General features: G+C 44.0%; 4 protein-coding genes and 2 pseudogenes across 10 annotated transcripts in view; 3 read left to right on the top strand and 3 right to left on the bottom strand.

Annotated features, from left to right (window-relative positions):
• dhcr24 (24-dehydrocholesterol reductase) overlaps positions 1-6,327 on the top strand; it is a 16,180-nt gene extending 9,853 nt beyond the window's left edge. For both annotated transcript variants that reach the window (XM_029750897.1, XM_029750896.1), the window contains 6 exons: positions 1,479-1,597; positions 2,793-3,056; positions 3,200-3,343; positions 3,826-4,023; positions 5,374-5,552; positions 5,680-6,327. In XM_029750897.1, the coding sequence (XP_029606757.1) occupies positions 1,479-1,597; positions 2,793-3,056; positions 3,200-3,343; positions 3,826-4,023; positions 5,374-5,552; positions 5,680-5,833 (1,058 nt within the window). In that variant the 3' untranslated portion in view covers positions 5,834-6,327. The remainder of the gene's footprint in view (positions 1-1,478; positions 1,598-2,792; positions 3,057-3,199; positions 3,344-3,825; positions 4,024-5,373; positions 5,553-5,679) is intronic.
• A 14,687-nt stretch (positions 6,328-21,014) lies between these two features.
• LOC115192412 (collectrin) lies at positions 21,015-25,545 on the top strand. Of its 3 annotated transcripts, none has more exons than XM_029750894.1 (7): positions 21,017-21,108; positions 22,983-23,058; positions 23,719-23,777; positions 23,895-23,980; positions 24,214-24,330; positions 24,570-24,764; positions 24,849-25,545. In XM_029750894.1, the coding sequence occupies exons 1-7, from the start codon at positions 21,097-21,099 to the stop codon at positions 24,979-24,981; spliced, it is 678 nt and encodes a 225-aa protein (XP_029606754.1). In that variant the 5' UTR covers positions 21,017-21,096; the 3' UTR covers positions 24,982-25,545. The 3 variants fall into 3 exon arrangements, with proteins under 3 accessions (XP_029606752.1, XP_029606754.1, XP_029606755.1); XM_029750895.1 differs by having other exon boundaries at positions 21,028-21,108; positions 22,879-23,058; XM_029750892.1 differs by lacking the exon at positions 22,983-23,058 and having other exon boundaries at positions 21,015-21,108.
• Positions 25,546-26,748: 1,203 nt separating this feature from the next.
• LOC115193027 (magnesium-dependent phosphatase 1-like) lies at positions 26,749-36,676 on the top strand (annotated as a pseudogene).
• Positions 36,677-37,597: 921 nt separating this feature from the next.
• Positions 37,598-59,110, bottom strand: LOC115192411 (cadherin-24). Of its 4 annotated transcripts, none has more exons than XM_029750888.1 (14): positions 58,941-59,110; positions 51,380-52,243; positions 45,930-46,224; positions 45,688-45,807; positions 45,007-45,174; positions 43,213-43,394; positions 42,217-42,473; positions 41,973-42,109; positions 41,669-41,790; positions 41,199-41,316; positions 40,624-40,932; positions 40,138-40,330; positions 39,581-40,031; positions 37,598-39,454 (listed from the first exon to the last, which is right to left on the bottom strand). In XM_029750888.1, the coding sequence occupies exons 2-14, from the start codon at positions 51,995-51,997 to the stop codon at positions 38,579-38,581; spliced, it is 3,846 nt and encodes a 1,281-aa protein (XP_029606748.1). In that variant the 5' UTR covers positions 51,998-52,243; positions 58,941-59,110; the 3' UTR covers positions 37,598-38,578. The 4 variants fall into 4 exon arrangements, with proteins under 4 accessions (XP_029606748.1, XP_029606749.1, XP_029606750.1 ...); XM_029750889.1 differs by having other exon boundaries at positions 41,973-42,052; XM_029750890.1 differs by having other exon boundaries at positions 51,380-51,903.
• Positions 59,111-61,216: 2,106 nt separating this feature from the next.
• Positions 61,217-65,488, bottom strand: LOC115192410 (proteasome subunit beta type-5-like). Its single transcript, XM_029750887.1, has 3 exons — positions 65,200-65,488; positions 64,013-64,319; positions 61,217-61,772 (listed from the first exon to the last, which is right to left on the bottom strand). Exons 1-3 carry the CDS (start codon positions 65,416-65,418, stop codon positions 61,483-61,485), a joined length of 816 nt encoding a protein of 271 aa, XP_029606747.1. The 5' UTR covers positions 65,419-65,488; the 3' UTR covers positions 61,217-61,482.
• Positions 65,489-66,990: 1,502 nt separating this feature from the next.
• The window catches only part of LOC115193026 (proteasome subunit beta type-11-like), a 4,212-nt pseudogene continuing 119 nt past the window's right edge, over positions 66,991-71,083 (bottom strand).

Here is a 71,083-nt window from a genome sequence, read left to right as displayed (position 1 = left end):
ATCCTTGTTTCAGGTCCTGAGCTACAGGCAGTTAGAGTTGGGTATGTAATTTTAGACGAAATTGAAAAAAAGGGTCAGATCCTTAAAAGGTTGAACCTGCAAATCAGTAGTTATTTCTGGTTGTTTATCAACGTTAGCTGGCTAACTCACTGATTGTAGTATACTCCTCTGTAGCTTAGCATTTCCATGGCATATCATCCATCAGGGTTGTTTATTTCGGGTTGTGATAACCATCTCATTGGATTGGATGATACATGGTTTATAGATGGTAGAGTTCCGAAGGTGAAACTCAGAGGAAATGGTTTCGGAAGTGCACAGCGCCCCTGGATCAGATTCCATAATGGTTTTCCGGATCCATGAATGTTAGATCAACAGCTTAATGTTTTCCCATCAGCACGCTGTAGATTAATCTGGATTTCCACCGAGACTCTCTCTCTCACACACACACACACACACACACACACACACACACACACACACACACACACACACACACACACACACACACACACACACACACACAACCGAGGAACTGTTTGAGTGTTTACCCTGCTCTCTGCTTTTTCACCTGTGAGGGTATTGAGTTCCCCGAATCCCTAAAGTGTCCTCACCTCTGTGTTGTTTTTGTTGTCCTGTGCTGTTGTTCTATGTTGTTATTATTATTTGTATTTTTATTTACAGTTTTTATTATTATTCTGTTTCCAATGAATCGTCAGAATAAACAGCAGTTGACAAATACCTCGTCAGTGCAGGTCCATATCACATAATAATAATCATTACATGCTTATCAATAACATACTGTAAGGAGCATTCATAGTACATGCAAGCAACAATAGATGCTATGCTAATTGATTCCAACATTAGAAGTAAAACAAAAAAATAGGATGAATTAGAAAATAAACCCCCCCCCCAAAAAAAACACCCCATCCCACCCGAGTGACCCTATTGATTTAACGCCTCATAGCAAAAGATCTTACACTTTTAGCTGCATTTCACCACATTAACAAGGTTCTTTCATTGTCACCTTGAGAATGAGAAGTGGACAATTCCAAAATAACAATATCTAAAAGCTAGAAGACCCATTGGAGACATGCCAGTGTATGTGGGGGCTTCCATCTTAAGGCATGGTACTGTTTTATCTTGACTGTTCCTGAGCATTAGGGCGGCAGGTAGCCTAGTGGTTAGAGCGTTGGGCCAGTAACCGAAAGGTTGCTAGACCGAATCACCGAGCTGACAAGGTAAAAATCTGTCGTTCTGCCCCTGAACAAGGCAGTTAACCCACTGTTCCTAGGCCGTCATTGTAAATAAGAATTTGTTCTTAACTGACGTTACTAGTTAAATAAAATAAATTGTATTCCCCCATTGTCTTTAGTTTACTAAATAATCAAGCCTACCTCCCTCTCTCTCTCTTTCTCTCTCTCTCTCTCTCTCTCTCTCTCTCTCTCTCTCTCTCTCTCTCTCTCTCTCTCTCTCTCTAGGAGGTCTTGTGATGGGTACAGGTATTGAGTCATCCTCTCATATCTATGGACTCTTCCAGCACATCTGTGTTGCCTTTGAGCTGGTGCTGGCTGATGGCAGCCTGGTCCGCTGTACTGAGGTACTCTTTTTACTGTTCGACTCTTTGAGAGAACCTTGTAGTCGGAGAAGAGCAATACTACAGACCTCCAGTTCTATAACTAACATAGTAATACTACAGACCTCCAGTTCTATAACTAACAGAGTAATACTACAGACCTCCAGTTCTATAACTAACATAGTAATACTACAGACCTCCAGTTCTATAACTAACATAGTAATACTACAGACCTCCAGTTTTATAACTAACAGAGCAATACTACAGACCTCCAGTTCTATAACTAACATAGTAATACTACAGACCTCCAGTTCTATAACTAACAGAGTAATACTACAGACCTCCAGTTCTATAACTAACATAGTAATACTACAGACCTCCAGTTCTATAACTAACATAGTAATACTACAGACCTCCAGTTCTATAACTGAGTAATACTACAGACCTCCAGTTCTATAACTAACAGAGTAATACTACAGACCTCCAGTTCTATAACTAACATAGTAATACTACAGACCTCCAGTTCTATAACTAACAGAGCAATACTACAGACCTCCAGTTCTATTACTAACATAGTAATACTACATAGTAATACTACAGACCTCCAGTTCTATAACTAACAGAGTAATACTACAGACCTCCAGTTCTATAACTAACAGAGAAATACTACAGACCTCCAGTTCTATAACTAACATAGTAAGACTACAGACCTCCAGTTCTATAACTAAAATAGTAAGACTACAGACCTCCAGTTCTATAACTAACATAGTAAGACTACAGACCTCCAGTTCTATAACTAACAGAGTAATACTACAGACCTCCAGTTCTATAACTAACAGAGTAATACTACAGACCTCCAGTTCTATAACTAACAGAGTAATACTACAGACCTCCAGTTCTATAACTAACAGAGTAATACTACAGACCTCCAGTTCTATAACTGAGTAATACTACAGACCTCCAGTTCTATAACTAACAGAGTAATACTACAGACCTCCAGTTCTATAACTAACAGAGTAATACTACAGACCTCCAATCCATTAGTAAACACAAGGCAACACCTAGCTACAGCTAATCTGGAAACAAAGGTTTCACAGTGCAACAAGAGAGAGAGATGGAAAGAGAGAGCTAGGAAGGAGGAGGATTGTTTCTGTCCTCTGCTGTATGGCTCTCTTACAGGAGGGGAACTGTTGTTCTGTGTGTTTGGGTTCTCTAACAGGAGCAGAATTCTGACCTGTTCCACGCGGTTCCTTGGTCCTGTGGAACTCTGGGGTTCCTGGTTGCCGCGGAAATAAAGATCGTCCCTGCGAGGTTGTGGGTTCGTTTGCAGTATGAGCCAATCAGAGGGCTGGAGAACATCTGCCGTCGGTTCAGTGAGGCGTCTGAGGACAAGAACAACACATTTGTAGAAGGACTGCAGTACTCACTGGATGAAGCTGTTATCATGACTGGCACTATGACTGACACCGCTGAACCCGACAAGGTGAGAGAGGGAAAGCGAGAAAGAATGACGGGTGTACACTGAGAAGGACAAGAGAGGAGGAGAGTGCTCTGTCTGCAAGATCTAAACATAACCCTCGTGTGTGTGTGTGTGTGTGTGTGTGTGTGTGTGTGTGTGTGTTTCAGATCAACAGGATCGGCCTGCACTATAAGCCTTGGTTCTTCAAGCACGTTGAGAGATACTTGTCAGAGAACAAGAAAGCAGTAGAGTACATCCCTCTACGCCACTACTACCACAGACACACACGATCCATCTTCTGGGAGCTCCAGGTACACACACACACACACACACACACACACACACACACACACAATGCATTAGACAGATGATACAAAGTGACCCTTTTATCCTGCAGATTTCAGCATGTCATCATATTCTCCCCCAGCTCATGCATTAGTCTCCCTAATGCACGCACACACACACACACACACACACACACACACACACACACACACACACACACACACACACACTGCCATTAGGAAGTCATGTGTGGTTTGCTGGTAATTGTTTCTTTCCTAACCTTAAATGATGTTATAAATAATGTAGTTTTTCTCTGGCAAACGGAGGATGTTGTTGTTGGGGGAGAGGATGGGTAAGGAGGCAGTTTTACAGCTTCCTGATATTCTATCCTTATTGAGGGTCGTGGTCTGTAGGGCGTACATTACAATAGCTAAACGTTCTGAAACGTACTGGACACCACTGCACTGCTGGAAAGCTGATTCCTGTCAACATGAATGTGTGTCTCCAGGACATCATCCCGTTTGGTAACCACCCAGTGTTCCGCTGGTTGTTTGGCTGGATGGTTCCTCCTAAGATCTCTCTGTTGAAGCTGACCCAGGGAGAGACCATCAGACAGCTGTATGAGCAGCACCATGTTGTCCAGGACATGCTGGTCCCCATGAAACACATCCAGACCGCTATCGCACGCTTCCACCAGGACATCCATGTAAGACACATACTTTGCATGATTCCACAGCGTAACATATACCCTAATAAATTAGACAAACTCAAGTGTGACTGAGTTGGTAGATCTCGTTTTAAGGGTGTGACTGAGTTGGTGCAGTATGTCTCGTTGTAGGGGTGTGACTGAGTTGGTATGTCTCGTTGTAGGGGTGTGACCGAGTTGGTATGTCTCGTTGTAGGGGTGTGACCGAGTTGGTATGTCTCGTTGTAGGGGTGTGACCGAGTTGGCATGTCTCGTTGTAGGGGTGTGACCGAGTTGGCATGTCTCGTTGTAGGGGTGTGACCGAGTTGGTATGTCTCGTTGTAGGGGTGTGACCGAGTTGGCATGTCTCGTTGTAGGGGTGAGACCGAGTTGGAATGTCTCGTTGTAGGGGTGTGACCGAGTTGGTATGTCTCGCTGTAGGGGTGTGACCGAGTTGGTATGTCTCGCTGTAGGGGTGTGACCGAGTTGGTATGTCTCGCTGTAGGGGTGTGACCGAGTTGGTATGTCTCGCTGTAGGGGTGTGACCGAGTTGGTATGTCTCGCTGTAGGGGTGTGACCGAGTTGGTATGTCTCGCTGTAGGGGTGTGACCGAGTTGGTATGTCTCGCTGTAGGGGTGTGACCGAGTTGGTATGTCTCGCTGTAGGGGTGTGACCGAGTTGGTATGTCTCGCTGTAGGGGTGTGACCGAGTTGGTATGTCTCGCTGTAGGGGTGTGACCGAGTTGGTATGTCTCGCTGTAGGGGTGTGACCAAGTTGGTATGTCTCGCTGTAGGGGTGTGACCGAGTTGGTATGTCTCGCTGTAGGGGTGTGACCGAGTTGGTATGTCTCGCTGTAGGGGTGTGACCGAGTTGGTATGTCTCGCTGTAGGGGTGTGACCGAGTTGGTATGTCTCGCTGTAGGGGTGTGACCGAGTTGGTATGTCTCGCTGTAGGGGTGTGACCGAGTTGGTATGTCTCGCTGTAGGGGTGTGACCGAGTTGGTATGTCTCGCTGTAGGGGTGTGACCGAGTTGGTATGTCTCGCTGTAGGGGTGTGACCGAGTTGGTATGTCTCGCTGTAGGGGTGTGACCGAGTTGGTATGTCTCGCTGTAGGGGTGTGACCGAGTTGGTATGTCTCGCTGTAGGGGTGTGACCGAGTTGGTATGTCTCGCTGTAGGGGTGTGACCGAGTTGGTATGTCTCGCTGTAGGGGTGTGACCGAGTTGGTATGTCTCGCTGTAGGGGTGTGACCGAGTTGGTATGTCTCGCTGTAGGGGTGTGACCGAGTTGGTATGTCTCGTTGTAGGGGTGTGACCGAGTTGGTATGTCTCGTTGTAGGGGTGTGACCGAGTTGGTATGTCCCTCCCTGCAGGTGTACCCTCTGTGGTTGTGTCCGTTCGTGCTCCCCCCGGGCCGGGGGATGGTTCATCCTAAAGGTGAGGAGGCAGAGCTGTATGTGGACATCGGAGCGTATGGAGAACCCAGAGTTAAACACTTCCAGGCTAAAGCCTCGTGTAGACAGCTGGAGCAGTTTGTCAGAGAGGTGCACGGGTGAGTTTCTGTACACACACCCACACACCACACACAAACATACCAACCCTTACACACACGTACAGGGGCTATAGAGAGTAGGGAGTTAGGGTTCAGATCGTGTTGATGTGTGTGTGTGTGTCTCCAGGTTCCAGATGCTGTATGCTGATGTGTACATGGAGCGCAGTGAGTTCTGGGAGATGTTTGACGGGACGTTGTATCACCGTCTGAGGAAGGAGCTTGGCTGTCAGGACGCTTTCCCCGAGGTCTACGACAAGATCTGCAAAGCTGCACGACACTGACCTCTAACCTCTGATCCTTTCAACTCTGCCATCCCACCAGCAACAATATGAAGATGAGAGCCTTTAAGGAGTGTCTGCACAGTGTTCTCAGCCTGTTTGTGTTGTAAATTCCACTGAATGTGAATGTGCTGATGAAGCAAACACAGCCCTAACACCTGCCTGTTTTGATGTCTAACCTCTGACCCCTAACCCCAACCTGCCCTGACCTCTAGCTCATAACCCTAGGAGAGACTTGTGCTGTCATTTGTTTATTTTATCATTCCTTAATTTGACTATCAAGGGGTATAGTTCCTTAGTTTAAATGACTGGACATCTTACAGACTGTAGCTTTAATGATGTAATGCCCTCTTCCTGTTATACAACACATATCCAGTCTGCTCTTCCGTCTATCATGTGTTTAGAATCTATCCTGACATATACAGTGGGGGGGAAGTATTTGATCCCCTGCTGATTTTGTACGTTTGCCCACTGATAAAGAAAGGATCAGTCTATAATTTTAATGGTAGGTTTATTTGAACAGTGAGAGACAGAATAATAACAAAAATATCCAGAAAAACGCATGTCAAAAATGTTATAAATTGATTTGCATTTTAATGAGGGAAATAAGTATTTGACCCCCTCTCAATCAGAAAGATTTCTGGTTCCCAGGTATCTTTTATACAGGTAACGAGCTGAGATTAGGAGCACACTCTTAAAGGGAGTGCTCCTAACCGCAGCTTGTTACCTGTATAAAAGACACCTGTCCACAGAAGCAATCAATCAATCAGATCCCAAACTCTCCACCATGGCCAAGACCAAAGAGCTCACCAAGGATGTCAGGGACAAGATTGTAGACCTACACAAGGCTGGAATGGGCTACAAGACCATCGCCAAGCAGCTTGGTGAGAAGGTGACAACAGTTGGTGCGATTATTCGCAAATGGAAGAAACACAAAAGAACTGACAATCTCCCTCGGCCTGGGGCTCCATGCTAGATCTCACCTCGTGGAGTTGCAATGATCATGAGAACGGTGAGGAATCAGCCCAGAACTACACGGGAGGATCTTGTCAATGATCTCAAGGCAGCTGGGACCATAGTCACCAAGAAAACAATTGGTAACACTACGCTGTGAAGGACTGAAATCCTGCAGCGCGAGCAAGGTCCCCCTGCTCAAGAAAGCACATATACATGCCCGTCTGAAGTTTGCCAATGAACATCTGAATGATTCAGAGGACAACTGGTGAAAGTGTTGTGGTCAGATGAGACCAAAATGGAGCTCTTTGGCATCAACTCAACTCGCCGTGTTTGGAGGAGGAGGAATGCTGCCTATGACCCCAAGAACACCATCTCCACCGTCAAACATAGAGGTGGAAACATTATGCTTTGAGGGTGTTTTTCTGCTAAGGGGACAGGACAACTTCACCGCATCAAAGGAACGATGGACGGGGCCATGTACCGTCAAATCTTGGGTGAGAACATCCTTCCCTCAGCCAGGGCATTGAAAATGGGTCGTGGGTGGGTATTCCAGCATGACAATGACCCAAAACACATGGCCAAGGCAACAAAGGAGTGGCTCAAGAAGAAGCACATTAAGGTCCTGGAGTGGCCTAGCCAGTCTCCAGACCTTAATCCCATAGAAAATCTGTGGTGGGAGCTGAAGGTTCGAGTTGTCAAACGTCAGCCTCAAAACCTTAATGACTTGGAGAAGATCTGCAAAGAGGAGTGGGACAAAATCCCTCCTGAGATGTGTGCAAACCTGGTGGCCAACTACAAGAAACGTCTGACCTCTGTGATTGTCAACAAGGGTTTTGCCACCAAGTACTAAGTCATGTTTTGCAGAGGGGTCAAATACTTATTTCCCTCATTAAAATGCAAATCATTTTATAACATTTTTGACATGCGTTTTTCTGGATTTTTTTACTGTTATTCTGTCTCTCACCGTTCAAATAAACCTACCATTAAAATTATAGACTGATCATTTCTTTGTAAGTGGGCAAACGTACAAAATCAGCATGGGATCAAATACTTTTTCCCCCACTGTACAACATGTTTCTTTGTGTCCACTGTGATCACATCACTCCGCCTTAAACTCATCTGATGATTATTGGTTCGCACGTCATCTGTGGTATTAAATCAATCACATTTTCCTCTGGCTTGTGGAAGAACAGTCACCTGTCAGTCCGTGTGTGTGTGCGTGCGCGCGTGTGTTCAGAGAGAAAGGATGTCACTGCTTTTGTCCACAAATGTTTTTGTTGATGCATGATAATAAAGTTTGATTTGTCAACAGTAAATCTCTACTACTTTCTACGGTACCAAACATAGACATCTCATGTGGATCAATATAGATTTGAGTATAGTTGAAAAACCAAACTTTGAAATCTGATGGTTGAATCCTAAGTCTTGGGCGTGCTGCTTGTGTGTATGCTGTGCGTCTTTGCAGCTGTCATCAAAGCGTTCCTGCTGGGCGGCACCAGGAAACTCCCTGAAACGCACAAGCTCTGTTAGAGAAAGGTCTCTGTCAATTCAGGTCGGGTATCACTGTGTGTGTGTGTCTTACTGTGTGTGTCTGTCTTACTGTGTGTGTGTGTCTTACTGTGTGTGTGTGTGTGTGTCTTACTGTGTGTGTGTGTGTGTCTTACTGTGTGTCTTACTGTGTGTGTGTGTGTCTTACTGTGTGTCTTACTGTGTGTCTTACTGTGTGTCTTACTGTGTGTGTTACTGTGTGTGTGTGTTACTGTGTGTGTGTGTGTCTTATTGTGTGTGTGTCTTATTGTGTGTGTGTCTTATTGTGTGTGTGTGTCTTATTGTGTGTGTGTCTTATTGTGTGTGTGTCTTATTTTGTGTGTGTCTTATTGTGTGTGTGTCTTATTGTGTGTGTGTGTTACTGTGTGTCTTACTGTGTATGTGTGTGTCTTACTGTGTATGTGTGTGTCTTACTGTGTATGTGTGTGTCTTACTGTGTGTGTTACTCTGTGTTACTCTGTGTGTGTTACTCTGTGTGTGTGTTACTGTGTGTGTGTGTGTGTGTTACTGTGTGTGTGTTACTGTGTGTGTGTTACTGTGTGTGTGTTACTGTGTGTGTGTGTGTGTGTGTGTTACTGTGTGTGTGTGTGTGTGTGTGTGTGTGTGTGTGTGTGTGTGTGTGTGTGTGTCTTACTGTGTGTGTGTGTGTCTTACTGTGTGTGTGTGTGTGTGTGTGTGTGTGTCTTACTGTGTGTGTGTGTGTGTCTTACTGTGTGTGTGTCTTACTGTGTGTGTGTGTGTCTTACTGTGTGTGTGTGTGTGTGTCTGTGTGTGTCTGTGTGTGTGTCTGTGTGTGTCTGTGTGTGTGTCTGTGTGTGTCTGTGTGTGTGTCTGTGTGTGTGTCTTACTGTGTGTCTGTGTGTGTGTCTTACTGTGTGTCTGTGTGTGTGTGTGTCTTACTGTGTGTGTGTGTGTGTGTCTTACTGTGCGTCTGTGTGTCTTACTGTGCGTCTGTGTGTCTTACTGTGTGTGTGTGTGTGTCTTACTGTGTGTGTGTGTGTGTCTTACTGTGTGTGTGTGTGTGTGTGTGTGTCTGTCTCTGTCAGGTTTGTGAACGTATCTCCGTGTCTGGGATCTGAAGGAGGAGGTGTGGCCATTGTCAGTCTTACTCCACCCCTTTTCTGCAATGTCATAACAACCAGAACCAACCGTGCTCTGATTGGAGGAAAGGAATACAGGGGTCATGGTTAGAGGTCAGAGGTGAAGGGTTAGGTTTAACAGGGGGGTAGAGGAGAGTAAGGGGGAGGGGTGTGACTGTCAGAGAAGTGCACGGGACTAGGAACATCTGAGGAGAGAGCGATGGAGAGGACAAATAGACGGGGAGAAGAGAAGGGTATTATTTTCTCTTCCACCATTTGGGTCGGGTTGGATGTTACAGGTTACCTAGAATGGTTGGAGCGCATTGGAGCAGGGTTAGGGCTCAGTTGTTAGGGTACTCGCGGCAGGTTGAGGGCATTGAAGCAGGGTTAGGGCTCAGTTGTTAGGGTACTCGCGGCAGGTTGAGGGCATTGGAGCAGGGTTAGGGCTCAGTGGTTAGGGTACTCGCGGCAGGTTGAGGGCATTGGAGCAGGGTTAGGGCTCAGTGGTTAGGGTACTCGCGGCAGGTTGAGGGCATTGGAGCAGGGTTAGGGCTCAGTGGTTAGGGTACTCGCGGCAGGTTGAGCGCATTGGAGCAGGGTTAGGGCTCAGTGGTTAGGGTACTCGCGGCAGGTTGAGGGCATTGGAGCAGGGTTAGGGCTCAGTGGTTAGGGTACTCGCGGCAGGTTGAGGGCATTGGAGCAGGGTTAGGGCTCAGTGGTTAGGGTACTCGCGGCAGGTTGAGGGCATTGGAGCAAGGTTAGGGGTCAGTGGTTAGGGTACTCGCGGCAGGTTGAGGGCATTGGAGCAGGGTTAGGGCTCAGTGGTTAGGGTACTCGCGGCAGGTTGAGGGCATTGGAGCAGGGTTAGGGCTCAGTGGTTAGGGTACTCGCGGCAGGTTGAGCGCATTGGAGCAGGGTTAGGGCTCAGTGGTTAGGGTACTCGCGGCAGGTTGAGCGCATTGGAGCAGGGTTAGGGCTCAGTGGTTAGGGTACTCGCGGCAGGTTGAGGGCATTGGAGCAGGGTTAGGGCTCAGTGGTTAGGGTACTCGCGGCAGGTTGAGGGCATTGGAGCAGGGTTAGGGGTCAGTGGTTAGGGTACTCGCGGCAGGTTGAGGGCATTGGAGCAGGGTTAGGGTTCAGTGGTTAGGGTACTCGCGGCAGGTTGAGGGCATTGGAGCAGGGTTAGGGCTCAGTGGTTAGGGTACTCGCGGCAGGTTGAGGGCATTGGAGCAGGGTACTGTGGGAGATTCTCTCTGTTGGAACGTCTGGGTACTGATCCAACATTCCAAACACACTGTGGTTCTGCGTCTCATGACGACACAGCTCCTCTCCAAACCCCACATACACACCAGGGTACTCCCTTGGAGTCTGGTTCATACACTTCTGCACGCTAGAGAGAAAACGGTTGGTGGGGGTCACTCGCAGTTTAATATGTTCTAAGGTGTGTCTGTGATGGTGGGAGATTGTGTGTGTGAGCCAGGATGTAAGGGTGTGATTTTAGTGTCTGTATGTTACCGGGGAGCTGAGGTGCATTATGGGTGCTCCATTTGACCCTGCCCTCTTCTCCAGCGCTGCCCATGGAACACTCCCTTTACCATAGCAACCAGTGCCTGGCATCCAGCTCTGTACACACATATGTTGAGGCGGAGTTGTGGTGTAAGGCGCTTTGAGCATCACAGAGAAAGATTGATCCAAATCTAATCTACCTTGATTGATTGTAGCCAGTTGATACCTGCTATTAACATGGTATTACCATGGGGCATATCGTCCAGTGTGCTGAGCATAACATTGTGTTCTCTTGCCCTCTAGTGGTGTACTGTGGTACCCGTGCGTTTCTGAACCTCTCTACTCTGCTGTCACACACTCCTCTCACGCTGCCTGGTTTCTTCTGCAGCTCCTCTATAAAGTCTGCTGTTCTGTAGGTTCATAGACCCACTGTCGTTTTCTAAAGGGCAGGCAGGCAGGCAGGCAGGCAGGCAGAGGTTAGGGGTCAGGTATGTGTTTGTGTGCATGTGACTGTGACCCACCAGGAAGCGTTTGTTCTCCCAGGCCTCCCTATAGAGAAGGTGGGGTATGGCTGCATGCCTGGCTGTCTACTGGGCCCTGTGCCACCCCTGCCCTTTGGCCCGCTATGTCAGTCCCCACAGCCTGCAGAATCATATGACCCCGGTCCCGACCGCCTCTGCTGACATAAACAATACACACATCATTAACAGAAAACTTAAACTAAAGTGCCATGTTATGATAATGAAGCATCGATAGATGGATAGATGCTAATCTCTCACCATTACAATAACAGTGGAGGTTAGCATTTTTGGGTGGGTATGATAACTCTAACTTTCTCACTCTTCATTATTCACGATTAATTAAAGATTATCTGTAATCATTGTAACATCCTCATTAACTGACTCCGCCCTCCAGCCCTGAGGAGGTCAACGTGCATGTCCCAAACTCTGGGACCCTTCTCCAGCCCTGCGGAGGCCGAGCCATCGCCACCCTCCAGCCCTGAGGCAGCCACCCTGCTGTCTTCTCAGCCTCCTTCAGCCCAATGGAGGCCAAGCCAAAGCCGACCTCCCCATTGAAGCAGTCAACCTGCTGCCCTGTCATGCTGAAGGGGACTCCAAGGAGCTGCCACTGCCTCCTTGGCCCAAGGTGTCCTCATGTCCGGCATGAGAGCCAGACTGAGTCTGGCCAATACCCCCTGTGAAACCAGAGGTGCTATCAAAACTACAGTCCCTCGCTGTGCCACCAGGGGCAGCACCTAAACTGCAGTCCCTTACTGTGCCACCAGGGGCACTGCCTAAACTGCAGTCCCTTGCTATGCCACCAGGGGCACCGCCCAAACTGCATCTCCAGCAACGCTTCCAATGCTGAAGCCACAGCCTCTCTCACTACCATCCCTACCTGGCCTCCTCCTAGGTACCTTGCCCTTATTGGCCAACCACACCTTTGACCCAGGGCGATAGGTGGCCATAGAATGTCCAATCTTCAGTCGGCCACTGGCCTCCATTGAGGAAAGAAGTTAGGTGGTGTAAAAGGCAAACCCTCTTACCATGCCCTTTCAACAGTTTAGTAAGCTGATGCTGCTCACATTCAGGGGTAGATGTTCTTTACCATTCGGCCATCAGATTTGCCACCAATGCTCCTTATGGGGCACATCCCTGCACTCTATACTCCTCTGTAAACTTGTCATCTCTGTATACCCATCGCAAGGGGGCACCCGAGTGGCACAGTGGTCTAAGGCACTGCATCTCAGTGCAAGAGGAATCATTACAGACCCTGGTTTGATTCCAGGCTGTATCACAACAGGCCATGATTAGGAGTCCCATAGGGCAGCGTACAATTGGCCTACCATCGTCTGGGTTTGGCCGGGGTAAGCCGTCATTGTAAAAACTGACTTGCCAAGTTAAATAAAGGTAAAAAATAAAAAAGACCCACTGGTTGATGCTTATTTATAAAACCCTCTTAGTCCTCACTCCCCCCTACCCGAGATATCTACTGCAGCCCTCATCCTCCCCATACTCCCCCCATTCTGTCAGTCACATTCTGTTAAAGGTCTCCAAAGCACACACATCCCTGTGTTGCTCCTCTTTTCAGTTCGCTGCAGCTAGCGACTGGAACGAGCTGCAACAAACACTCAAACTGAACAGTTTTATCTCAATCTCTTCATTCATGTTTTGTGCTGCTGCACAACATGGCAGCAGCACAAAACATGGTACAAACATTATTGGGCATAGACAACAGCACAAAGGCAAGAAGGTAGAGACAACAATACATCACGCAAAGCAGCCACAACTGTCAGTAAGAGTGTCCATGATTGAGTCTTTGAATGAAGAGATTGAGATAAAAATGTTCAGCTTGAGTGTTTGTTGCAGCTCGTTCCAGTCACTAGCTGCATCAAACTGAAAAGAGGAGCGACCCAGGGATGTGTGTGCTTTGGGGACCTTTAACAGAATGTGACTGACAGAATGGGTGTTGTATGTAGAGGATGAGGGCTGCATTAGGTATCTCAGATAGGGGGGAGTGAGGCCTAAGAGGGTTTTTATAAATAAGCATCAACCAGTGGGTCTTGCGACGACGGCTATACAGAGATTACCAGTTTACGGAGGAGTATGGAGTGCAGTGATGTGTCCTTTTAAGGAGCATTGACGACCGAATGATAAAGGACATTATGCCGCTAGCTTGTCGTGATGTGTGTTTTGTCCTATATTGTTTTATGATATATTTTTTAAAATCCCAGCCCAGTACCCGCCGGTGGCCTGATAGGCCGTCATTGTAAATAAGAATGTTCTTAACTGGCTTGCCTAGTTAAATTAACATTCAATTAAATAAAAAATATGCACGCAACAGATTATTTGATTTATGGCAATCATCTCGCATTAATGATTTGATCAAAAAAGGCAAACAATGTCTCACATTTGATTAGACTAGGGTTGAAATAATTTGAATACTTGCACACAATTGACATGCAGTGAATTGAAGAGAAATATATGCATTTTGTTACTCTTCTCTGATGTTGCCTCCTTAGAGCCAGAGGTGACACTTTTGAAGCAGCAATGTGAAGTGCTAGAAAAAGTGTCTAGACGCTGAACACCCGGCCCACAGCTCTGCTTTGAGGCAGACCATTCAGGCACTGATGATGTTTCAGGCACCGATAGTGGTGTTGGCTTTACAGACGATTGAGGAGAGCTCGACCACACTCCAAAACGCACGTTTTGGCGCCCGCATATTCGAACTGCCAGCCGTTGTCGCACTCCTCGTAGACTAGCGCGTCCATTTAGGGCAATGGCAGCTCATGTTTCAGTCATTAGGACATTGACAAACAACACAGACGCAGAGTCTGTCATTTCGCGCAGGTTAACATGCAGCGATACCACCTCACTTAAATGTTATTGGAACATTCCCAGTGAAATCTTCATTCACACGACCACGGTGTCCTAGATTCAAGGCATGTTCCGTTGCATCTAACGTTAACAATGTCTCTAAACGGTACAATAAACAGTGTACTCACAAACGAACGGGACATGTAGTGAACACGTGTTGGGATCTGGGGAGGGGTCGTGCTCCCAGGCATTTCAACCAAGGTGTAGACTCTTACACTCCCATGACGGGTCATCTAGCATCGAAGTGTTGGAACCCTGGATACCGGAATCCACATTTCTTTATGCTTCCTAAACTAGACACAAAGCAAATGTTTCAGACTTGAATAGGACTTCGGTGTAGCACGGAGGTAAAGACAGTTTGGAGTTGGATATTCAACGGATATTCGCGCTTTCAAACCATTTGAGCCACAGACTCTAAATAAGTGTCATGATGTTGGAAAAATTGCGCACAACATTGCACAGGTCTTATTTTCACGATTTGGACATTAATTCGCATTCCAAAGCTAATAAACATGTGGAGATGTGAGCAGCATTTTGTATTCCAAGTTGAATTAGTTAGGGAGCGTAAACAAACTACAAACTTTTTTTTACATTCAAATTTCAATAGTTCCTTGGGCATGTGACCTACTGACTTCAAACAAGGTTCAGAATGTCCACTGACGCCCTTCTATATTGCACACCCTTTAGTTTGTCCATTTTCATCTCATAAGATTTTACATGAATTTTTCAAAATTTAGAATTTCAATAGCTCCTTGGTCGTGTGACCTAGTGACTTCAAACAAGGTTCAGAATGTCCACTGAGTGGGCCTACACATTGCACACCCTTTAGTTTGTCCATGTTCATCTCACACATTTTTACATGAATTTTTCTAAATGTACAACAGCTCATTAGTTATGTGACCTAATGACTTCAGACAAGGTTCAGTATGTCCACTGACTACCCTTCTATATTGCACACCCTTAAGTTGATCTATTTTCATCTCACATGTTATTACATAAATTGTTCAAAATGTAACATTTCAATAGCTCCTTGGTCTTGTGACTTGGTGACCTCGAACAAGGTTCAGAATGTCCATCCACTGGCCCTACACATTGCACACCCTTTAATTTGTCTATATTCATCTCACGTGGATTTACATGAATTTTTCAAAATGTAGAATTTCAATAGCTCCTTGGTCATGTGACCTAGTGACTTAAAACAAGGTTCAGAATGTCAACTCAGTGGGCCTACACATTGCACACCCTTTAGTTTGTCCAATTTCATCTCACACGTTTTTACATGATTTTTTTTTAAAGTGTTACATTTCAATAGCTCCTTGGTCATGTGACCTAGTGACTTCGAACAAGGTTCAGAATGTCCACTCAATGGGCCTACACATTGCACACCCTTTAGTTTGTCCATTTTTATCTCACATGGTTTTACATGAATTGTTCAAAATTTAGAATTTCAATAGCTCCTTGGTCATGTGACCTACTGACCTCAAACAAGGTTCAGAATGTCCACTGACTATACCTTCATATCGCACACTCTGATGTTTGTCTACTTTCATCTCATGCTATTAGACTTAAATCTGTAAGCTTTGCTGGCCTTCATTTTACATGGGTGTTAAAAAAAAATTTTTAAGTCAACAAATGTTCCATCCTCGCAATAACTGTCTTTCACATGGACACTGAAAAGATCCGTAAATGGCTGTATGTGGTATGGACCAAGGAAAGGAGAGGTGTTCGAACAGAGGTGCTTAAAGGAAGGAGCACAGATAGGCCTCATGAAAACAATGTTTCATATGCTCTTTTTAATCACAGTAATAGGCAGTGATTTGTCAGTCAGTGAGCTTGATAATGTGAAAGAATCCTCTTCATAGCATCACTGTACATTAAGACAAATCCTACATTGAGTATTAGAACGCAGTTTACATAACCTGATAATGACTTGATATTTGAGTGCATTCACAACAAGCCACCTGCAGACAACTTACAAAATGCAATATTGCATTTGAGGGTTCGTTTTTCTGATGAAAATAGTTATTTGATGCATGGCCTACTATTTCTAACGGGAAATAAATTCCTACATCTTTTGTGAGTAAAATCCTTTTTCCAAAATTGATTGAGGTCCATTTTTGTGAAGAGGTATGAGGGTTGTGATATGGGTCATTTAATAGTAAAATCATTTAAGGGATCAATACATTTCTATGTTGCTTCCCCAGTATCTGCATGAACCATCAGGCCAAGTGTTTTTGGTTGACCCTGCTGGACAGAAAGAGAAGGAGGAATCGGAACACGCTGCATTCAAATTCAGGTCTTAGTTATTCCATTGTACTGGATCTAATACATATTAGCATTTTACATACATTCATAAGTGTAATACTTTTTTATGACATACTGTGAAAAACTCTCTTGGCTGCTGGCTCTGTCACTTTCAGACATGCACAGAGCAGACTGAAATGGGAAGGGTAGCTCTTGACTTGAACCACAGGGGTTCTCTGTAAAGAGAGAGTAATCCAAAAGGCACAGACACACCCCTTGACTTTCAGTTGTTGACCTGTATGTATTCTCTCCTGATTGGCTCTGTGGTGCACAGTCTGGCAGTCTGACTAAAGTGCCAGAGGTATGAGGAGAGACATCCTCCTTTGTATTTATGGGAACAAATATTTCCTAACACTTTGGATCCTATTCTTGGACAGGTAGAAGACACAATGCATCAATGCAAAAACTTTTTTATTACTAATCACTGTCCATGAGTAACCTCAACCTTGTGGGTCTGTGGGTGTTTGGGCCAATAAAGTGCCAACTCAATTCTACCACTGACTAGTCTCTCATGCCCCTATGAACGAGGACACAGGGCAATAGTTTTTAATCTAAACCAGCCCTTTTTACTGGAGTACACTAAAACCTAATTGGGGCTCTTTTCTTGACACAGTAGCAGTTTACCAGATAAGAAGTCAAGAAGATCAAAAAGTAGATTGTTGTAAGGGTGTATTACATCCTGTGCTGGCCCCATTGTCATATCCATTCTGGATTCTGAGTGGTAAAATCATAGCTGAAAAATGCCTCTATGTATGTGTATACATTTTCTGCCAAGACAGAACTGCCAAAGGGGGTAGAGTTGCAATCTACTGCAGAGACAGCCTGCAGAGGTCTGTCATGCTATCTAGGTCTGTGCCCAAACAGTTCGAGCTTCTACTTTTAAAAATCCACCTTTCCAGAAATAAGTCTCTCACTGTTGCCGCTTGTTACAGACCCCCCTCAGCCCCCAGCTGCACCCTGGACACCATATGTGAATTAATTGCCCCCCATTTATCTTCAGAGTTTGTACTATTAGGTGATCTAAACTGGGATATGCTTAACACCCTGGCCGTCCTACAATCTAAGCTAGATGCCCTCAATCTCACCCAAATTATCATGGAACCTACCAGGTACAACCCCAAATCCGTAAACTCGGGCAGCCTCATAGATATCATCCTGACCAACCTGCCCTCTAAATACACCTCTGCTGTCTTCAACCAGGATCTCAGCGATCACTGCCTCATTGCCTGTGTCAGTAATGGGTCCGCGGTCAAACGACCACCCCTCATCACTGTCAAACGCTCCCTAAAACACTTCAGCGAGCAGGCCTTTCTAACCGACCTGGCCCAGGTATCCTGGAAAGATATTGACAGATTGGGTTTACAAACTACTGAATTATTCATATTTGAATTGCACAAGCGCTGGGTAAGTTTTGGATCTCACTCCCAAGTTTTATTTTTCCTCATCTGATAGGTGACTTAAAGATTGCATCGTTTTTTAATTCATCTTTGAATGTGATTTTGTCAGGTTTGAAATACATTTAGTTAAATATGACAGCTCTGTCTCCAGAGACAGAACAATGACTAGTCACATTCCATTTAATCCATGTTTAAAGATTCAGTTAAATCTCTACTTCCTGATTGGGTCTAAAAGCATTTCAACACATTTACTATGCTGGTTTAGAAACCAGTTCGAAATTACAATTGCTTTTAAGACCTATTGTCAGAGAATATGACATGTCAGCCGAGAACATGGAGATCATTTAGCAACCAAATATATATATTTTTATGCTAATATTGATTGATGCTAATTCTTATTACACATAGGCATATGTGTCACTACATTTAATGTTGTTATTCAATTGTCTTACAGAAAATGTTATTGCCTTGTGGCTTAACATGAAGTCTTAATATTATGTTCTGTTTCTAATAATATAAGCTCAAGAATTGATCTTGGGGTGATTTGTTTTCATAAATATGTTTTTCATATTTTCAAGGCAAACTTCCTCCCAGAGGGGAGAGGCTTTTTCAATTGAACTTTCTGTTTTTCAAAAAAGAAGGTACAATTTAACACTTGTGATAGTGCTACTTTAATTATGCATTTAATGGCCATTCCTTCAATGTTATATCCATCTGATTCATACTTAATAAACTTTGAGAATACCGTTGACCAAGCCAACCAATCTGACCAACACACAAAGCCAAACATTGACTAGTAACTCTTGACTGTAATAATGCTTCATCAAATGTTGAGAACTGATTGAACTGTTGTAATCTTTCTGCCGTTAACAAAGAATGACGTTTTATTGAGCTTGGTATGTACCTAGAGACAGTTGCATGTCTAAAGTGCATTGTCAACGATCTCCCAGATGACACTTCTGATGTCATGGGCCCAAGACTAGAAGTTGGGTTCCATAAATTGGACTGAAGACTCAAGAAGGAACAGGCTGAGTTGGACACAGGCTGTGCATGTACAGCTTAGGTTGGTCCAGGGGGGATTTGTAGGCTAGGCCCTAATTTATGTGTTTTCTGTCACCTGAAGCTGCATGGCAAATAGTCCAAGAACACAACAAAAGCACAAAGGACAATCCCTAAAACCTAGTCAGCTCTTCCCCCTCTGAGGGCCCAAAATGTATCTCTGTTACAGTATCCAGAGGACTGACTATTGAATGTGTGCTAGAATAATGCTAGTATCCATGTCTGGTATATATCTGAAACTTGTCACCTAAACAGGACTCGGAAACTATCTATGTGTACAGTACCAATCAAAAGTTTGGACACACCGACTCATTCCAGGGTTTTTCGTTATTTTTCTATTTTCTACATTACTTTAAGACATTAAGGGGCGGCAGGAAGCCTCATGGTTAGAGCGTTGGGCCAGTAAGTGAAAGATAGCTAGATCGAATCCCCGAGCTGACAAGGTAAAAATAAGTAGTTCTGCCCCTAAACAAGGCAGTTAACCCACTGTTCCTAGGCTGTCATTGTAAATAAGAATTTGTTCTTAACTGACTTGCCTAGTTAAATAAAGCTTAAATAAATAAAAAACATTTTTAATTAAGGTCAGTCAATTTGGGAACATTTCAAGAACTTTGAAAGTTTCTTCAAGTGCAGCTGCTAAAATCATCAAGGGCTATGATGAAACTGGCTCTGATGAGGACCACCAAAGGAAAGGAAGACCCAGAGTTACCTCTGCTGCAGAGGACAAGTTCATTAGAGTTACCAGCCTCAGAAATTGCAGCCTAAATATATGCTTCACAGAGTTCAAGTAACAGGCACATCTCAACATCAACTGTTCAGAGGAGACTGCGTGAATCAGGCCTTCGTGGCCGAATTGCTGCAAAGAAACCATTACTAAAGGACACCAATAAAAATAAGAGGCTTGCTTGGGCCAAGAAACACCAGTAATGGACATTAGACCGGTGGAAATCTGTCCTTTGGACTGATGAGTCCAAATTTGAGATTTTTGGTTCCAACCGCCATGAAATGCAGAGTAGGTGAACGGATGATCTCTGCATGTGTGGTTCCCACCGTTAAGCATGGAGGAGGAGGTGTGATGGTCTGGGGGTGCTTTGCTTGTGACACTGTCAGTGATTTATTTAGAATTCAAGACACACTTAACCAGCATGGCTTCCACAGCATTCTGCAGCAATACACCATCCCATCTGGTTTCGCTTAGTGGGACTATCATTTGTTTTTCAACAGGACAATGACCCAACACACCTCCAGGCTGTGTAAGGGCTATTTGACCAAGAAGGAGAGTGGAGTGTGGCATCAGATGACCTGGCCTCCACAATCAACCGACCTCAATCCAATTGAGATGATTTGGGATGAGTTGGACCGCAGAGTGAAGGAAAAGCAGTCAACAAGTGCTCAGCATATGTGGGACTTCCTTCAAGATTGTAGGAAAAGCATTCCAGGTGAAGCTGGTTGAGAGAATGCCAAGAGTGTGCAAAGCTGTCATCAAGGCAAAGGGTGGCTACTTTGAAGGATCTCAAATATAAAATATATTTTGATATGTTTAACACTTTTTTGGTTACTACATGATTCCATATGTGTTATTTCATAGTTTTGATGTCTTAACTATCATTCTACAATGTAGAAAATAGTAAAAATAAAGAAAAACCCTTGAATGAGTAGGTGTGTTCAAACTTTTGACTGGTACTGTATATGATCTCTGTGGTAACTTGTATTTGTACAAGGCGAACTCTAAATTACTCTATGCAAAGGGGTTTAAAGTTCCTCTCAGGAATTCTGTCTTATTTACACTGGTCTCTTCCCCCACACAAGCCTTTAGATGTTGTTACACTCTGTGGAGATTGGGCCTGGTTACTCTGTAAACTTGTTATCGTGTGATTGGTCAATGGTGGTTGGTTTTGGGTTGAAGAGTTACACCTTCAGATGTTATAAATGGAATAAAATGAATTTGTTGTCTCTGTTATCCTGTATCCCATCCATGGAGGAAGGTTGTATGATCAATTCTCATTTCCTAGGCCAGAGGCCTAGGCATCTCTTTGTTCATGCGTTGTCTTGTAAGTTAACTTTAGACTCTATATGCTTTAAATAATGCCCTGTAATGCTTGTTAATGCTTGTAACTTAAGCTTTATGCCTTGTATGTGAATTCATTCATTGTACAATATTAATTAAATATCTGCCTTTGATATAGACAATTCTCAGACCAATTCTTGCTAGTCAACGCCAACTCATTGCCTAATGCTTGCTTGTGTATTTTAATTATCTTTATGGAGTCAGATGGACATTTTAGTGGGCTAATTGCTTAGTCATGAGATATATAGAAATGAATGTAAAAAATAATTAAAGTATTTCATGATTCAAATAAAAGATGTCCACCATGAAAATATTGTCGCATTTACATTGCGTAATGTATTGACAGTCTCTAATTAGCACCAGAGATAAAACTTTGTCACAGTTGCACACCAGCCGACGGAAGCTAATTGGCGAAATAAGTTGGCTAGCACTAGCTAGCCTAGATGACTTCAAGACCCAAGCATGCTTACTGTTCCTGTAGACTTCTAGTTTAGACTTCTGTAGACGCTAGTTAGCACTGGCTCATGAAACTATCTATAACTTCCTTCATACTGGACGCAGAGACATAAAAACGGTATCCACAATAATATTCTGTTGCAGCTAGCGATGTTCATAAAATAATTATTTTCACAAAAAAATCCCACAAAATATTTAACAAAATAAAGAAATTGCAGGCCCCCTGCAGTACCCCAGTTTGAAGCTAATTTGTTGTTTGTAGCCGGCAATCAGTAGATCCTCAACAGGCAGACCTAGTGTAATGTGTAAACCCATGTTTCTCATGAACAATCAATTATTGAACTAAAAATGGTGTTGACAAAAACCTTCACTGGTGAAAAATGTACTACATTTATAGGTAATGTATCCAGGGAAGTGTGAATGGTTAATCATGGCACACTGCCTGAATCGTAAAAGTGTCATGTTACACAAGGTTTACTTTCATGGCACTGTAGAAGAATTCCTAAGACAGATACTGAGGGTGTTTCCCAAATGGTACCCTATGCCCTATAGGGCTCTGATCAAAAGTAGTGCACTATGTAGGGAATAGAATGCAATTTGGGACATACACGGACACTATGAATGTTATTAACTATTAACACCCAGAAGAGAGGCGCTATCTTTCTTGACCTCTCTGTGACCTGTGGTGGAGATTAAGTCTGTAGGTGTTAGCTCCCCTGGTTAGAAAAGGTAGTACAAATATGTTCATAGTTTCTACAAACGTCCTACTCGTGGTTTGTTAGCTAGGATATATTGTTTCATTAATTAATGTCAAATATATTCCTGTGTCTGGCCCTTACACCCCAACATGGACACAAATAAAACAAATTGAAGGAAATGATAGGAAGGGGTTGCTACTGGAACTGAAAAGCTACAAGCAAGGCAAACAGAAAGGTGGTGTATATGCTGTACAGCAGGCCCACTGGGTAAACAGAAGCAGACTGGGTCTGTTTGTTTATATTCATGACATCTGCCTCCCTCTCACTCCCTCTCACTCCCTCTCACTCTATCAAACCTCTTCCACTTCTCTGAGGCTTGGACAAACAGTAGCTAGTGCTTTCACTGCTGCCCACACAGCTGCCCAGACATTACTGCTGCTGTATTATTCTTCTCTCTGGGCAAGCTAACTGTACTGCTGGGGATGACTATTATAGGGCTGATCACTTTTTTTTTGAAGTTGGGCAGGGAGAGTTGTAGCTTGCAGCTGTGTCATCATTTAACCATTAAACCATAGTGGCCACCCCCTGTTTGATTCCAGTTCCATCGTTGATTCATCCACCGTCTCATTAATGTCTGACCACTGGGACTTTGACTGAGCCAGCAGCACAGGAGATTCTGTCTTAGTTGTGTTCTTATCCATAGAGGATGTTGGTGAGGATCCTGGTTCTGCTCTACCTGGCGGGGGCACCAGCCCTAGCACAAACCCTCTGCCAGCCTAGTAAGTTACTCAGATTGACCTAAAGAAGACGCTTATGTCCTCACAATTTCTACCTGTTTTATTGGTTTTGTGTTTGGTTGGTTGTCATTCTTTAGTTTATATTAGTGTTACAAAATGTTATGTTTATAACTTCTTATTGTGTCCCTGAATGTTTCTTTTAGCTAGTTCGCCAAATATCTATAGTTTAATGTAGGGAGAGAGAGACTGTGCAATACTTGTCAGCTGATCAGAGTTTTCTTGAGGAAGAAGTTCACGTGAATGAGTATGGTTATAATGAGTATTTTCATGATTCAAATGGTCTTTGATGTTGTTCTGTTGTTTATGCATTGTCATGTACTACATAGAGGTTTCTAGTTCAACAGTGAAGGTTTTGAGTGGACACAGTAAATACTGTATGGTTGTACAGATAGTTCTTTCTCAGGACGGTTTGAAGAACACTTTGTGAGGGATGTCCTATTTACTGTTTGTTTCATTGTACTGTTTCTTTTTTGACTATTTTTATCTATCGACCCATGGGATTCAAGCTCACATGTTTGTGTCCTCTAAAAGAAAGTGTGTTCTTGTACGCTCAGTGTTTCATGGTGAATCCAAAGATTATTCAAATGTGTTTAAGACGGTGGTGAGAATCACTCATCAAGATAAGTCTTATTCTGTCTGTAGATGCATCAAATGGCTACAGAGTGCGACTCAGCATCAAAACTGCTTTGGGAAATCAGGCTGTACGTACCATGCTTACAAGTGTTCTCTCACATCATGGGTCCTATATGAAAAGTTTTAAATACAACATTTACAACTACATTGTGCTGGGTGATGAAATGTCCTTTTTTTGTCTGCAGTATGAATGGAATGAGAATGAAATGTTCCTTTTCCGAGCAACTATGGCCTTTACCATGAGGAGGTACTACAAAACAGAAACTTACAAGTAAGAACATCTACAGTTCCCTAAAAACTTGTGCCATATATTTCAACTGAAATCAAAGCACAGTGTAGTACAGCATAATGTTTTTTCACTTCCGGCAAAGATTCATTTCCAGCGTTCCTGTGTGCATATTTTATGACTTATGTTCAAGTCAATAAAAATGTATTCCTGGTGTGTTGGTGTAATGCTGACAACATGGCATTTATGGCATTATGATGTTTGTGGGACTTTTCCAGTGTCGACAACATTATCGTGTGTAATCAGACTCTGAGGGTGTCCTTCTGGTTTGTGGTGACATCACCAGACAACTCCACCATGCTTATTCCTCAGGCAGATGTGGAGAAAGCTGTGAGGTAATTTCTTGGTCTACTTTGAAAGGAAAATATCCTGGTATACACCTGTAGATGAACTGAACTCTGAAGTAGAAAGGTGAACGTAAACAGCCACTTGAGTATCTAGTGGATAAAACAGAAAATAGATATTATGCTTACAATCTGAACCACAAGGCAAGTGGTATTTACACAGATTCAGAGACCAGTAAAAGGTGAGATTTACCAATTGGACCTAAAGTAACCCATTCTATGTCCAACAGCATGTCAAGGCATCGCATCAACAACGCCTTCCTCCTGACAGATAGGACCCTGGAGTTTCTGGGCATCCCCCCCACACTGGCAGGGCCAGTCAACCCTGACACCCCTCCCTGGCTCATCGTGTTTGGAGTGGTCATAGGGGCTGTGTTTGCTGGAATCATCGCCCTGCTCGTATCCTCTCTGCTTCAAAAGAGACGGTGAGTCCACCCTTTGACGATACTTCTGTCTCTCTGTTGATAATGCTGTGTTTTGTTATTGAACTATGGCTCATTCTAACCTAGGAAAGAGAAAGGGATGATGGAGGATGGACAGGATGAAGAGGACAGGCAGATGAAAGGAGTGGAGAATGGCAACATCCTGGACGGCATCTACAACAGAGGATTCACAGATGACAATCGCTTCACAAAGCTGTAAAGACTTCCCCTGTAAAATGCTACCAAGCAAGCACAGGATGGGCCAAGAGACATTAAAAACCATTACAAATAGACTTTTATGCACTGTGTCTACAGTTTAAAACTGCATTTGCTGTTTATTTTGGTTGTGTTTAAAACGATTTTGTGCCCAATAGAAATAAATGGTAAATAATGTATTGTGTCATTTTGGAGTCACTTTTATTGTAAATATGAATAGAATATGTTTTTAAACGCTTCTACATTAATGTGGATGCTACCTTTTCTATTGGGCACAAAATAATCTGAAAGACAACCAAAACAAACAGAAAATGCATTCAACAAGTTTGTAAAGTCACAAGCTTGATCTAATCATTGCATGCCAGGAATATGGGACCAAAAACTTAACTTTGGACTACTTTTAATAATACACATACGTATAAGTGAATTTGTCCCAATGAATTTGTCCCAATGAATTTGTCCCCTAAAATGAGGGCGACTATGTACAAAAAGTGCTGTAATTTCTAAATGGATCACCCAAAAGTGATGGAAATACCCACAAATTAAAGCTGACTGCACTTTAACCTCATAGTCATTGTATCATTTCAAATCCAAAGTGCTGGAGTACAGAACCAAAACAACCACAAATGTGTCACTGTGCCAATACCTTTGGAGCTCACTGTAAGTAAAAACTGCTTTTGAGATAGGCTATAGCGAACACAACACCTTTCAGTTCTGTTTTATCCATGGCTTTAGTTAAGCATTTCTGCAAACCGAGTAGGTGGCGTCTGGTCAACAATTTTAATGTATATTTCAAATGGTCAAATAATAGAATCCCTTAATAAACAGTGGTCTTGTTCATTTAGAAATCATGAGTACTTCTTCTCAATCACAAATCTGAAAATAATGAAAATGTAGCAACAGAGAGGCACAAATATATCTGAGAGGGAGGAGAACCACCATGATAATTGATTTACATGTAACTAATAAATGATTGATGTAATGTCCTCGGTAGCTCCAGCATCTAGTTAAGTGTTAACCACCTATTCAAGTTTTTTACTGCTTTGTTTTGCACAATGTGATCAAATGAAGAAGAACACCAGAACAGATGGGTTTAAATGTCGAATATGTACATTTCCAGTCACTGTTTTAAAGAGCACCCATTTTGATTTTATATTGTTTGTTATGAAAATCTATCGTGTGAATCTGAGGAAATACAAACAAACAAACTGTAATTTAGATATGTCTCTTCCTTGGCTATTGCGGAATCTCTATTCCAACCTCTCTAGTCTGTTGAGATTAAAACAGGTTAAACGTCATTAAGGACTACCTCTTTATTCAGCTACAGCACATGGAGAATGATTAAAGGGAAAGGGGGATACTTAGTCAGTTGTACAACTGAATGCCTTCAACTGAAATGTGTCTTCTGCATTTAACCCAACCCCTCCGAATCAGAGAGGGGGGGCTGCCATAAATCGACATCCACGTCTTCGGTCTCCGGGGAACAGTGGGTTAACTGCCTTGCTCAGCGGCAGAAAGACAGATTTTTACCTTGTCATGGACACACAATTACACATGCATATGTGGTAGATGCGGTGTCAAATGTAAGACGATTTGAATTTTACACACTGTTCTAAACCAGTTCCTCAGTAATAATTAAATGGCTAAATGGGTGGCTCTTATCTTCCTTAAATATCTCTGATGGGTAGGTCTTCTACCAGTTCCAGCTCTGGTAGTGGAACACACAAGGTCCTTTTACTTATTTTGATCAAATGTAGCATCAGCAACTCTAATGCAGCTGGCAACAACTCAAGTGTGCTGCTCAAGTGCCTTTGATCCCTCTCTAGAAAGGACAACATGTTACAAAGGGAAAGCTTCTGTGATTCATTGATTTGAGAACACCACAACAACCACACTGGAAATTGACAGTGTAAGCTAGCTAGTCCTACAATTTTGATGATTCAATACATTTGAGGATTGTTATTAGCATTTCACTAATATATAATTGAAAATGTAATTTCTTAACTCAGGAAATAGCTAGCTATGTCTAAAAGTTTGTTGTTTTTGACCTGGGTAAATTGAAAAGCTAGCTAACTAGATACATACATAACATTACATTTTTACATTTTAGCAGACACTCTTATCCAAAGCGACTTACAGTAGTGAATGCATACATTTCATACATTTTTTCTCCATACTGTTCCCCCGTGGGAATTGAACCGACAACACTGGTGTTGCAAACACCATGCTCTACCAACTGAGCCACACGGAACCATTAGATAGCCACGTAGCTAACTAGCTATGTTCAATAAAGTTAAAGAGAAAGAACACTGACAAATATCATACCTAGCTAAAACCAGAGCAGAAAAAGAAGACTGTCACAGCTAAAGTAGTGTCTAGCTAACTGTCATGTGTTTTGGTCTGTTTCTGTACCTGTCATCCTCCATCTCATCTGCTTTGTTTTTGTTTTCTCCCTATCTCAGATTAAACTCTTTGGCCCTTCTGGGTAGATACCCATGTGGACCCACCACTTCAAAGGCAATGTGGGAGTTTCCTGATCAAAAATCTTGAAATTGATTGATGAGTTGCAAGCTAGTGATGGCTTTAGGCTTTGTTCTTCTCTAAATCCTCTCCAATTCTTACACAAATTACATTTCAGCCATGTCTTTTCAGATTTCTAATAATATCACGTCTTTCCCTACAGGGGAGTGGTGTTGGATGCAAGAGGAGAGAAAATCTAACTGTACCAAGAAACAATGGACATACTCACTTCTCTACATGACCAGGGGATCCAGATTGGAGTGGCATCACGGTTAGTTCACACAGGGATCAACTGCATGCTATTTTATTTTATAATCTGATTAAATATCTATGTAAAACTTGTTTAGACAATGGCAATTTCTGTTATTAACCTCTAGATTGGTAATTCTTTGAAATAACATGCCAGCATTGTAAATTATTTAAATGTTCCTTCTATTCCCCAGTACAGGGGAGGTGGATGCAGCCAATCAGCTGTTGTCCCTCTTCAATCTCAACCAATACATATCCTTCAAGGAAATATATCCATGGTCAAAGGTCCCTTACTTCAAAAAGTACGTATCTAAACTTGAGATTATACGACCACTGCCACCGGTCCTGAACGATTCTTCTGTGTTCAACACGAATACTGTTAGTTGGAGAATGGAAGTGTGTGTTTGTGTGTTTCAAATCAAATCACATTTTATTAGGCACGTGCTTCATAAACAACAGGTGTAGACTAACAGTGAAATCTTTACTTACGGGCCCTTCCCAACAATGCAGAGAGAGAGAAAATAGAGAAAAGTCATAACACGTCATAATAAAAGTAATAATAAATACCCAATGAGTAACGATAACTTGGCTATATAGACACAGGGTAATAGTACCGGGTCGATGTGCAGGGGTACATGGTAATTGAGGTAGATATGTACATAGAACTATGAATAAAGTGACTAGGCAACAGGATAGATAATAAACAGTAGCAGCAGGGTATGTGATGAGTCAAGAGTTAGTGCAGAAAGGGTCAATGCACATAGTCCGGTTAGCTATTTGGTTAACTATTTAGCTAACTATTTAGCAGTCTTATGGCTTAGGGGTAGAAGCTGCTCAAGGTCTTGTTGGTTCCAGACTTGGTGCATCGGTACTGCTTGCCGTGCGGTAGCAGAGAGAACCGTCTATGACTTGGGTGGCGAGGGTCAGCGTGGCTGATATGTTGTTGCCTACCCTCATCACCTGGAGGCGGCCCATCAGTTAGTCCAGGATCCAGTTGCAGAGGGAGATGTTCAGTCCCAGGGTCCTTAGGTTAGTGATGAGCTTGGATGGTACTATGGTGTTGAATGCTGAACTGTAGTCAATGAACAACATTCTCACATATGTGTTCCTCTTGTCCAGGTGGGAGAGGGCAGTGTGGAGTGCAATACAAATTGTGTTATCTGTGGATCTGTTCGGGGTGGTGTGTGAATTGAGTGGGTCCAGGGTATCTAGGGTGATGGTGTTGATGTGAGACATGACCAGCCTTTCAAAGTGTTTCATGGCTACAGACGTGAGTGCTACAGGGCTATAGTCATTTAGACAGATTACCTTGGTGTTCTTGGGCACAGGGACTATGGTGGTCTGCTTAAAACATGTAGGTATAACAGACTGGGTCAGGGAGAGGTTGAAAAATGTCAGTGAAGACACTTGCCATTTGTCAGTGCATGCTCTGACTATGCGTCCTGGTAATCCGTCTGTTCTTGTGAATATTGACCTGTTTAAAAGGTCTTACTCACATCGGCTACGGAGAACGTGATCACATAGTTGTCCGGAACAGCTGTTGCTCTTATATCATGCTTGCCTCAAAGCTGCCATACAAGGCATTTAGCTCATCTGGTAGGCTCAGGTTACTGGTAAGCTCACAGCTGGGTTTCCCTTTGTAATCCGTAATAGTTTGCTAGCCCTGCCACATCCGAGGAGCATCAGAGCCGGGGTAGTAGGATTCGTTTTTAGTCCTGTATTTTTGCTTTTCCTGTTTGATGGCTCGTCGGAGGTCGTAGTGGGAGGATAGAGTTACGGTCAGATTTGCCAAATGGAGGGAGAAAGAGCTTTGTAACCGTTTGTGTGTGTGGAGTAAATGTGATATAGAGTTTAGTCTCCTCTAGTTGCACATGTGACATGCTTGCAGAAATGAGGTAAAACCAATTTCAGTTTCCATGCATTAAAATCACCGGCCACTAGGAGCCCCTCCTCTGGATGAGCCTTTCATTGTTTGCTTATGTCCTATACAGTTTGTTGAGTGCGGTCTTAGTGCCAGCATCGATTTGTGGTGATAAATAAATATATAATATAGATGAAAACTCTCTTGTTAAATACACTGAACAAGAATATAAAGGCAACATGTAAAGTGTTGGTCTCATGTTTCAGCTAAAATAAAATATCCCAGAAATTGTCCATACTGCACAAAAAGCTTATTTCTCCAATGTTGTGCACACATTTGTTTACATCCCTGTTAGTGAGTATTTCTCCTTCGCTACGATAATCCACCTGACATGTGTGGCATATCAAGAAGCTAATTAAACAGCCTGATCATTACACAGGTGCACTTTGAGCTGGGGAAAATAAAAGACCACTAAAATGTGCAGTTTTGTGTCACACAGCACAATGTCACAGATGTCTCAAGTTGAGGTAGCATGCAATTGGCATGTTGACTGCAGGAATGTCCACCAGAGCTGTTGCCAGATAATTTAATGTTCATTTCTCTACCATAAGCTGCCTCCAACATAATTTAAAAGAATTTGGCAGTATGTCCAACTGGCAGACCACGTGTATGATGTCATGTGGGCGAGCGGTTTGCTGATGTCAACATTGTGAACGGAGTGCCACATGGTGGTGGTGGGGTTATGGTATGGGCAGGCATAAGCTACAGACAACGAACACAATTGCATTTTATCAATGGCAATTTGAATTCACAGAGATACCGTGATGAGATTCTGAGGCCCATTGTCGTGCCTGTCATCTGCCGCCATCACCTCATGTTTCAGCATGATAATGCACGGCCCCATGTCGCAAGGAGCTATACACAATTTCTGGAAGCTAAAAATGTCCCAGTTCTTCCATGGCCTGGATACTCACCAAACATGTCACCCATTGAGAATTTTTGGGATGTTCTGGATCAACGTTTATGACAGCGTGTTCCAGTTTCCACCAATATCCAACAACTTCGTACAGCCATTGAAGAGGAGTGGGACAACATTCCACAGCCCACAATCAGCAGCCTGATCCACTCTTTGCGAAGGAGATGTGGGGTGGTCACATCAGATACTGACTGGTTTTCTGATCCACGCCCCTACATTTTTTTTAAGGTATCTGTGACCAATAGATGCATATCTGCATTCCCAGTCATGTGAAATCCAAAGATTAGGGCCTAATTTATTTATTTCAATTGACTGATTTCCTTATATGAACTTTAACTCACTAAAATCTTTAAAATTTTTGCATTTATATTTTTGTCCAGTATATTATGGTCTACAGCTTATCATGACGGAATCTAAGTCATGCGAGCAGAACCTTGAGACTTCCTTATTAGATATCGAGCACCAGCTGAAAGACATACCCCTCCCCCCCTAACCTTACCCGACACTGCCGTACGGTCTTGACGATGCATAGAAAAACTAACTAGATGTATATTATCCATGTCCTTGTTCAGCCACGAATCAGAGAAACACAGGATATTACAGTTCAGGTCCCATTGATAGAATAGTCTCAAACAGAGCTTGTCCAATTTGTTCTCCAGCGATTGTACTGTACGTTCGCCAATAGAACGGAGGATAGAGGCAGATTATTTATACGCCAACATAGTTTCGATAGGGTGCCCACACGCTGGCCTCTCTTACGCCGCCTTTTCCTTTTCCGAGTCTCGAGGTTTAGTATCTGGTCCGGGGTGTGCAGTATTTCCGGCTGTCGGAAGAGAGAGGAGACCAAGGTGCAGCGGAGTTAGTGTTCATCATAGAATATTTAATAGCAGAAAGAACACTATACAAAACAAAACGAGAAAACTGACAGCCGGACAGTCCTGTCAGGTGCAAACACTAAACAGAAACAATTACACACAAAACCCAAAGGAAAAACATGCGCCTTATGTGTGACTCCCAATCAGCAACAACGAACTTCAGCTGTGTCTGATTGGGAGCCACACACGGCCCAAAACAAAGAAATACAAAAACATAGAAAAAGGAACATAGAACGCCCACCCAATGTAACACCCTGGCCTAACCAAAATAAAGAACAAAAAACCCCTCTATGGCCAGGGCGTTACAGTACCCCCCCAAGGTGCGGACTCTGGCCGCAAAACCTGACACTGAAGGGGAGGGTCCGGGTGGGCCTTCTTACGGCGGCGGCTCAGGTGCGGGACGTGGCCTCTGCTCCACCCTTGGCGTCGCCCTCTTAGGTGGCGCACCTGGCCGCGCCGAAGGTCTGGTGGGCGACCCTGGCTGCGCCCGGCTGGCGAGCGGCGATGGCTGCGCCCGGCTGGCGAGCGGCGATGGCTGCGCCCGGCTGGCGGGCGTCCCTGGCGGCTCCGGCCGCACTGACCCAGGATTCACCAGTCTGAAAGTAAGAGACTTGGCCCTAGGCGCAGGCACAGGACTCACCGGGCTGGCGGGCGGCTCTGGACAGGCGGGCGGCTCTGGCGGCTCCGGACAGGCGGGCGGCTCTGGCGGCTCCTGACTGGCGGGCGGCTCTGGCGGCTCCTGACTGGCGGGCGGCTCAGGCGGCTCCCGACTGGCGGGCTGCTCTGGCGGCTCCGGACTGGCGGGCTGCTCTGGCGGCTCCGGACTGGCGGGCGGCTCTGGCGGCTCCGGACTGGCGGGCAGCTCTGGTGGGCTCCGGACTGGCGGGCAGCTCTGGTGGCTCTGGACTGGCGAGACCCACTGGAGGCCTAGTCCGAGGAGGAGGCACAGGAGAGAGCAGGATGGGGAGACCCACTGGAGGCCTGGTCCATGGAGCAGGCACAGGACTGACCAGGATGGGGAGACCCACTGGAGGCCTGGTCCGTGGAGGAGGCACAGGCTTAACCAGGATGGGGAGACCCACTGGAGGCCTGGTCCGAGGAGGAGGCACAGGCTTAACCAGGATGGGGAGACCCACTGGAGGCCTGGTCCGTGGAAGCGGCACAGGAGAGACCAGGATGGGGAGACCCACTGGAGGCCTGGTCCGTGGAGCAGGCACAGGACTGACCAGGATGGGGAGACCCACTGGAGGCCTGGTCCGTGGAGGCGGCACAGGACTGACCAGGATGGGGAGACCCACTGGAGGCCTGGTCCGTGGAGGCGGCACAGGATTCACCAGGCTGGGGAGACATGCAGGAGGCCTGGTTCTGGGCGCAGGCACAGGATAGACCAGGTCCTGAAGACGCACTGGAGGTCTAGAGCACACGGCCTGCACAACCCGTCCTGGCTCGATGCCCAATCTCCCCCGGCAGATGTTAGGAGCTGGGATGTAACGCACCGGCCTCTCCACGCGTACTGGGGACACCGTGCGCTTTACTGCATAACACGGTGCCTGACCAGTACTACGTTGCCTCCTGTAAGCACGGGGAGCTGGCTCAGGTCTCCAACCTGACTCTGCCACACTCCCCGTGTGCCCCCCCCAAACATTTTTTTGGGGCTGCCTCTCGGGCTCTACCTGCTTCCCAGGCAGGTTGTCACAGTTGTCCCGCAATTGCTCCCATGTCCAGTCAATCCTTGACTCCAACACCTCCAGCGACCAGGATGCCATCTTGCCCGAGCGCGCTGCTTCCAATAGTGCTCCTTGACTTCCATCTGCCCTCTTCTCCGCTGCTTGGTCTTTTTGTGGTGGGTAATTATGTAACGGCTGTCGGAAGAGAGAGTAGATCAAGGTGCAGCGGAGTTAGTGTTCATCATAGAATATTTAATAGCAGAAAGAACACTATACAAAACAAAACGAGAAAACTGACAGCCGGACAGTCCTGTCAGGTGCAAACACTAAACAGAAACAATTACACACAAAACCCAAAGGAAAAACATGCTCCTTATGTGTGACTCCCAATCAGCAACAACAAACTTCAGCTGTGCCTGATTGGGAGCCACACACGGCCCAAAACAAAGAAATACAAAAACATAGAAAAAGGAACATAGAACGCACACCCAATGTAACACCCTGGCCTAACCAAAATAAAGAACAAAAAAACCCTCTATGGCCAGGGCGTTACAGTCGCCGACTCAAGAAGAAATATTCATTCGAACCGAGGTTAGTGACAGCTGTCCAGAAGCGGTTTTGGGTCATAGGAAACGATGGTAGAAACATTATGTACAAAAAAGTTAGGATCGGCGACATTCTTTCATGTTTGTGTTTATGCTTGGGTAACTGGCCATCAAAGTGTGTTTGTATTGGAACTCACTGTCATTGTGTCTTTGTTCAGGCTCCAGGCAGACAGTGGATTCAAGTTTCAGTGAGATTACTTTCTTTGATGCTGAACATAGGAACATCAAAGACGTCATTCGACTAGGTACTTTACACCTCCATAAAGTATATAAACTCAAACCAATTTATGAAGTCCACTCTAACTTCCAAAGTCATTAAAATACATACACAACAGAGAAAAGATATCAATGATCTCAAAATTATTCTATACCATGAGAGTGTCATGACAGCTGTTTTGGAGTATAGCAACTTAGCAAGTGTTACGAACTGGCTCGTAGCCTGTAACAAAAAGGGAGACAACGTGGAGATATATTTTTATTAAATAAACTCAGCTAAACTCAGAAAAAAAAGAAACGTCCTCTCACTGTCAACTGCGTTTATTTTCAGAACTTAACATGTGTAAATATTTGTATGGACATAACAAGATTCAACAACTGAGACATAAACTGAACAAGTTCCACAGACATGTGACTAACAGAAATGGAACAATGTGTCCCTGAACAAAGGGGGGGTCAAAATCAAAAGTAACAGTTAGTGTCTGGTGTGGCCACCAGCTGCATTAAGTACTGCAGTGCATCTCCTCCTCATGGACTGCACCAGATTTGCCAGTTCTTGCTGTGAGATATTACCCCACTCTTCCACCAAGGCACCTGCAAGTTCCCGGACATTTCTTGGGGGAATGGCCCTAGCCCTCAGCCCTCCGATCCAACAGGTCCCAGACGTGCTCAATGGGATTGAGATCTGGGCTCTTCGCTGGCCAAGGTAGAACACTGACATTCCTGTCTTGCAGGAAACCACGCACAGAACGAGCAGAATGGCTGATGGCATTGCCATGCTTGAGGGTCATGTCAGAATGAGCCTGCAGGAAGAGGACCACATGAGGGAGGAGGATGTCTTCCCTGTAACACACAGCGTTGAGATTGCCTGCAATGAGACGAGCGACCCCTAGCTAAATCAGGGTCACCTTCCCTAAGCAAACTCTCCCGAGAGCTTTCCTTCTCTAACCAATTCTAGCCGCTCTTGTTGCAGCTTGATTGTAGCACGCTCAAAATCCTGTTTAAATTCCTTTTCATGCTTAACACAATCAGCATGCTCCAAATCCTGTTTAAGTTCCAATTCCTTTCCATGCTTAACACGATCATACTCTAGCTGTAACAGCTGATAAAAAAGACTACTAGGGCTAACAGATGGAGCGGCCAATGTAGCGAAGTGGGGAGATGGCTGGGGAGGTGGCGATTCCTCAGCAGATTCTGCCCCAGTGATACCTACGAGTATGCCAATCTCCATCAGATTGGCCTTCAATATCAACCTAACATCATTTTTTGACGTATATCACTAATTTCAACCTGGTAGTGTTCAGCAACCTTCATCAGCTGTTCTTTAGTACATAATTCTAACAGTTCCTCTGGTGGAACGCGAATGAACTCGTCTACATTAGACGCCATAGTCACAAGTAACTGCAAAAAAAGATTTTGCTCTGGCCCTCTGCTGAGCACACCAGACCGAACCACAACAAGAGAAGCACCAATCAAACTGGGCACCGCAGGAGAGAGATGAGATATATCAGGAGCTTCTCCAAATCCTACTATAACGCAACCCTAGTCTTGGTGTGGATTTGTGGTGCCCAACGTATTCCAAAGTGGAACATGTCGCTAAGCCTAACAGGGGAAAAGACAGGCTATAGCTCCGGGTCGCAAATAGCACTACCCTACCCAAATCTGCCACTGAGGTACACAGGTGATTGAACTGACCTCCTCGGACCGGTGTTCCAACAGCGAGTAGAGCAAGAGCTTCCAGCCTGGGCAGGGGCCTGGAAACTAACCAATGTTACTCTCTCCAACGCAGCATACAACCAACTATCCACCGCAGTGGCAAGTTTACCAAACAAACAAAGGCAACCAATCCTGGGCCTACCAAACAGCGCAACTCAAAGAAAGTTGTAACGAGATGCAAACAAAGCACCTATAGTGTTAATCAAACACTGACTTCTCGTTTTCTCCCAAACAAAATACTCATACCAGTTAGCCTAACGACACTAGTATTAGTCCTACTTACACACTTTCCAAGCCTGTTTGATGACATCATCGGACAACCAAAATCACTGATACATCTCTAAGGCACTATACCGAACACTTATAAGACTAGGCAGTGAATATCAACCAAAGAGCATCCCAATTAGCATTAAACCATCATAATGCAACAAAATACTATACGCCAAAATGTCTCGCATCCAACCTTATGAACCCAGACGAGCCCCCACTTGTTACACACCGGCTTGTAGCCCGTGACAAAGAGGGAGACAAACATTTTCATGAAATAAAGTCAACTATATCTGAGTAATAATGGAATGTGTACTCAGTAGTGTGAGTGGATGCGTGCACAGATGTGATAATGAGGGGTGTTGAGAGACGCCAAAACAAATAAACATAAAGAAGCCTCAAAATGCCACAACCCAAAATAACAGTGTGTCTGCATGAAGAGAGTAATGTATGGGGGAAAGGTGTATTTATCCCTGGAACACACCTGGGCCCAGGTGTGTCCCATTTCGCTGACGACCCTCCCGGCTCCGCCCACCGACAAGAGCAAAGAGAAAGAATTTGTCAGACAGAGTGGGAGGGTCATCACACAAGTATGTTGCATAAACCGTTCACTCCCAAAGGAGATAACAAGACAAGTAACTTTACTTGCATTTACCCTCAGGTGTGCAGTGTGTTCTGGTTCCTAAAGGAGTGACTATGAGACTAGTGGTTGAAGAGATTCTACAGTTCTCCCAGGGTGCAAAATGAGTACTTGAGGACAGAGTTGATGCATTAATGCAATACATAGACTTGACCTCTGTGGGCAGTGTTGCACTGCCACAAACCTAAATATCAGCACTTCACTGTTTTCAACATTACTACATTTTTATGTGTATAACCAACATAACGTTGGTTCAGATTGGCCAGAGCCATGCAATATATGTGTTTTATACTGTATAAAACACAACTGTACATAGTCATGGTAATAATTTCCCTCATATTTTGTCATCTCTTTGTCATTAGTTTGGTATTAATGTAAATACTCAACTCGTCCTTTCTTTCATTTACTGTTAGGACCATTCTCTAATTGGGCCCTAGACTATTCATTCACAGTTTTCTTTTATTCCTCTTTCTCGTTGCCATCTCTGTTCTTCTTGTAAGCCCCGGGTCAATCTCCACACCTCATTTTTCACCCCAAAGAGCTATAGATTGTTTGTCAAATTTCTCAAGTTCAAAATCGAATTCTCATTAAGATAGTTGGTTGATTAAGATTTAATTTCCCCTGGTTCGCCTGGTGGGACAAACAAACAGCAGTTTGACCAAGGCCCCAGGTCTCTGCTAAATGTAGTCATCACACAGTAATCGAAAAATTCTAAAAGCAATTCGTTTTTGCAATAGTAGTACAAATGAGCCGTACAGTGTTATCTCAATCTCAATATCTTTTGGGGGAAATATTGATTGGTGGTCACATGAATCATTCTTCAGTTAAATTATGAATAGTATAGTAAACAGTACGATTGCGTGCGTAAGCTTACCCAATTCCATGTCCGTTTTTAAAGAAAGAGCAAGATTGTGCAGTTCCATGGATTGCAAAGATGAAATTCGTAATAGATCAGTCAATAAACAGGTTTATAGCTGAACTATCTAGGAAAACTATCACGCGGGAAATAACGTGGCACAACAGACATCTTCTTTAACACCAACCATTTAATCACTACAAATTCTGAAATAATGACAGTGTTTCTCATAAAGGGACACTTTCGTGGTCTGTGTGAAATCCTCCACTCAATAATCACCACATTGCGGAGGATGATATTTACAGTATGCACATAATCATGTCGCTATAGTAGGAAACATATTCAACTTTTTACAAGGCTTCTTTCTTCAGAGACGTATTATGTCTAGTCAGTGTGCAAATTGCATAGTGTTTCATAGAACCTATTACTGTGATTATAATTACTGGGACAATACATTGCCTGGGTGTCAAAGTCTATACAATTCTGAAGAGCTCCCTCCTGATTGTGACATAATATCATCACCTGAACAGCTTTCATTTGACTGGATGTAATGTACACAGATTCACCCTTATATATTCACATTAGCTCTATAAGTGTGTGTCTGTGTGTATGCCTACAGTATGCAAGTGTAGACGTGTGGAATTGGTATGCTTTTTAGAATAAGTTCAATTCAGTTATCCATGTTTAAATGTCGCCTTTGGGAACAACAGTGTTCTGAGTGAGAGTGCACCTAATTAACTATCAACATTAAATATCACAATTCCCTTTCATTTTTCATGAGGCCTATTTTCCAACAATGCAGCTTTCAGGGCTGGGAATCAATATTTCAGAAAGTGCATTTTTCATAACTTCAGTGTAGAAAGCCTAGGTGCATTATTCATATCAGTTACAAGGAAAGTCTAAAAGTGACATTTTTGATATACTGTTTAATAAACACAAGGATGAGTTGATGAGATGTGCTGATGGGTCCACCGACATGTCTCAGCTGTGCTGCAAAGCCAACAAGCAGGAAGTTTATTCATTGAACAGAACAGAACAATTTTCTCTCTGAAGTCGTGCATAACACCCCCGTATTGCTTTTAAATTGCATCTGTTGGAGTGTTTTGTCTCTCCTCTCCAAACTCCTATTCAGTCTCTTTGATTCGCAGGTTCTCTAAAAATCCCACCTTGAGACCTCTTTCTCTTCATCAACACTCTCTGTTTTGCTCATCTCGTTGACATCCAAACCCTGGCTTCTATCTTCTGCCCGTGTCGTCTCCTCCACTGAACTTCTCTCACACTCCTTTTCTTGTTCTCTCTCTTCGATTATCTTCACTAGCCTATGGAAATTCTGGTCCAACTCGTCTACCGCTTCCCTCCCTCTCTCCTCCTCCCTCTCGCCCTCGCTTTCCAGTGAGCTCAGTGACCCCGCCCGGGAGTCCCCCCCCTCAAACTCATAGGTTTGCAGTGAGTCGTAGGGTGGCTGGGATAGGTCAGTCACCTGGTCCAAACGGTGCTTCAGGAAGTCCTCCATCCTCAAAGGCAGGGAGGGGTTACAGTTAGCCCCACCCTTTGCCCCTGCCCTGTTAGACACCAGTCCCCGGGCACAGCCCCACCCCCTGCCGTATCCCAGCATGCCTCCAGAGAGGCTCCTACCAAACGCGTACATGTTCAGGAATTCTGCACTGCCTGGATACAACGTAGTCCCGGTCACAGGTATCCCTCCACTGCCCTGGTTTAGTGAACCCACAATGCTGTATGTTGACTCCGCCAGTGTGTTAGTGTGGGTGTGACTGCTATTTACTTGGCTAACACCAACAGTGTCTTCATTCTTCTCTGAGCTGGGGAGAGTAGAGGAATCTGTGTCTGTGTCCTCTACTGCAGAGCTGGGAGCTCCAGTAGTGGTGGTCTGTGAGGGAGAGGACTCTGTCTTGTTCTCCTGCTGCTCTGAGGAAGAGATGCTACTGCTGTGACTCTGGGAGCATGAGCCATTTGGGACAGAGTAGGTCAGAACTAGTGCTTCATCTGTCAGTACAGGCTCAGGCTGTGTCTGGGGAGGAAATACACAATGATTTTATGAGGAATTATAAATACTTTAATAGGAAAAATAGTCAGAGATTGACCAAAATAATAACAACATTATTACACCCATTATATATGAAAGTTCATATCTGACCCTAATTGGTCCCTGGTTCGGATGCAGCTGCTGCTGCTGGTTGTCAGTGTTGGTCTCCCTGCCTCCCTCTCTCTCTGTGGGTCTGCTGTCAGCCCTCATGCTCTCTGGTCTTTCTCTGCTGGGGAACCGTGGCTCAGCAGGGTTGAGAGGAACCGCTCCAGACTCTAGCAGATCAAATTTGCTCTGGTTCTGGATGACTAGGGAATTATTAACGTTACCCATCTGATGGCCAGGAAGCCCATAGGTTTCCATCAGTTTGGCCAGCTGCAGACCCGACTGGAATGGAGTGGGCCCCTCGGGAAGGTCTCTGAGGACAGGCAGGGTGTGGATGCTGTAGCAGAGGTGTCCGTACACAGGGGTTGAGCTTGGATGCCGGGGGTCCAAAGCAGAGTGTGGGGTCCGGCTCCAGCTGTACGTCCTAGCCCTGGCCTGATTCTGCTGGGTGTACCATCTGGGCGAAGAGATGAGCATAAGGCAGAGGAACACACATGCACGCAAGTACACACACACAGACACATGCCCTCACACACACTACACAAACCAACGTCACAGCTCACATGTTCCTGCCGTCCTGCATGCGCTGTACTCTGTGCATGCTCTGGAGCGCGGTGATGTCAAAGGCAGCAGTGTCTGCCTCCCCTCCCCCTTCGTCATCGTAGGTAATGATGTTCTCCCTCACATCATCCTCCTCAAATGGGGAGTGGGAGTCTCGCTTCTGATGCCGCAGAGACAGAGACAGAGCACACACCACTAGGGAGGGAGGGAGGGAGGGAGGGAGGGAGGGAGGGAGGGAGAGAGAGAGAGAGAGAGAGAGAGAGAGAGAGAGAGAGAGAGAGAGAGAGAGAGAGAGAGAGAGAGAGAGAGGTACATGATCGTAAATACCACACACTGCTGTCCATTTCATGGGATACAGATCTTCAGACAGACAGATAGAAGGACAGACAACGAATAGACAGACAGACATACAGTATAGTGCAAACAGTACAAACAGGCATGTACTATACATTGATTTGACAGTTGTCCTACTACACAGAGAGTCTTACCCAGCAGCGTGGTGACACAGGCCAGCAGGGCCAGCAAGGTGACCATACTGAAGATGAGTGATGGAGAGGCGGAGGGCAGGGGCAGACATACTGTCTGTCTCTCCCAGCCCCTGTCCCTCTGCCTGCCCCTCTCCTCGGCCTGCATGCCTCCTCTCAGACATGGACACACGGTCACGGTGACCGTCCCGGTGTTGGTGAGGCCGGACGCCCCGTCCCGCAGCACGATGGGCACGTACAGGGTGAGGAGGGAGGAGGAGAAGCCGGCGAGGGGCTGCAGGGTCGACTGGAGCACCAGTCTCGCTGTGGCACCTGGGGTTAAATAAGACAGTAACACCAGAAACACAAGCCAGTCGTCAGGTCACTGGTACAGGAATGCCATTCTCCAGTTGCACTATGTCAGTCCTAAAATGAATACTAGAAATTCGACAGGCTTATATACTATAAGATGTAGGCACACTGTCATCAAGCATGTCAAAGAAATGATCCCCTGCAGAATTTCTGATTTGACATGCATTAGGCAGAGGGCTGAGGAGGGTGACAGTTTGACACGGAGGTTGAATATTGCTAGAGGGCACCTCCACTCTCCCTGATGGTGAGGTTTAGAGCAGAACTGGACTCTGGAGGGATGCTGAAGTGGACTGTGGCGTCCTGTCCTCCCTGGTCCCTATCCACTGCCCGCAGTACCTGAACAACCTGGGAGACAGAGCAGAGAGAGGAGGACTTCTATTGGACCTCACAGTCACAGAACTGAGCCAATGGCATTGGAGAAAAAGAAGTCAGCCAATGGCATTAGAGAAAAAGAACTCAGCCAATGGCAGGCTAGAGAAACAGGACACAGTGATCTGACATCAGTTCCAATTTCATAAAAATTAGACAATAAAAGGAATAGGAAATCTTCAAAGACTTCTAAAGAGAATTGTCCTCTAAAGGTTGGAGTAAAAAAATGGCATTATGGTTATCAGCATGCGGGGCTATAGATGGATAGACTGATAAAGTGCAGTGTCAGAGTTACGTTCTGTAGGTAAGTGTTAGCAGCAGCACTGACCTGTCCAGGTGTACTGGAGTCACACACAGACGTTGTGTACTGCCTGTCCAACTCTGGTGCATTATCATTCTGGTCCAGCGTCTCTATGGCAACCACAACTCTGGTCACAAGGTTAGGATTGTCTGGAACAGGAAAGGAGTGCCTGGTGAGTTCAACATCAACTTCATTACAGCTTTTCACAGCTCTCACCCCAGGGCTACCATGAGTGATATGGGGGGAAAACATGACTGTACTAAGCCAGAGTGCGTGTATTTCCTGGGGGCGGCTGAAGCTGAGAGGAGAGGGGGGGGGCAGAGCCTCATACCTCTCTGTGTGGCGATGACAGTGATATTATGCCACTGCTCGCGCTCCCGGTCCAACTCCATCACCGTGGTGATAAGGCCGCTGTCAGAAGCAATACGGAACAGAGCCTCAGGGTCAGACTGAGGGTCAATAGAGTACCTGAGAGAGTGACGGGGGGAATAGTTTGAGAAAAGAAAATGTGAGTGAGTGAAGGACAGATTGACTGACTGACGGACGGACGGACTGACTGGCTGAGTGTAGGCTACCTGATGTTGGAGCTTTGTCCCGTGTCTGGGTCCACAGCAGACACCCGACCCACGCTGCAGACAGGAGGACAGTTCTCAGGCACGTCCAGACGGTAACGGGACCGGGAGAAGCGGGGGGGCTCGTCTGCGTTGAGGACCATGACCCGTACGGTCGCCCGGTCCTTAAAGGGACCCTTCCGTAGGAACCGTGCGTCCACTACGGGATTCATAACCTCCACTGAGAACGAGTAGGAACCGCACCTCTCATAGTCGAGCAGCTGAGGAGAGAAATACAGTACAACCAATTAGATTTGACTTATGTCCTTTCCTATAAGCACTTTTCTCTCTTTCTCCGTTGGTCGAACACTCTCTCTTTCTTCTTCTTTTCACCGTGCCCCTTCCCCTACCCTTGTTCCATAATTCATTTGCTCCCATGTTGATTCATCATTCCCACATTCTATCTCATACTCTTACCCTCATCTCACACACTTTGTTAAATGGAGCTTGCGATGCCCCATGTACTTCACACCACACTGAGGAAAACACAGGCTCACAAACTATTTTCTGGTTGGCGATTTCAATTCAACTGCTAGATGGAATCTTTCATTTTTCAAATAGTTGTGCATAAAGTCCAGGGTATTTGGATCTCTTTTTTCAAGCAAACCAAGGTGAGATAATGTTTTGTTTAAGTTAATTAAAGTTTGTGACATTGCCTGCAATCACACAACAGGATTGCTAGGAAAAAGGACTGACGAAAAACTGTTAAAATACTGTTTCCAGACCAAATATTTCTTTATTCAAAGCATCCTATTATCAGACCTGATTGTTGCTGACTGAAGTCTCTGCAGGCAACACTGTCCTGCTGTTTTCTATGTTTTTCACTGAATTAACTTCCTGGTTAGAGTGGCTTGGAGGAGCAATTCTTAGTTTAGCCTCTCATTTTACACCATTGTGGATGTTTTTTGACTTGAGTCTGATTAAGAGCTATATATCTGGTCTCCCTTATTTATTGCTCACCTTGTTTAACACAATGACAGCCTCTTGGTCTCTTCCGGTGATGTTAAATGTGTCCCCCTCCTCTCCGTCCAGAATGGTATATTCCAGCATGGCGTTCTCTCCCAGATCAGCATCTGTGGCCGAGAGGCGACCCACCTCCACCCCTGGTGCTGCTAGCTCAGAGATAGAGAATGACCAGGCACCTAGTGAGAGAGAGAGAACGAGAGCGAGAGAGTGAGAGAGAGAGCGAGAGAAAGAGAGAGAGAGCGAAAGAGAGAGAGCGAGAAAAAGAGTGTGAGAGAGAGAGAGAGCGAGAGAGAGAGCGAAAGAGAGAGAGAGAGCGAGAGAAAGAGAGAGCGAAAGAGAGAGAGCGAGAAAAGAGTGTGTGAGAGAGAGAGAGAGAGAGAGAGAGAGAGAGAGAGCGAGAGCGAGAGAAAGAGAGAGACCACACAGATGAGTGACAGGGCATAGACATACCATTTAGATCCTAAAATGAGAGTAGTCATTCCAGTAGTCCTCAGGGAAAATGTTTACAGTAATGATGAAAACCAAAAGACAAACTTCTCTCTGAGTGTCCTGTATCCAAGGAAACGGCAGCCAAAGTGCAGTAGTCTGTGACAGCAGGGTTTGGCAGTTGCCTGGCTCTCAGCGATGAGTCTGTCTGTCTCTCTTTGATTCTACACAGTAAGTGACTAACTGTAGTATTCATACCATGGTCTCCCTCTAAACAGTATGGAAAGGACACACCTTCATCTAATGACACTTGTTAATAATTCAAAGCTTTGCGAATTCAACACACACGTCTCTATCTCCACAGATGAAACAGAAAAGGTTTGTTTAGACTCACTCTGCATTAGTGTCAGATAGAGAATCATGAACATACACACAGTGAGCTACAGTAGGAGGACAGCTATAGTGCCTAATAAATACTGTGCATTTGGAATTATGAAATTGCTTGAGAGAGAGAGCGAGGGGGGGGGCGTGAAGTCAAGAAAGAGAGGAAAGGGAGAGTGAGACAGAAAGAGAGGAAAGGGAGAGTGAGACAGAAAGAGAGGAAAGGGAGAGTGAGACAGAAAGAGAGGGGCATATATTACAGAGGAATGTATTGTATGACTGAGAATGTTATATTCTGCAGTGATTCTACTGTCTGTTGGAGCAAAAACGACTGGATGGCAGATCAAATACGAATAGAATAGAATGCAGAAGCGTTTGGATAAGAAAAGACTTGACCATGATCTCGCACTGTTTTTCAGGAAGAGCTTAGTGATGAGAAACCTAACAGAGAAATCTCAAAATATGTTATCAACTCAGATTGATGATGGTGATGAAGATGATGGTGAGGAGGAGGAAGACGAGATAAGAAGCTCATTCATAGAATTGATTCATTAGTTTGCAATGAGGAAACACGAGCCATATGCACACATCAAGGAACACTCCATAAAATGGCTTCAAAATCCACTATAAGCACAGCGCTGCTGTGTGACAATCCTGGCAGAGAAGATCCTAAAGGCACTCTTAGTAGCAGCGAGAGATCACTGCACCATCACAAGTGCCACATTGCAAGGCATTTCATCACTCTAATCACACACACACACACACAAAATCAGACAAGCACACGCAAAATCAAACTCACAAAATCACACATACGCAAAATCACGCGCAGACACACACAGGAACACACACACACACACAAAGAGAGAGAGAGAATACACAAATATGTCCGAAGAATGTTTCAACTGGAATTATAGAAGTTGAAAGCTATAACCGGAATAGCATGACGCCGGCCAATAAAACCGTAACTGTAATGTTGCTCACTCTTTCTGAAGTGAGGGGGGTTGTCGTTGACGTCACTCAGCCTCACAGTGACTGTGGTCGTCCCTGACATCCCCCCCAGGTGCCCCCCCATGTCTTTGGCCTCGAGGACGACCAGATAGGTGTCCTGACTCTCCCTGTCCATGTCAGTTACAGCAGTACGCAGGACACCTGGCAGAGAGGACGATGAGAGGACAGTAAATAAGCACATGATGCATTCCATTACATCACAGCTGAAGGGACAAGCAGACCTAAATGCTGTAGTGGGATGAGTCACCTGCTTTAATGTCACATATAGCTATGTCACAAGCCTTTATGTCAGGGGTAGGCGACAAGATTCAACCCCGGGCTGTTTTTGTCGGAGCGGATGTTCTGGGGAGCCGGAACATAATTATAATATTTTTAGACTACAAATTCAACACAACTAAGCCCAAATGAGATTGTATTTACATTAAGACATGATTACATATCTCTTTTTTTTATTATAACAGATTGTGGACCGCGGGCCGCCTGTTGCTGACCCCTGCTTTATGTAGAGTACACAGAATACATACAGACCACAGAAGTACACCATATGATATCTTTACAGATCAAAGGGGCATACTGTAGTGTCAGTTCATCAGCATGGCTACCATATGGTTAACATGTAGCTTGATAAGGGGCTGCATTGTAGGCCCACCAGACCTGTCTGAGGATCCACAGAGAAATACTGCTGGCCCTGGGTCACAGCGTACACCAGCCTGGCACTGTTACCATACGTCGGGTCGTCTGCATCCGTGGCTGTCACCTGGATTATGGATGTTCCTGTTAGAGAGAGATGGATTGGTGAGACTTCAGGAATGAATAATAAGTCCTCGAGGCAGCTTGTCTAGACGGTAATGTAAATCACAGATCAAGACCGAAGCCCTGTCAGTCACATGTAATACCTATATTGGCCATCTCGGGCACGGTGGTGCTGTATGGCTCGTTCTGGAAGACAGGTGGGTTGTCATTGATGTCCTGCACTCTGATGATGAACATGGACGAGGGTTCGAGGGCGTGGCCCGTCTGGCGGTCGGTTACCATGGCGATGAGGCGGTACTGGTCCTTCTCTTCTCGGTCCAGGGACTTGGTGACGTGGATGTTGCCCGTGTTCCCATCGATGACAAACACAGACCCCACCCCCTCTCCTTCTAAGATGTACTTGGTACGCCCATCACCTCGGTCCATATCTGTGTGCAGCTGCAGGAGATATATGTGTATAGAGAGAGAAATATAAAGTCATAAAATATATATGGATTCTGCATTGAGCCTAGCCTAATGAGGGGCTTTAGTGCTCTATGATCTTTTCTCTAAAAAGAGGGTTTACAGTTGAATTTATGCTTTGTTGTTTGACATATTGTGTCCAAGCCACCACTGACTCAGAAAATGCATCCCTCAATAGCATAATTGATCATCTACCTAAACAATAGATGGTGAAATCAGAGGTTGAATCAAGTCCAAGATGTGGTGTTCAGTGAGTGTGAATGGAATGGCACCAGGTGTGAAGGGGACAGAGGGGACCAGAATGTGTACTGATGCGTACAGCTAATTAACTCATTGGACCAAGCAGGCCACCGGGGGATTGTTAGGGGGTGAGAGCACATGACTGTGGACAGTGGCCCCCAAATGTCACTCTGTCTGTCTTCTGTTCTGTCCATCTGTCTGTTTTCGCTCCCTCTCTGAATCCATCTGTTTGCCTGTCTATGTATCTCTACCTTTGTCTTTCTGTCACCCTCTCTCTCTCAATTCAATTCAATTCAAGGGGCATTATTGGCATGAGAAATGTGTTTACATTGCCAAAGCAAGTGGCAATAGAAAATAAACAAAAGTGAAATAAAAAATAGAAAATGAACAGTAAACACTACACTCACAAAAGTTCCAAATTAATAAAGACATTTCAAAATGTCATATTACGTCTATATACAGTGTTGTAACGATATGCAAATAGTTAAAGTAAAAAAGGGAAAATAAAGAAACATAAATATGGGTTGTATTTACAATGGTGTTTAGTCTTCTCTGGTTGCCCTTTTCTTGTGGCAACAGGTCACAAATCTTGCTGCTCTGATGGCACACTGTGGTATTTCACATGTGTTTATCAAATTTGCATATGTTTTCGAATTCTTTGTGGGTCTGTGTAATCTGAGGGAAATATGTGTCTCTAGTATGGTCATACATTTGGCAGGAGGTTAAAGAGGTGCTCAGTTTACAGTTTTGTAGGCAGTGTGCACATAGCCTGTCTTCTCTTGAGAGCCAGGTCTGCCTATGGCGGCCTCTCAATAGCGAGGCTATGCTCACTGAGTCTGTACATAGTCAAAGCTTTCCTTAAGTTTGGGTCAGTCACAGTGGTGAGGTATTCTTCCACTGTGTAGTCTCTGTTTAGGGCCAAATAGCATTCTAGTTTGCTCTGTTTTTTTGTAAATTCTTTCCAATGTGTCATGTAATTATCTTTTTGTTTTCTCATGATTTGGTTGAGTCTAATTGTGTTGCTGTCCTGGGGCTCTGTGAAGATTGTTTGTGTTTGTGAACAGAGCCCCAGGACCAGCTTGCTTAGGGGACTCTTCTCCACCTCTCTGTAGGTGATGGCTTTGTTATGGAAGGTGTGGGAATCGCTTCCTTTTAGGTGGTTGTAGAATTGAATGGCTCTTTTCTGGATTTTGATAATTAGCGGGTATCAGATGAATTCTGCTCTGCATGGTCTCATTTTGATGTTTATCCCATTTAGTGAATTCTTGGTTAATGAGCGGACCCCATACCTCACAACCATAAAGGACAATGAGTTTTATAACTGATTCAAGTTTTTTTTGCCAGATCCTATTTGGTATATCAAATTTGATGTTCCTTTTGATGGCATAGAAGGCCCTTCTTGCCTTGTCTCTCAGATCATTCACAGCTTTGTGGAAGTTACCTATGGCACTGATGTTTATGCCGAGGTATGTATAGTTTTTTGTGTGCTCTAAGACAGCGGTGTCTAGATGGAATTTGTTTTTGTGGTCCTGGCGACTGGACCTTTTTTGGAGCACCATTATTTTTGTCATCACTGAGATTTACTGTCAGGGCTCAGGTATGACAGAATCTGTGCAGAAGATCTAGGTGCTGCTGTAGGCCCTCCTTGGTTGGGGACAGAAGCACCAGATCATCAACAAACAGTAGCCATTTGACTTCATATTCTAGTTGGGTGAGGCCGGGTGCCCTCACCAATTCGTTGATATATATGTTGAAGAGGGTGGGGCTTAAGCTGCATCCCTGTCTCACCCCAAGGCCTTGTGGAAAGAAATGTGTGTGTTTTTTTATCATTTTAACCGCACGCTTGTTGTTTGTGTACATGGATTTTATAATGTCGTATGTTTTTCCCCCAACACCACATTCCATCAATTTGTATTGCAGACCGTAATGCCAAATTGTGTCAACACTTTTTTGAAATCAAAAAGCATGAGAATACTTTGCCTTTGTTTGGGTTTGTTTATTTGTCAATTAGGGCGTGCAGGGTGAATATGTGGTCTGTCATAAGGTATTTTGGTAAAAAGCCAATTTGACATTTGCTCAGTACATTGTTTTCACTGTGGAAATGCACGAGTCTGCTGTTAATGATAACGCACGGTTGCTGTTGATGCATATTATTGTTATTCTTATCTCCTAGTTTTTTTTTGGTGGGGGGGGGCATTTTTCTTAAAACTGCATTGTTGGTTAAGGGCTTGTAAGTAAGCATTTCACTGTAAGGTCTACACCTGTTGTATTCGGCGCATGTGACAAATAAAATGTGATTTGATTTGATATCCCACGGTAGTTATTGGGGTAAAACTTGTCTCTCTCTCTCTGAGAACGTACCTCTGACAGTCCAGCTGCCCATCTGTTTCTCTCTCTCTGTCTGTCTACCTGTCTCTGTGTGTCTGCCCATTTTACTTTGCTGTGAAGAGTGCTAGCTTGTTCAGTATTTAATAGCAGTAGGGGGATATTACAGGGAGCTTGGTGGGTAAAAGGCCAGACACACAGAAATAGAAAGCTAAAGAGATTACTCAGCCTTCATCACACAGGGAAGGCTTTCTGACCAGGAACCTTCACATCTCGCTCTCCTTAAGGCACATCTGCACATGCTCATAATCCACTAGGCTTACTCACATCCCATCCTCCCCTCCATCTTAGACCAACACAACCTCTGTCTTATGAACCACAACCCATTATTTTAACTATAGTGAGTAGCATGGGTTGTTTGATATTTGCTGAGCAATATTACTGCAGGTTTTCACATCAATTAAGGTCTGTATATATACTGTAGGTTCTTTCATATAGAAACAGCTTTGTGGTCTCTGTGGTTATTATATTTGTCACATGAGAATTACGAACAAGCCAAGCCATGGGCAAGGAAAATTGTTAATATTATTATTTGACATAAGCCTGGAGAGAGCAAGCGTAAGAAAGTATTATGTCCCTTGGCCTTTAATCACATAGATGTGCATTTCTTCTACCCAAGAATACCAAAATGGTGCATAAAAACATTGGTATACATGTCAACTGTAATTCATAAAGCCTGGGTGTATACAGCCAAGTGTGTCTGTGTGCAAGTGTGATATGTGTGTCAGAGAGAGCAAGTCAGTGTGTGTATGTGTGTAGTTGAGCGTGCAGTTAGGGATTAAAGAAACACATGATAACAGACAGTAAGAAATGCTATATATTCTTCCTCCTTAAATCAGTTTTGATTCGGATCCCATACGTCACCACGAGAGACATCTTTGTCAGTCTCCTTCCCTATCTTACTCTCCTAACACCCTTCCTTCCTAGCCCCCACCCTGTCTCTCACCAACCCCTACCCTCCTAGTCTCAATCTAATTGCTAGCTCAGTCCTGCTGTGCATCAGTCGCCATGGCAAAAAAAAATTCCTCTGTGGGATTGAAACTTATCCAATCCATAAAAAACATTTTTTTTTTTTTAAATGATCTCTGATAGAATTCCTAGACGGCTACTTTCCCCATGCCGTTGTCACTCTCCCCCACTCTCTTTCATCTCAATGTTCTCTTCTCCTTGCTCTTACAGTGTGGCAGGGATCTTCAGTCTATCTTCACCTTGCTGATTTTCTCTCCCAGTAAAATTCTCATTCATTGCCATGATGTACTGTATCTTACCCCCCCGCTCAACGTTTCTAGCAATGTCTTTCAAACGGCATAGCACATACACTCTATACATGTATGTAAATCTGGGCATTGATGTATGTATGATCTTATCAAACTCATAGCCCTAACAAGCTGGAACATGTTTGGCATAACATCCAAACAACATCCTAGCCATCTCAAGCCCTGAATCAGACTTGTGCACGATCTACAACAACAAGAAAGAGTATTATGTTTCCACCGACCGCACTGACATCCCTCCCTGACTGTATCAATAACAGGCAGAGAGGAAGATGAAACATTTACGAGGTGAACACAGTGGTTGGGGAGGCTCCAAACTGTGGTGTCACAATAAAGTATGCTGCCTGCTACTGTGAGTTGGCAGAGTTCCCTATAAGCGTCACAGCTAATATAATCCACACACACACACTAAAGCTGCCAGCAGATGCATTAGCAGCCCAACGCTTTGCCTGTGAAGTGCTACAAGTAACTTCCACAGATCTAGACGGTTCAGGTGTGCTCTGATTTAAAACACCTCCAATCATCTCATCATCACACTGGCTGAATACTGACTTCCTGTCAGCTCTGTGGTGTTGTTGGTGTGGTGCAACCTACCGTACTTATTGGCTAACCTTAATGAAGTAAAGTATGTCAACTGACTAGTAGTGTACTGAAGTGGTTCCCAAACTGTGGGGTGTGCGAAGGACCACCCCGCCCCCCTTACTCCTGGAAGTTGTAGTAGTAGAATGCACAAGGTGCTATTTACAAATTGGGTAGTGCATCAGCAGTTTTCCTCGTCATGTCAGTCATTGCAGGCCTTGGAGAGATCATTTCCAGATCAACTAGCCCATGTCAGCTAATGCTTTTTAGCCAGGTTTTTTAGCCCATAGATTTTGTTGTAATGTTTGGGTCAATCAAACATCACATCAACACACATACATTCATTTAAGACGTGTGTAGAATTGTAGGAAATAAGCTTTAAATCTGCAAAATTGTCTCTCTGCCAACAAGAGGGGTGAGAACAGTGTGTGTCATAAACAGTGCTTGTGCCTATAGAAATAGACGTGGGGGGCGCCGGATGTTCACCGTGAATGCTAGAAGGGGGACTTGAGTGAAAAAATTTGGGAACCCCTTGGTGCACTATATCCTCAGGCTGTTGTTCTAGGAATTTACCAAAGATACATTTATGGATATTTCTGATAACACTGAAATCATACTGTACTTTAATGACATTGGTTGTGATGAGGTCTTACCCGTCCGATGAGCACTGGCTCTGGTCCTCTGTACTCCTCAATCACAAAGAACTGGTTCCACTGCCAGCTTCGCTTACGACGAGAGTGAGGCCCCACACCTGTTAGAGTTAACCCCTCCCCCCGAGAGACTAAGCCCCGCCCAGAGATACTCTCTGGGAGAACTCTGGACTCTGGATGCGAGACAGTCTGGAGTTTCACATGATGATTGGGGTCTCCATTGGCCTCTGCCTCCATGGACTGCTGGGCCTCAAGTGACTGAGTGTGAACATTATCCCCATTATCCACATGGTCACTCTTGGATGTAATTACATTCCATATCTTTCGAGTCAAAGTGGTTTGAAGGGTAAAGTCTGGAGTTTGAGTTGATATCTGTACTATTTCATCCATGCCATTCTTTTCTTTGTCTGTTAATCCAGGAGTCAGTGGGATGTGGGTTGTCATAAGAACCTCAGCATTCTGACCATGATTCACCAGAGAGTTTTCTGCAGCCCTCAGTTCAATTAGGTCTTCCTGGCTGTTCCGAGCTGTAATCGGTAAACTAACAGTTAGTGAACTACATCCTCGCTGCTCCTCCCACATACAAACCAAAACAAGAAGAAGCACCGTTGGGGTGGTCATAGTGGAGGTGGTGTGTTAATCAACTCGTTTAAAAAAATATATATATATATATATATATTCAGAGATTTTTTGATCCTCTCCTTGGATTCTGTTTGTCTTCTCCCCACATTGTGATTTCCTTTGCTATCCACAGGGTCAGTCTTTATTGTGGTTTACTTTTCACTCTCACACTAACTCATTCCCGTTCTGCTGTACACATGATGCAGGACTCCCTCCCACGGCCGCAGCAGAGCGGAGCTGGATTACCTGAGTAGAGAGATAATTAGAGTAATCTTAGCTGTTTTAATTAAAATGAGAGCAAACAGCTCCGAGGTGCAGGAGGCATGAAGACATGCAGAGATGTTGACACTATTCTCATTAACTCCTCGAGACCTGAGGAGAACTGGCTGCCGTTTTACAACTCCACATTGTGGGCAATATATTGCGATAGTCTGTACTGTCTGCACTGTGTTTTTGCATACAGTCTATGTGGAGATTTGTCCATCGTTTAGTGTTTAGTGAATTGCAGGATTAGACACCATAGTCGTCAGCTTATAGAAAACAAGAGGCTATGTTCAGTCTGTTGTAAAATTGCAGCATATAAATACCTATTATCTATTTATAACATAATAAAACATTACAAGGGCTCATAGATGCTCGTAACTGGTAACAAAGCAATACATCTTTTGGTTTAAAGCGTCGCTGAATACTTATTAACAGAATGGGGCATAGCGTAATGAGACTATTGTGTTAGGTTATGAGCTCATTATAATGCATGTAAAGGAGATTTGTCTCTGGAGGCTGAGTTTGGACCTGAAGGGCAGAGGGTGGGGCACAGCTCCACTACTTTACTGTGTCAGACACAATTGCCAGTCCATCAGATGATTGATGTCGTCCTAAAGATGGCCTCCTCATGCCTCAACGCCAAGTAGTGGAAGAAGTCCCCCTTCAAAGATTAATTGGACTCATACATATTTTAATCAATTTCTGTCATCATTTCCCAAAAGTTTAACGATCCGAGTTTCGTTAGTATTAGAGTCAGACCCCGGCCATCGATCTTCCAGGCTTTGTGCAATGAAGGCTGTCACCAACTTAAGACTGAAAATGTGTAATCACAATTCCTCTATCTCTCTCTCCTTTCTGCATTTTTCTCCCTCTCCTTTCTGCATTTTTCTCCCTCTCCTTTCTGCATTTTTCTCCCTCTCTCTCTTTCTCTCTCTGTCTCTTTCTCTCGCGGTGTGAATTTGTCACTGTCACTCTTTACATTTCCCTCTCTCTCATTTAACACACACTCATATACAATGGTACATATTTATTTCTGTCTATAAGAACAGAATGGCTTCCAACCTACAATCCCTGACTTGGCATGCCCAAATCCTATGTTTATATTGAATAGCCTTATCTGAGCTCCATTTTACTGTGTAATTAAAACATCTGAAATTGCATTACAAAACCCATTCATTTAGATGCACATGAGGGCCTAAGTTAAAACACTATTAACCCAAAATGACTGGGTAATACTTATCAGAATGTTTAATTTATTAAATGTTTTTATGTTTACGACAGGAACAGAATACTCATTCATTCCCATTCAGCAATTGCCCTAGTTTCTTAATGCTTGATAACAAAGAACTAATGTGAGCTATATATTCGACTGTTCTACCCCTCCCTTCCACATGAATTCTTTCGCCGAAGAGAAAAATTAACTGTTTAAAAGGAATAATGCTCTATTTTTTGTATTTTGCACACATTAATGCCACTTCATCAATATTAATGCCAGATGTGCACTCAGTCTCTCTGAGCCGATATGTCTGCTCCTTCATCTTTAAACCATCCCATATACTGTTTCTCCACTAAGGCTTTTACAATCATTCCCTTTCTTCTGTACAATGCTGCATCTTTGAATCCATTAATAATACTTCCTGGCCCATTTTAAAACAGTTAGTTTGAGTGTTGTTCATATTGCTCTCATGTCTACTGCTCCACAATTACAGAACAAAACATGTCATTTAATATTATTTTTCAGCATTTGAGATGTAAGTGTTAGTGAGAAGCATGTGTGAGGGGATAGCTGGAGAGAGACAGAGCGATAGAGATAGATAGGCAATGAAAGACTGAGGGTGAATTTACTGTTGCTGGCTCGGAGGGGGATGATGAGTGTCACACAGGCCTAAATTGCAAATCGCTGTTTCAGTCTCACTTCACTCTGTGTCTCGCTTCACTGCAAGAAAGCTGTTTCATTTTTATTAAAAATAGACTGTGCATGTCAAGCCTTTACATATATATAGAGAGAGGAGAGGGGGGGTGGAGGGGGGGAGAGAGAGAGAGATACAGAGAGAGGAGGGAGGGAGGGAGGGAGGGAGGGAGGGAGGGAGGGAGGGAGGGGGGGAAAGAGAGAGGGAGCGAGGGGGAGATAGAGGAAGAAGAGAAAAGAGGGGGGGTGGAGGGGGAGAGAGAGAGAGAGAGAGATACAGTGAGAGAGAGATACAGAGAGAGGTGGGAGGGAGGGAGGGAGGGAGGGAGGGAGAGGGGGAAAGAGAGAGGGAGCGAGGGGGAGATAGAGGAAGAGGAGAAGAGAGAGGGGGGTATGTGATGAAGGGAGAGCTTGGCTGGCTTAAGCAACGAAGACAGGCAAAGAGATTCTGCTCCACCCGTGCATCTCCCTGACATTCTCTTCTTCCTTCCATTCATCTTAATGTTTTAAGACTGCTCTGCCTCTCTCTCTCTCTCTCTCTCTCTCTCTCTCTCTCTCTCTCTCTGTGTGTAGATAGTCCTCCCATTCTGTCCAAACCAAACTGATGAGAGGCCTCACTGTGACTGTACTCAGCACATCACTCATCTTGCTATTGTCAACATCTGACATTCAGACAGTCAGTCAAAGCCTAAGTGGTTTGACAACCTCCCAAATCAAAGTGCTGTGTTGTGGCAGACGTGTGCTCGCTCTAACAATGTGTTAGTGTTTATGACTCAGCTGTACACTCACTTGACAAATTAATGAGTTCAACAAAGACTCCGGTGAGTGGGGACTGGGGAATATCTATACTGGCTGTGTGTGTGTGTGTGTGTGTGTGTGTGTGTGTGTGTGTGTGTGTGTGTGTGTGTGTGTGCGTGTGTATTATGTGCTGAGTGGAAATGGCTGATAATGATCTTCTCTTCTCCTTTTTGATGTCCAAAGTCAAAGTGTTGTTGACGTGCAAATGTGGTACATGGTGTCTTATTCCAAGGGTCTGTTATTTCTCTCCCTACTTCCTCTCCTCTTGTGTCTCACACACACACACACACACACACACACACACACACAAACGCGCGCACACACACACGCACACTCTTCAAAGCTGTTCATTAGCATACTGTAGATAGGCCTACACTGAACAGCCTGGAGCACAACCTTGTCTTGTTAGAGAATTCTGGAGCTGTGACCCCTCTGACGCATGTTAATGTGATTTACACACTTGGTCTAACTATAATAATGAATGCAACGCTAACAATTCCGAGCTACCGGCGACGTGGCGGCGAGCTCATCATTTTCATTACGCGAGCGCAAATCCGTGCAGAACCAGTGCGGTCTGCAGGTGAGCGTTTTTAGCGCGCTCCACAACGCACGAGTCCAGGAAGGACAACAAGTTCTCCCAGTCTCAAGTTAAAATTAGACGTTCATCCATGTTTCTCAAACGTTTCATTTTGAAGTTGTTCCAAACCTCAAATTTCCAAGTGTTTAAGGTTAAGTTTAGCCATTAACTTCAACATCTTAAGGTTAGGCATTAACTCTGAATGGTTAAGGTAAGGGTTAAGGTTTGGGATAGGCTTATAGCAAAAATCTCTTGCACCAGAGGCAGATGCTTACGCCCATCCACCATCCCCAACACCCTCACTGTTGCCCCTAGTGGCCGGTTTCCACTTCATCTGTTGATGTCCTCAGACATGGATGGACATCTATACTAAGCAAAAATATAAAACGCAACATGCAACAATTTCTACGATTTTCTAAGTTACAGTTAGGGCTGTTACAGTGGCCATATAACCGCCACACTGGCAGTCACGAGTCATGACCACAGTCAAATTCCATGTGACCGTTTAGTCACGGTAACTAGCCGGTAACTGGTAATCATTAGTAGCCTACAAAACTTTCTAACCGACAGTTGCTAATGGTCTTGTACTCAGCGCTCTCTAATCACTCTGATAGCAACGCAAATGCAATCAAAAATTAAATCAAACACTTCATGAGAGCCCTGGCATTCAGAGTTTGAGCAGAATAGGATCACCTGTTGGCTCAGTGAGAGACAGCTCCTCATAGCTGGTTGATGCATGGAATGAAACAAGTGTTCCTATAAGCCCATGTTGCACAACATTTCTATAGGCTATGCTATGCAATTGCATGAGAAAACAGAGTTTTGATGGCCTCTATTAAAAAGAGGATCCAATCAGATTTCTATACGCTAGGCCTATTATATTTATTTCTCATCTTTCCTGATATTAAGCACAATGTTTCACTTTACAACCGGAGTAGCCTACCTGGCTGGCATGAAAATTAACCATGGGAAAAGCGTCCTCCATTCCCTATTCAAGTGCATACGGATTACAATGCTTTCCCCCCCACTGCACCTGTTCCAACAGATAATAATGGCCCATTCTAAATCCAGACTAATTTCACACATATATTATTTAGTGTATGTACAGACTAGATTCAATTGAGAATAGTCTGATTGGAGTGAGAATACTATCACTTGTGAATGATGCCCAGAATGTGCAGCCTGTGCAAGAAACAGAGCAGAGCGCATGCCTTTCATGCAACTTTTCTTCAAATTATTATTATGTATTAGAAAATCAAAACATATAGCCTAACGCTTGTAGAACAACTAAAGTTGCATAACTAACTCTAAATGAAGCATATAGGAGGACCTGTTTCTTTATTAACCACTCAACACAGCATAGCCACATGTGCGCACTCCTTCGAAAATCGTTTGGGGAAACTATCCTTTCTATTTTATTCAGCTATGTTCCATTTTATTGTTCTCACTATAAAACAATATAAAATAATGCCATGGGAATTATAAGCAATTCTTGCCTGCTAAATGAACTAGTGTAGCCCACAGCTATATGGCATTGGCAGACTAGGGCCTAACATAATGACAACTCAGAATATTCTATTCTGTTCTTCTGAAATAGGTTACATTTTCTTCATATCATATTGTTTCTTTAGACCAGCCTAAAATAAGTTATTGATGTATTGTGATGGTGTAGGCTATATTACATGCATTTATTAGACTTTTTAAAATGTAGACGCTCCATAGGTGGCTTGTAGGCTATGCGTGGAAGCCGGAGATGCTAAATGTGTTTGTTAATAAACAGTCAAATACCGTGAGATCGGCAATTATTTGAATGACAATCATGCAAAAAAAATGTCATGACCGCCATAGCCCTAGTTACAGTTCATATAAGGAAATCAGTCAATTGAAATAAATAAATTAGGTCCTAATCTATGGATTTCACATGACTGGGCAAGGGCGCAGCCATGGGTGGGCCTGGGAGGGCATAAGCCCACCCACTTGGGAGCCAGGCCCACCCAATGGGGAGCCAGGGCCATCCAATCAGAATGAGTTTTCCCCATAAAAAGGGCTTCATTACAGACAGAAATACTCCTCAGCTCCCCGCCCCTCAGACAATCCCGCAGGTGAAGAAGCCGGATGTGGAGGTCCTGGACTGGCTTGGTTATACGTGGTCTGCGGTTGTGAGGCCAGTTGGACGTACTGCCAAATTCTTTAAAACGACATTGGAGGTGGCTTATGTTAGAGAAATAAACATTGAATTCTCTGACAACAGCTCTGGTGGACATTCCTGCAGTCATCATGACAATTGCACACTCCCTCAACTTGAGACATCTGTGGCATTGTGTTGTGTGACAGAACTGCACATTTGAGTGGCCTTTTATTGTCTCCAGCACAGTGTGTAATGGTCATGCTGTTAATCAACTTCTTGATATGCCAGATGGATGGATTGATTATCTTGACAAAGGCTAAAATGCTCACGAACAGGGATGTAAACAAATTTGTGCACACATTTGAGAGAAATAAGATTTTTGTGTGTATGGAACATTTCTGTGTATGGAACATTGTGTGTATGGAACATTATGTGTATGGAACATTGTGTGTATGGAACATTGTGTGTATGGAACATTATGTGTATGGAACATTGTGTGTATGGAACATTGTGTGTATGGAACATTTCATCTTTTATTTCAGCTCATGAAACATGGGACCAACACTTTACATTTTGCGTTTATATTTTTTGTTCAGCGTAATAGTGACTTGTCTGGGTAGGAAGGGAAGCTGACTATCACATTAAAACAGTCGTTAATAGTTACCACAGCCACAAAGTCATAAAGCCCACCTATTTCCACAATTTATCTTCTTAAAATCTGTTTTTAAACCTAACCACAGTGCTAACCTTAAGCCTAACCCTAAGCTTAATTAAGACCAAAAAGCCCCAAAAAATAATAAATTCATTCATGTTTACGATATTTGTGGTTGTGGAAACCAATAGGTACCATATGTCAAATATCCGCGCGTAGTTTAGTCAACCAGAACATCCGCAGTTTGGTCCCTTCAAACGGATCTCCTGGATAACTCTGTATTATGTCTACATTGTTATGTCTGCTAAAACAGCTGACATCTGAAGACAAACATTCTTATGCACATTGTATTTGACATCGGCGCGCGCGCCACACAATTTTGGCTATATGTCAGATTCACCACCATGGAACATATATCGACATTGGAAGAAACATTTTATTCGCATGCATAAGACTGTCAACAGCAGCTATAATAAATTCAATAACTGATACCCCATTTATTCCGTAAAATGCATCGGCTACAGTGAAAGTAAGCGACAAATAAAACTGAATCCCATTATGAAAAAGAAAACGTTTTGTCCCGATGCATTTTTCTCAAACGAATTTCAATCTTACCTTTTAATATAGATATAATTGGGTAGCTCCTTCGTCTGCCAGGGATTTAAGTGAACGCGCTGAATGAAAGACAACTAGATTCCAAAGTGGGAAAGAAGCCGGTGTTCTTCACTGGGTGCCTTTAAGCGCGCGCTCTCACTCTGGTGCTCGTGAGACTGTTCCAGTAAATGACATATCACTCCCCCTCTATCCTCACAGACCCCTATCCTTCTCGCGGGGCTGACAGTTTGATTCTCGTTTTTGAGGATATTGTAGACTAGGCTACTATTTTTTCAGCCTTGTTTGCTTTGCATCCTGTGAATTGCGTAACGTATTCTTATACTTTCTCATCCTAATGCCTGTGACCCAGTACATATTATCACTGCAGTCCAGTGGTTGCATGCATCAGCCAAACGTAAACAATGTGGTCTTTTTTTTGTTATGGGAAAGTTAAATAGACTATTTTCCTGGCTCTAAAACTGTCAGCTTGCAGCCTTGTACTCTTAAATAAGAATGCTCAGCAGTAGTCCTCTCCCCATCAGTTACTCTTCAGTTGTCTCTTTCTTCAATAGCTGTTGAAAGAGGGACAAAGGAATATGCTGAGGTGAGTAAAACTGAAATCGTGAATACATATATTAGGCCTATACTAATGTGGTAGTAAACCATGACATGTGTACACAGGGGGAAAACTTTTAGCAATTCTGCACAATTTCCCAAGTGCATGGAACCCCTGTTGGCTGTAATTGTTATGTCTGGTCTGTGTACTGAACCTTACTTTTCCTGGTACATTAATTCAGCCTTGAAAAGGGAGAGTTGCACTATGGCTGTTTTCACTGAATGAAAAATAATATACACTACCGTTCAAAAGTTTGGGGTCACTTAGAAATGTCCTTGTTTTTTTATTAAAAGAAAAGCTAGTTTTTTGTCCATTAAAATAACATAAAATTGATCAGAAATACAGTGTAGACATTGTTAATGTTGTAAATGACTATTGTAGCTGGAGACAGCAGATTTTTTGTGGAATATCTACATAGGCGTACAGGGGCCCATTATCAGCAACCATCACTCCTGTGTTCCAATGGCACGTTGTGTTAGCCTTTTAAAATGATAAACTTGGATTAGGTAATTGATCATTAGAAAACCCTTTTGCAATTATGTTAGCACAGGTGAAAACTGTTGACCTGATTAAAGAAGCAATAAAACTGGCCTTCTTTAGACTAGTTGAGTATCTGGAGCATCAGCATTTGTGGGTTCAATTACAGGCTCAAAATGGTCAGAAACAAATAACTTTCTTCTGAAACTCAGTCTTTTCTTGTTCTGAGAAATGAAGGCTATTCCATGCGAGAAATTGTCAAGAAACTGAAGATCTCGTACAACGCTGTGTACTACTCCCTTCAATAGAAAGAGTGGGAGGCCCCGGTGCACAACTGAGCAAGAGGACAAGTACATTAGTGTCTAGTTTGAGAAACAGAAGCCTCACGTCCTCAACTGGCAGCTTCATTAAATAGTACCCGTAAAACACCAGTCTCAACGTCAACAGTGAAGAGGCGACTCTGGGATGCTTCACCATCTGGCAGTCCGACGGACGAATCTGGGTTTGGCGGATGCCAGGAGAACGCTACCTGCCCCAATGCATAGTGCCAACTGTAAAGTTTTGGTGGAGGAGGAATAATGGTCTGGGCTTGTTTTCATGGTTCGGGATAGGCTCTTTAGTTCCAGTGAAGGGAAATCTTAACGCTATAGCATACAATGACATTCTAAACAATTCTGTGCTTCCAACCTTGTGGCAACAGTTTGGGGAAGGCCCTTTCCTGTTTCAGCATGACAATGCCCCCGTGCATAAAGCGAGCTCCATACAGAAATGGTTTGTCGAGTTCGGTGTGGAAGAACTTGACAGGCCTTCACGGAGACCTGACCTCAACCCCATTGAACACCTTTGGGCTGAATTGGAACGCTGACTACGAGCCAGTCCTAATCGCCCAACATCAGTGCCCGAACTCACTAATGCATGTGGCTGAATGGAACCAAGTACCCGCAGCAATGTTCCAACATCTAGTGGAAAGCCTTCCCAGAAGAGTGGAGGCTGTTATAGCAGCAAAAGGGGGACCAACTCCATATTAATGCCCATGATTGGAATGAGATGTTCGACAAGCAGGTGTCCACATACTTTTGGTCATGTAGTGCATCTCCTTTGCCTTAATCCTTCATGGCAATAATGGGATCTGTAAATGATGATAAAATGATAAAATGTCTGTTCAATTCACTGCTACCAATAAAAAAAGCACACGTTAGAAAGATGAGAATGAATGAGAACATTTATTGAAAACTTTAGAGCAGTCAAAAGGAAAGAAATGAGTTAAGTCAGCAAAGCCACTGGTTAACAGAAGGAACACGCCTTTATCCCAGGCACAGTATGGAACGTGTAGTGACAGCAAGGTTACTTATATTCTTTAAAAAGGTCCTTTTTCAATAGACCAGATACTGTGCCAAGTTTGGATGTGTGTAAACACTTTTTTATAAACTGAATGGTCCCTCTGGCTATCATTCTTTATCCCTCCCCCTCCTATGCCTTCTCTGCCTGGTACTGTTGATGCAGCATTAAGACGTCTGACTGGGACACCCTGTTCCAGCCCTCACTGTGTACGTGGTACAGGTTGACCTGTCCTCCACTGTAGGCGTCGCGGTAAGTGGCCTGGTAGATGGCCCTGCGGCCCAGATCACAGGCCTCCTCCACAGTCAGGTCCTTCTGCTTCAGACCGCTGTCCACGATGCCATATGCGTACATGGAGCCAGATCCCACAGCAAACAGGTCCCCGCAGACACGGTTCCCCTCAGAGTCCACGTAGTAGAGGCCTGAAAAGCGTTAGAAGGTGAAATGTTAACCCTCTACTACTGTACATCGTTGCCCTCAGGCAACAGAAAAAACGTTTGCCCCTCACACCCCTCCATATATTTTTGTTTGTATTCCTACACATGACAATAATGTCTGTACCCAATCCAATGAGGTGCAAAAGTTGGTATGATATAAATTGGGGGAGGGACCTTATTTTAGGAAGCAGAGCGATGTGAGCACAAGGTGTGAGCAAATGGTAAAACATACGCAAAGAATTAAATGTATAACGTGACAAAAAATATGTTATTGTGTATGAACCCCTAAAGAAGCATATTTTGTTTTTATACATATACACTACCGGTCCAAAGTTTTAGAACATATATTCAAGGGTTTTTCTTTATTTTTACTATTTTCTACATTGTAGAATAATAATGACATCAAAACTATGAAATAGCACATATTTTTTTATTTCACCTTTATTTAACCAAGTAGGCCAGTTGAGAACAAGTTCTCATTTACAACTGCGACCTGGCCAAGATAAAGCAAAGCAGTGCGACAAAAAACAACAGAGTTACACATGGAATAAACAAAAGTACAGTCAATAACAATAGAAAAATCTATATACAGTGTGTGCAAATGGAGTAAAGAGGTAAGGCAATAAATAGGCCATAGTAGCGAAGTAATTACAATTTAGCAAATTAACACTGGAGTGATAGATGTGCAAGTAGAAATATTGGTGTGCTAAAGAGCAAAAAAGTAAATAAACAATATGGGGATGAGGTAGGTAGTTGGTTGGATGGTCTATGTACAGCTGCAGCGATCGGTTAGCTGCTCAGATAGCTGATGCTTAAAGTTAGTGAAGGAGATATAAGTCTCCAACTTCAGCAATTTTTGCAATTGGTTCCAGTCATTGGCAGCAGAGAACTGGAAGGAAAGGCGGCCAAAGAAGGTGTTGGCTTTGGGGATGACCAGTGAGATATACCTGCTGGAGCACGTGCTACGGGTGGGTGTTGCTATGGTGACCAGTGAGCTGAGATAAGGCGGGGCTTTACCTAGCAAGGACTTATAGATGACCTGGAGCCAGTGGGTCTTGCGACGAATATGTAGCGAGGGCCAGCCGACCAGAGCATACAGGTCGCAGTGGTGGGTGGTATATGGGGCTTTGGTGACAAAACGGATGGCACTGTGATAGACTGCATCCAATTTGCTGAGTAGAGTGTTGGAGGCTATTTTGTAAATGACATCGCCGAAGTCGAGGATCGGTAGGATAGCCAGTTTTACGAGGGTATGTTTGGCAGCGTGAGTGAAGGAGGCCTTGTTGTGAAATAGGAAGCCGATTCTAGATTTAATTTTGGATTGGAGATGCTTAATATGAGTCTGGAAGGAGAGTTTAACAGTCTAGCCAGACACCTAGGTATTTGTAGTTGTCCACATATTCTTAGTCAGAACCGTCCCGAGTAGTGATGCTAGTCGGGCGAGCGGGTGCGTGCGGACAGCGATCGGTTGAAGAGCATGCATTTAGTTTTACTAGCATTTAAGAGGAGTTGGAGGCCACGGAAGGAGTGTTGTATGGCATTGAAGCTCATTTGTTAACAGTGTCCAAAGAGGGGCCAAATGGGGGACCAGTGCAAAAAAGTATGAAAATGTATGCACTCACTACTGTAAATTGCTTTGGATAAGAGCATCTACTAAAATGTTAAAGGAATGAATGGACCATTTCAGTTTACACATAGAAATAAGTTGCATTTGCAAAGTATTTCAAGAAACTGGAAAACATCAAGCAAGTATTTTTATATTTCACAAGTATTATCAGATTAACTGTTTTGTACAGGAAATTATCAGATTGAAGTTAGAAATGCTGGTAAACACTCAAATACAACTAAATTCAGTTATAAAAATGATCACAAAAGTAGTGCACTGGGCCTTTACTAGTCCTGTATTAGCGGACTGATGTAGACATCTTCAGCGCGGGTTAAGAAAAAATATTTCTGCATCGCACCCCCCCACCAAAAAATCCCAGCATCCCCACCCCCAAACTACTTCCCGCAGCTATGCGTACTATAAGCTCACTCCACAGCTTCAAATATCTCCACTCGGGTCGCCGAATTACTAGCTTTTGGCAACGCAACTGGCTAGCACGTGTTTGCGAAGCTGAGAATCACTAGTTCTAGCCCAGTAAGAGGCCAGGGACAGTGAAAGAAGCTTTACTGCTAAACTAGCACATTGACGCCAGTTATACAGCGTCATATCACATCCATACCTGGTCCAGTCTTGTCCCAGCCACACACCATGGTTCCCATGCTGAGGCCCATTCCTTTGTATTGGTACACCATGTTGGCCAGTAGCTTGGAGGCGGCTGCCACAGAGATGCGCTCCTTGTTGCGGAGCTCGTAGACGCGGCACTGGCGGGCCAGCAGGCGCTCCCAGAAGCTGCAGTCAGCAGCCCCTCCAGCCATTGTGCCCAACAGGTAGGGGTTGATCTCTATCACCTTCTTCACTGTCTGGGAGGCGATGTAGGCGCCTGCTGTGGCCCTGGAGTCCACCGCCACGATCACGCCATGCTGGAACTGAGGAGAAAAGGACATGGAGGCAGAAGTTAGACAATGGCTAGCCAAGGGGTAATAGCTAGGCCTATATAACCATAGACTTGATTATTTCAGATGTCATTGTTTAAAGTTATTTTCAGAATAACTAGCAACCCTTTAATGTTAGGCTACTTCTTGTTTAAACTTAGTTAGTTAGCTATCTGACTAGCTAAAATGGCCATTGGCATGAAGCAGTAATTTTTGCCTGCTTATGTGCTCATTTAATGTGTTGTTTATATCTTCAGTTGCCTAAGGACACTGACGCAGGGTTATAGGTCACTGGTAACGTGATTGCGTACACAGTTGACCAGTAAGAGTTAGCACAGGTGAGATGCGCTTGTTACGGAATGCACATCACGTTGGTACGGCAATGCTTTGTTTTGGAACGATGTATTTAATATTCTGCTAAAAATGTTTTTACATTCAACCTTTATTTAACTAGGCAAGTCAGTTAAGAACAAATTCTTATTTACAATGACGGCCTACACCGGGCACCGCTGGGCCAATCACGGCCGGTTGTGATACAGCCTGGATGAATGGTCCATATAAAGATCTAAATGGCTAGCCAACGGGGAATCCATTTGTAACGTTATGTGAGCGCGCGATTAACTGCTCTCAAACAATGGTTACTTGTTACCTAGCATATCGTGCAAACGGTTTAAAGACGAAGCGAGACATCCCACTCCCTCATTCTTTCTGGTTTATATACAGTAAACGAACGGAACTAAGCAGACCAGCCGCTAATGCGTTGGTGCCTAAACCACCCATTAAGCAGACCTTAACTGATGTTTTATTTTCCAGTGGTAAACGGCCTGAGTGGGACATCTTCATTTTTCCACCATATTTGGTAGCGAGTACTTACTTTGAAGGCTAATGTGGTTGTGCCATGAAGGAATTCTATCTTTCTTTCTGGCCCATCTCCGTCAGAGCAGGCGGTTCTCACAGCGAAAGAGAGGCTATCTCCCCCTACAGACCCCAAACCCAACTCTGTTTCATACAAACCACTGGCGAAGCCACGACGTTTGCGACCATAGTTTGAAAAGTCTACTGACTCACTCTGCAAAACATTAGCAAGAGCCATCTTTAAATAAGAATGATGAAAATACCACTTCCGTTGTTATCAAAACAGTTTTGCCGGTAAAGGAAATGCGTCACAGATTTGCAGTTTTGCACCTCGTTCAGTTTTCTTCTAGATGGCAGCCGAATAGTTCAATATCGACTTCGCAATATCGATTACAAAAGTTCACTATGGGCTTATGTAAACATTTGTTTACCTCTGATAAAGAAACACTCTTAAAAATGTGATGGTTCACAATGATGCAGTGTTAGCCTATAAGATACATATTTATTATTTGTTGAGATAAATACATGTAGTTTTTCAATTACTAAAGATCTCTATCTGGACACACTGTGATTTACCCATAGTCACTTAAATGTATTCCCCCCACCCCCTCCCTCAGTATACTTAAACAATGAATGCCATCACAATTCTAATGTCATAAAAGCAGTGTTGGTCTCTGGCAATTATGCTGCTAAGGTCTAATTTTCTAAAGACAAGAAACTTGTCATTCCAATAAATGAATTTCCAATTTTCACTATGAAGAGGAAAGGTGTGAGTGCAACATTCTTGTGGCGATATAGCTTTTTGATGTGTGGTTGCTCCACAGACAAGATGGAGTCCATGCACATACAGTAAAAGACAGATAACTGCCAAAGCAAACAAAGATGTCAAAGACAAATATCAGGAAAGTTTCAGAGATTACCTGTCTGCTGCTGACTCTGTTGAGTCTTGGAAGTCTCAACCCTACTGCTCCAAGGAACCATGAATGTCCTTTGATGAGCCGGCGTACCCAGCAGAGACGTCCTGGACTTACTTCCCCTGGCTTCCCTCCTTCACCCCATCGCCAGCGCTGAGCCTCCAGCATGTGGAGAGATATGGACAAGGGAGATGAGCCAACCCCAGAGGTGAGCTTCGTTGACAACCAGACTTCCCATGTGTTCCTCTATGACAGGGCCCAGTGACAGTGCCAACCCTCCAGCATGTGTTACGATATGGAGAAGGCCTGCTCATCCTCATGCAACCTGAGCCGACCCCAAGGGAGATCCTTCAGCTTTACCTCAGACTCCCCGTGTTTGTCTCTTTGATGAGGGGGAAGGGGGCAGACGCAAGCTTAGGACCAGGATGTGGCCCAGCTTCTGCTCTGCAGTCCAGGAACATCTGAGGACCAGGTTGTGGCCCAACTTTCTTTCTGCAGTCCAGGGACGTCTTGCATTGAAGCTTCTAGTCCAGAGACTTCTTATCAATTCTCTGAAATTATCAATCTGATGACTTCTCAGAAATAAAATATTTTCTTAACTCTGTCACTGTTGTCCGAGACTGATTTCTAAATCAAGTACTTCTAGCTAATCTAAGTCTAAAATGTGATTTCCTAGGTTACATAATGTGAATAATGTTGTTATTATGAACAGAGGGGAGTCTCGTGCTTTCAAGCGGGTCCACTAGGTTTTAAAGTAAATTAAAACATTCCCTCTGATGTTTCTAAAAATGATTAACATTAATGTAGGCTAACATTTCATTTCAGTAATACTCTAAAAGGCTGCAATTATTGGCTCATATACATTTCTTATTTTCTTTCTTCTGCTAAGCTTCTCTCTCCTCACACTGGCCTTCTTTATTACCCTAACTACCGATCTCCTCATCCTTTTCCCCCTCTCTGTCCCTCCTCTCCTTTACCTTCACTCTTTCTCTCTGTAATACTCCCCTCTCAGCTCCTCTCTGTCCGTGCAACTTCACCCATGTGAGGTGACATGGTACACATCCACAAAGTTACCTGAGTTTACGTCTCTATGTGTGGCCCTGTAAACAGCCTCCCTGGCCAGTGAGGAGTTCCTCCAGCCCCCACCGCAACCCTCCATCCAGCACAGAGTAGGCATAGGGTGAGCTGGAGCCCACAGAGAACAGCTTTCCCTGCAGCCGTGTCCCGTCACTGCAGACATATTACAGGCTCAGGCCAGAGAGCACCTGCCTACCTCTACCTCCAGCAGACATTTCACTGTACTTGTGCACTTGACATTAACAATGTGAAACTTGAACAGTGCTGCCCACTCATGGCTGGTGAGAGGCACTGCCTCTTATCCTGTCCCTGTGCTTGAGAGATTGGTTCACTTGCAGTTGTCTTTGCCTGATCATCTGTTTCACTCCCCATCATTGATTTTTTTTCTCCTGATCCATCCCTCTGCTGCCATGCTCAAGAGGACCTGTCTCCACCTCTCTTCCATCACAGCCACACAGAGTGGCCGCCACACACAGCTCAGTGCCCTTAACGGGTGCATCATGTGGGTTAGCAGCTTGGCAGCACCATCTGTGGACAGTCTCCTGGCGTGGCGAAGCTGGTAGAGCCGGAGTTCCTGAGTCAGAATCCTTCTCCAGAGGGCACAGTCGGCAGACGTGATGGGGTTTGTTGCAATGTTTGGGTTGATTTGGCCAAACTGTATGGGGCTTTCACTGAGGTATCAATATAAAGATGCAGTGGGCTTCAACTGTAGCTCCACGACAAGTCACTGCTTGTTGTATCTCTGGTTCTCTTCCCAAAATGCAAGGAGGTATTTTCCTGGTCTATTTGAAGTGAAGCTGAAAATTTCATCTGGAGGCAAGGAAAGAGTCCTTGAAACCATACCGATCCTGTAATGCTATTGAAAAAATGGGTCCGTTAATATGTAAAATAACTTATTTATTGATTATTTATTTCCTCTCCAATGTCAATTATTGATTCTAATGTTTTTAGTCTATGAGAGTCAGTCGAGGTCTGTTTGTCTCTGAGTGGGGATGCACTGATCTAAATGTAATAAAAATGATCATTTTTATATAGTAAATGATCCCTCAGTTGTATTGTCTAAACAAGTAGCGCGATATCAATAGCATTACATTACCTCATTACCGGGATGCATTAAATATGGAGTAAACCACGCCAGTCATCAAAAACTGTGCCTGAACATGATACCTGTCTCATAAATCATATTGGTATGCTGATTGTACTTGTGTTGATTTAGATTTATGAAATTAGATTGTGTCTGTAGTTCAGTCTATCCCCCTATTGGTGAGCCAAAAACATGCACACCTGTGTTTAAAAAGTAGGCTGCACATTGGCCTGTGTACAGAGGCAGACTATTTGTCTGATGACTCATCCTGAATTTAAATTCGCTGGGTTCGTGCTATCCGGAATCCTTGGGAAATTCCCTTGCCTAAACCCTAAACTTTACCTTAACCCTTACCAGACCCCCTTACTTTAACCATTTTAAATTTCAACTTCAATGAGGTGACTTCCAGAGGAGAACGACTGCCCCCTCATTGAAGCCATGAAGTTCAAGAACGATGTATGTCCTTGAACTGATTATTTTAAAATGGCACACTGAAGAAGTTATTAGGGACATTTAGTTGCAGGCTAGATCAGTGCCGCCCTCTCATTGAGTAGCTGAAGTTGAAGGCCAACACTGTAGGATGCCATTAGCAACTCAATTATCCTTGTAACTTCTTCTGTGTGCGATTTTAAAATAGTCAGTTCAAGGACATACATCTGGTGTAATTGAATCAATTATTGCTACCATGATTGACTTCGAAACATATATTTATTTACACGAAGATTGACCACGAAGATTGCCATGTTCCCATTCACTATAATAGGGGATCCTGCTTTCTGCAAACAATTCCTGCAGTACAGCGGTTGGCCTTGAACCTCGTGGCTTCAATGAGAGGTGGCAGTCATTCTCCCCTGACAACTATTCACATACAGTCATTGGGTGACTTCCGAGTCGGGACGTCTGAAGAACACAGAGGTTCTTGACCACCTTTGCCAAGGATCCTCTTTAGACTTTTTTTTGGCACCATACAGGAAACATTAGTGGGCGTGGCGTTTGGCCAGAGGGTTGTAATTGGGTAGCCAGGCAACCAGACTATAGCAATCATTCCATAAAAATGTAATGAATAGAAAAGGCGTCTCCATTTAAGTCAATGATTGCATAGTGGACTGGCAGCTATTTTGAGTGTACCTATGACAGGAAGTAAAAGCAGGAAGTGTACCTTTCAATCTGTGCTGTGATTTGTTGAGTCAACTCAACTGACATTATAAAAAATACATTCCATTGCATGAGCCCCATCAGTTCACATAATTTGAATTCACTTTCTACATTACCATGGCAATCCAGCATTAGCTGATAGAAAATGGATTGTATTGTTGCATCACAATGCCAGGCAGCCATTGTGAGTTTGCCCATGAGTGTACCAGTCAAATTGCCAGGGTTAGAGCTTCCAAGCCCATTCTGTTCATTTTATTTCTATGATTAATTCTATGAATATGCAAATGTTGCTCTCTGCCCAGGTGTTCTCTGCAAAAGTAAAAGTCAGGTAGCCTACCTGGCACTGCATATACTACAATAGATCTGCAGAACAGGTGGCACCGCATAACTCCACCTGTCTCACTGAAGTGATGAGTAGAGACAAGGCTGCATTTGGACCAAAAAAATATCACATTATTTTAAGTTCAATGAATTCTAACCCCGAATTGATTGTGAATTCAATAACATTCGATTCAGTCCTGGAACAAATTCGGGAAGACAGAATGTCAAGCATTGCATGAAGTGCAGTCTTGAAAATGAACGTTTTTAAAAGTTGTAACCCTTGTGGATATGCTATCACTGTTGTTATTTTGTTCTTGCTTGTAAGAAATACAAATGATTGACTATCTTATATAATTAAAATGCGGTACAGTGATTAGTCCAAAGGCAATTTTAAACTTGAAGAATGCAAACAATTTCTGGGTAGTCTATTTAAATAAGTTGCAAACGTGTGTAAATATTTGTCTAGTGTGTGTATTACAACTATTCCTATCATTATGTTTACAGGCTACCCCCACACATTACTTTATTTTCCTCACATCTTACAGTATATCCACAAATGTCACATTAAGCTCCTGGTCATTAAATGGACCTTGTTTAAAATATGATATTTGTTCAACATATGATGTTTAATATGTAGATACCATACTATGCCCACTATGCTTCTGGCACTGTTCATCAATTTAAATCTGAATGCATATGCGTCTTACCAGTGTTTAAAATTCTAACAAAATAGATGATATTCCAGCCACACACTGCTAGTCACCAGTGCCGGAGGCATCTCAGAATGAATCTTACAAACAAGTTATACTAAGTGAGGAAAAGTCCTGAGGCTTTACTCATTATTTCTCTTGATTTGATAAAGGATAATACCCTTGTATTATAGTTTGTTATAACAGACCATTCAAGGAGAGGCCTTATGAACACCAAGCGAGCATATGATGGACATACTCCCAGTCACTATGTAAGTCTTCATCCCACACCACGTCTATGTCCTCATCCCCAGCTGGAGAGAGTACAGTGCTACATGATGATTCCATACAGTTTGACTAGGCCCCAGACATGACGGATGGCTCAGTGGTCAGAGTTAGGTACCAGTGCTCCAGGGCCTGTGAGATGGGAGTGGAGGTGATGGTCTCCACACAAACCAAGACAGGAGTCCGGGTCTTCAAGTGGAGATGGAACACATTCAGAAAATCACATTCCCTCCAGACATGGCCTACAGAGAGGACTTCTTCATCAGGCGCACATCGGACGTCCGTAATGTGATGGTTCGAGCCTAGTTGGACCACCTCGACCAAGGCAATAGAGACAAAGGCAATGGGACCAACAGCACATACCATGGGTCCCTGGTG

Source organism: Salmo trutta, chromosome 4 (assembly GCF_901001165.1).
Source record: "Salmo trutta chromosome 4, fSalTru1.1, whole genome shotgun sequence".
Taxonomy (NCBI): Eukaryota; Metazoa; Chordata; class Actinopteri; order Salmoniformes; family Salmonidae; genus Salmo; species Salmo trutta.
The sequence above is the reverse complement of the archived record's forward strand: the minus strand, read 5'-3'. Positions and strand labels throughout refer to the sequence as shown.

Bases quoted from the DNA above. Each gene is read 5' to 3' on its own strand.
- LOC115192412 (XM_029750894.1), top strand. The intron at 23,981-24,213 runs GTAAGAACATCT...GGACTTTTCCAG, and splicing joins TACAAAACAGAAACTTACAA to TGTCGACAACATTATCGTGT. The intron at 24,765-24,848 runs GTGAGTCCACCC...ATTCTAACCTAG, and splicing joins TCTCTGCTTCAAAAGAGACG to GAAAGAGAAAGGGATGATGG.
- LOC115192411 (XM_029750888.1), bottom strand. From the start codon at position 51,997: ATGACCACCCCAACGGTGCTTCTTCTTGTTTTGGTTTGTATGTGGGAG. The intron at 45,175-45,687 runs GTCTGGTGGGCC...CCTCTCTGCCAG, and splicing joins CTCTGTGGATCCTCAGACAG to GTGTCCTGCGTACTGCTGTA. The intron at 40,032-40,137 runs GTGAGCTGTGAC...CTCTTCGCCCAG, and splicing joins ATGCAGGACGGCAGGAACAT to ATGGTACACCCAGCAGAATC.
- LOC115192410 (XM_029750887.1), bottom strand. From the start codon at position 65,418: ATGGCTCTTGCTAATGTTTTGCAGAGTGAGTCAGTAGACTTTTCAAAC. The intron at 64,320-65,199 runs GTAAGTACTCGC...TTTTCTCCTCAG, and splicing joins CAACCACATTAGCCTTCAAA to TTCCAGCATGGCGTGATCGT. The intron at 61,773-64,012 runs GTATGGATGTGA...AACGCTTTTCAG, and splicing joins CTGGGACAAGACTGGACCAG to GCCTCTACTACGTGGACTCT.